This window comes from Ptychodera flava, unplaced genomic scaffold, assembly GCF_041260155.1.
Source record: "Ptychodera flava strain L36383 unplaced genomic scaffold, AS_Pfla_20210202 Scaffold_58__1_contigs__length_828623_pilon, whole genome shotgun sequence".
Taxonomy (NCBI): Eukaryota; Metazoa; Hemichordata; class Enteropneusta; family Ptychoderidae; genus Ptychodera; species Ptychodera flava.
Window position 1 is genome coordinate 60,488 of NW_027248380.1, and position 72,089 is coordinate 132,576.

At 40.6% G+C, this 72,089-nt stretch overlaps 3 protein-coding genes and 1 long non-coding RNA gene across 4 annotated transcripts; 2 read left to right on the forward strand and 2 right to left on the reverse strand.

The window, feature by feature from the left end:
* The first annotated feature begins 17,478 nt into the window (after positions 1 to 17,478).
* LOC139128543 (uncharacterized) lies at positions 17,479 to 23,556 on the forward strand. Its single transcript, XR_011551331.1, has 3 exons — positions 17,479 to 17,830; positions 22,276 to 22,563; positions 22,923 to 23,556. It is a non-coding gene; the product is annotated as an uncharacterized lncRNA (long non-coding RNA).
* Positions 23,557 to 28,019: 4,463 nt separating this feature from the next.
* LOC139128551 (uncharacterized) lies at positions 28,020 to 34,729 on the reverse strand. Its single transcript, XM_070694312.1, has 7 exons — positions 34,564 to 34,729; positions 33,139 to 33,266; positions 32,183 to 32,351; positions 31,691 to 31,839; positions 30,142 to 30,272; positions 29,641 to 29,767; positions 28,020 to 28,862 (listed from the first exon to the last, which is right to left on the reverse strand). Exons 1-7 carry the CDS (start codon positions 34,614 to 34,616, stop codon positions 28,603 to 28,605), a joined length of 1,017 nt encoding a protein of 338 aa, XP_070550413.1. The 5' UTR covers positions 34,617 to 34,729; the 3' UTR covers positions 28,020 to 28,602.
* A 282-nt stretch (positions 34,730 to 35,011) lies between these two features.
* On the reverse strand, positions 35,012 to 39,112 carry LOC139128529 (uncharacterized). Its single transcript, XM_070694292.1, has 4 exons — positions 38,434 to 39,112; positions 37,105 to 37,253; positions 36,464 to 36,654; positions 35,012 to 35,284 (listed from the first exon to the last, which is right to left on the reverse strand). Exons 1-4 carry the CDS (start codon positions 39,078 to 39,080, stop codon positions 35,012 to 35,014), a joined length of 1,260 nt encoding a protein of 419 aa, XP_070550393.1. The 5' UTR covers positions 39,081 to 39,112.
* A 4,940-nt stretch (positions 39,113 to 44,052) lies between these two features.
* On the forward strand, positions 44,053 to 54,097 carry LOC139128545 (uncharacterized). The gene is made up of 3 exons (XM_070694309.1): positions 44,053 to 44,245; positions 48,430 to 48,883; positions 50,492 to 54,097. The coding sequence occupies exons 2-3, from the start codon at positions 48,445 to 48,447 to the stop codon at positions 52,231 to 52,233; spliced, it is 2,181 nt and encodes a 726-aa protein (XP_070550410.1). The 5' UTR covers positions 44,053 to 44,245; positions 48,430 to 48,444; the 3' UTR covers positions 52,234 to 54,097.
* The last annotated feature ends 17,992 nt before the right edge of the window (positions 54,098 to 72,089 follow it).

Consider the following 72,089-nt stretch of genomic DNA (forward strand, 5'->3'; position numbering starts at 1 on the left):
AGGGAGCAGGAGAGTGATGAATTACAGTTCGGAAGCTTGTAATCCAGGGACACTAGACAATCGGAAAGAAAGTATTGCTTATTTGAACAAAAAAGTTTGGAAAATTGCCAAAAGTGTTCGTGAAATAAGTATTAATAACAGGTAATTTAAAGAGAAATAGGCTATCCAATCAGATTATCCGTTACTTTTGGAGAGTTTTTGGCAGCAAAGATTTTAAACTGTGAACGATTTACGTGTACTGTTTGTCGTTTCAATTACGATTTAAGCTTTTGAGTAAACTTATTCAACGCGGAATAATGATATTGATACCAACCAAAGTACGATACACTTTATTGAAATATGAAACGATGCAAAGACACAGCATCTTCAGAGACACTGGAAAGTTTTAAGCTCAATCTTTTCTAGCCTGCTGCTATTAGCCTTGTGTCAGGGAAAATCCACTCGACTAAAGCTTTAACCTTGATTTTGCCATGGTTACTAACACCTCTCTCCCCCGCGGACGTGCCCAATCTTGTTTGCCCTGCCATCAACTTGAGAGCAATGGTGTGAAGCGAAGCCTCAGTACAGCGGTGCAGTAGAAAGCTGTCGGTCGCTTTCACACAATGCTTTCACCATACAACACTGTAACCGCCGCATGTATCGCCAGGCATTGAGTAAAAGCCGTGATAGTGTGTTTCACCCTGAAAAGACCAAGCCAAGCCGAACAGAAGCACATTTAGATCGTGTTACACGCCCCCGATCACTCTACCAGGATTTAATTGATAATTTTATGCTTCAGACTTTCTAATCCGTTCTTTTCATTGTCACTTGGGACAGACAAGCCCTTGATAAGCGTTGTTACAAAGACGTCAACATTTTAATCTACTGAACAGGGATTCAGTAACTTGTCACTCTAGTCTCCTTCCACACATTATGTCCTGTTCCATTGTTGTCGCAAAGATGGTCACCGAATGACGTTCGTGTGTCGAATTCCACCATGGAGGGAGAGACTTCCCCTCAATTGAGAATGAATCAACATGACCTCGGGGTGACTGGGTGCCATGCCAGCGCAAGTTGAATTACTGTGCGCCGCTTTTCAAACTGTGACGCGCAACAAGAGTTGGCTGGTCAATGCGTCGTTTGTCGTGTGCCGTAAAAGGGTGGTTGAATTGTCGTTCCAATCATGAAAGGGCTGTTGAATTCACAGCAGTGTGTCGATAGAAACTTTTGTGAGTGTGTGTGTTATCCCGTGAGTGATAATCGTCAGTGTTCGGAATACAGGAAGGGTCAGAGGTCACCTCAGGTTGAGGGCTTTGCCGTGGAACTATCCATGACAGATCCACGAAGATCAATAAGGAAGATACCACATCAGCAAAATAAATTTCTGGAAGCAAATCTTCAGTGGATCTCACTATCTTATTGGTGACGCTGCCACAATTGTGTGTCTATTATTAACGTTGTCTGAAGTAAATGCGGTCATGTTTACAGTAATTAGCGATAATTACAGGCTATAATTAATGGATTAGTGAAGACAACTTTGTCGGTAACTCCAAGCAATGCCAATACTTCTCCATAGTCCTCCACTCAGTTTCTCAGACTAAAAGTCACTAACACGATTGGAACTAATTTGGGATAATTGGATGATGAAGTAATATCGATTCAATCTTCAAATGTAACCTCATCTACTTTTCTTTTTAAGTTACACACTTGTTTTTGTGAGTAATTTGTAAATTAGATTAGATAACTTTATTGCCATTATATACATTCATGTACATTAGGAAATTGTCTTGCTGTCGTCACACAAAACAACACAACATCAGATATTACATGTAACTAAAAACACTTTAAAAACCGACTATAAAACCAAAAAAGTAATACGAAGGAGGCATGAGTAAAAAAGAATATAAAATCTTATGGATACAGGTAATAAAAAATACAATTGCAAATTAAAAATTGCGATCTGAAAGTATTTGAACAGCACGTGGATAAAAACTATTGCTAAAACGTGCGGTATTCACTTTAAAGGACCGATAGCGCCGTCCAGAGGGGAGCAATTGAAATAAATCATGAGCTGGATGAGTGCTGTCATCGAATATCGCAATATACGGCACCTACCGCTTTTGAGAAATTTGAAAGATATGACAATCCAATTATCCCAATTTAGTTCCAATCGTATTCACTGTCAATATAAGACCAAAGAAAAAAACTGTGCTGTTCCGATAACCCGACCTACCCTATTTTTTGCCTGTCGAAACTAAACTTTTTAGAGCAACATAAACACGGAAGTAAAAAAAAAAGAAAGGAAAAAACCCCGTAAAATCACTTGTTCGATACCTGGCATTTGATTTTTGCTTGAACGAGTACGTATTTTATGTTTTTATTCCTTTTATATGTACGAAACGTTTTTCTGGAAATGTTTCGGCCAGTGTTTGTTTGATCGCCATGAACCCCTGAAAAGTGCATATTTTAAAAATAAAAGTGTTTTGGAAAAAAAACCCTGCCGAGCCACCTACCTTATATTTGAAAACCATGTTATCGGAACAGTACAATTTATTTTTTTTATTTCTTTGGCCTAATGGAAAAAATATTCTGTTCGGAGACGAGTTTATTATCCACAACGATGGCAGAATTAGCATGTCTTACAGTATGTGGTGACTTGAACCAACCCATTGATGTTACTGCTAATGCGAGCAACATTTATAGCAATGTTCAACATCTTGCAATGACTAGCAAATAATATTTTTGGGGTTTGTTCGCTCAATGATTTGTTACGATCCAGCCATACACAGAGATACGTAAAAGATGAAATCATTATTTCGTTCTTGTCCTATTTTGTGATTTCGATAAGATTACGGCTATTGTATTTCTCAAGTGGAGCATACATAAATGCAGAATTCTTTGCACACTTATACCGTTGCCAAAACGTTAACTCTAAAATATTCCCTTGCAAACAAAGTGATCGATGAACGCCCTGAATTCAGAATCTCTTTGTGCAGAGTTTGAACGGGACAATAGCAGTACATTTGTCATCAAAAGTACAAATGTCATGTTTGATAACGAAGCAAATGTTCAAAGGACACCCTCTTTCGTTCACTGACGTAATCTTTCACGCTCTAAGCCCACGGTAGTATCGGAGCTTGCGATAACGTTTTATCAAACATAGACTGTGCAATATCGCTGATGAATTCACAATAAAATACAAACAGGCAGAACTGTATAAATATCGATGCACAAGTCCTGACATACTTTCCAAGTCATAGCTGAGCCATTTCGTTTCATCTCGAGTTCACCGCACGATCCCCTCCCAGCCTATGCCCGTCTTTTCACATTTTCAACGCCATTCAATGCAGACTCACCGGGCAGTGTGTCCGCGCTACGGCGGACTTGATATTCTAAACACGTACCAACTGTAATAAAAGTGCAAGCTCTTACAAAAGGTCACAATACACGCCTTACGCCCGTGTGATGTCTCAATTGAGAGACACTATTAAAACGCATCCCTAGTTTCGGATCTCAGCAGTCACTCAAGCATATTCCTTCTCACATATCGTGCGGTATTAATTTCGCTATACCGACCACGCCCTCTGTAGTCACTATCTCGTTCGCTTCAGCCTTTTTTCAGAATTCCAGCTTTTGCATGTATCCACGAACGTCGATGGTAAACTTTTCGCCAAGCCAACGCAGGAATCATACGGTGTAATACTCTTAGATAGATCTGACAAATAAATATTTTGATAGGTCATCATGCTACTGTGATTGCGGTGCCTGTGTGATTTCAAGTCAGTCGAAGTCATAAATTATTCTAACTTAGGCCTAACTTTCTATATTCCATCGGCAAAGTGCCGGAATAACCTTCCATTCAATACCGTTTGCCAGGCTAGAAAGTAACTTTTAATTTTGACCAGAGGTTGTAATTTTGGTATTTTCAATGTATGGAGGGCGTCAAATGGTTTATCATCGGGGCTTTCGCATGTAAATCTGTAATATTTTTCCCGGCATCGTTGCATGATGGGAAGGAAGTCACCGTTTTTACGCAGTCTCACTTAGTGGGATCACAACCTGTGTATCATTCCGCGTCCTTGCCTGTTATTAAGTCCCCAACCGACAAGGTTTTCCATTCAGAACAACAACACCGTAAAAGATTAGTTGTTTGCAATACTGGTCTTCATGGACAATGTTCTCGTCACGGTCATTGCATTTATTAAATCGAGGTTTTCTTGGAATTTATTTGCAGAGCAAACACCAGACGTTAACAAAGGCCGGGCGTTGTAGCTCAAGGTCGGAGAAAGTACATGGTCAAGTTTGGATCCTTTCTCAGTGTCTTATGTCAACTATATCAGCGTGGGAACTGACTTCACCATCTCGACTGGCTGTCATCTACTCAGAGTACTAAAGACAACTATGGAAGGGGTATGTAAATTGTCTCAAGCACATCCTCAACACTCCAAACATAGAGCACAAGTTTACAGAACAACCAATCTATAGGCAAGTGCTTCCCCCTTTAGAAACCCCGTTTTCAGACTTGCTGCCGGTGGCCTTGATGAATGTCGTAGGATGTACGTCCTCAAGGTTCAATGAATGGCCAAGTTTCGATTTTCAGCGCCAACGCATTATTGATGAACACTTGCCAGCCGTACCTTTGAATACTCGGTATTCCCAGTCCGAATCATTCCTGTGTTGCTGAACAATTGCCACTTTCTCGGTTGGTTTGTCAAGTATGGGATCTCATTACGTTCCACTTTTCTTTCGCAGTTGAGGTATCGAAAGATTCGGCCTTTTAGATCGTTTTGTGTGCATGAAAATAGTGTCATCCAGTGATTAGACAAGAAAATATAATGTGCCAAAGTGACAAGCAGCAAGCAGACAATATCATGCAGTGTATCTGTTGTCAAGTTGTCCGCCATGATAGAAAAATACATAATGTCTGACAATGATGACGTGGGCATATAGTTAGTTCAGGGCCATCATGTAATACATTTAATATTGGTAGGTGTTACGTTTGTTTGTTTGTAGGTTTGTTTACTCGAAGGTTATTGTTATCATAAATTTCCTAAATAAAAGATATTTGAAACATATGATACCCGGATGGAGAGCGTAACGCCGACATTGTCTGATCCAATACATCTTTTTTGATGTTTGGTAAAATCTGTACTCACTTTCAGAGAACATTTTAAAGAACCCATTCGAATCAATGATTAAAAAAAAGTACAGCAATGAGTGGTTTCATGTGGAGTGAAACTGAGAATAAGTTCATAAACGCAATAGACCTACCCAACATCTCGTCCTGTCTCTGTATTCTATCTGACTATCTTTGTTTCTGTCGATCGTGACAGTATATCGATATCTGTCTGTCTTCATCTGCCCGTCTGTAAGCCTCCCCTTCCTCCCTTCTCTCTCTCTCTCTCTCTCTCTCTCTCTCTCTCTCTCTCTCTCTCTCTCTCTCTCTCTCTCTCTCTCTCTCTCTTCGTTGTTTCCATTTTTCCATTCATATGTCTTCCGATCTTACCTTTCTTATCATAAAGTTCCTTCACTGCATTTATTCAAGCGGTCTATTGTATTGGCATTTATCAAAGTCCATTCGTAGCTGCTATCTCCCCGGCTCGGATGAGGACAATGTTGTGACGTCACTACCAATATTGCACTCGTCCCGGCCTTAGAGTGGCAGCACCTTTATCGACCAATGCCAAGGGGGTGGGGGAGCTAAACGAGTACACTGATATCAATGATCGCCGAAAAGTTACGAAATATTACAACCTTCCTTTTAAGTTTCTCAAAATTACCCACAATGCACAATGTACAGTGACAGTACTCGACAGACGCTCACAGTGCACAAGTCTACGTACATACACGTGTATTGCAAACAGATTAGCCTAGCTAGAGACCTAAATACCGAGACGTACATACATACGTATACATGCGTACACATATACATACACATACATACACACACATACATACGTACGTACGTACATGCATAGGCCTACATACATACATACATACATACATACATACATACATACATACATACATACATACATACATACATACATACTGTAAATTAGTCAGAAAGACTGGTCTTAATGTTTTGAACTTTGGTGTAAGGCTATACTGCGGCCGCTACGAACATTCTAGCGACAACAATGTGTAATAAGAGTATAGGGATATCCCACAAACAGTAGTAAAGGAATGTTAATTATGTCAATCTTTAACAGTTCCCCTTTCAAGCCATAATACGGACAGTGTGGTTTCAGGAGTCGGAAGAATTTCACTCTACAGAGAAACGTAAATACAACAGTTGAACCAGAACGCTGACCGTGCAACGAGAAACCGCAGGTTGTTCGTTTGTTTGTGATCAGGTTACTCGAGCAATTTTCTGCCGAACGCGTGATAATGTTGCTGCGTATCGATTGCGCCGAGTGGGTTACAAATTCAACCATGACTTCTCGTTTCGCTGGATTTGATTCAATCTGTCGCTTGGCATCAACGCAGAAATTTGTGTCCTTAACAGTCATCTTTGCCTAATTGTTGCTTGTCAGTGGTTTGAGATTTGTTATGGCATGCGCTATAATAATATCGGACCTACAAGCTGTAAGGATACACAAAATCAGGGGGCAGTAAAGTAACTTATTGACTTCAAAAGGCATTCATAATATCTGACCTACAACCTGTAAGGATACAGGCAATTAGGTGGCAGTAAAATAAGTTATTGACTTTAAAGAACCGGTCAATAAATTAAAGATTAAAGACAAAAAAAAATAAAGATTTAGATCGCGTCCAATGTTATGAGGTCTCCCGTCTTCTTCAAGTTATGACAGTATGTGTTGACTTTGGAAAGATTTTATAAAAATTAACTCACAGTCGAACTTGGAACCGGTAAATACAGGATCAGTAAGTTGTTTAATGTGTCATATTTTGGGGATTTTCTGTTTTACTGGTTGACTTTCTTCGAAAATCCAAAATTGAAAAGGTCAGCCAGCCACGGAAATGTCACAAAAACGACATCGGTAAGACAAGAAGAAATTATGGTTGTCCAAGGACTTTTCATATTAGAAGCGTCCTTGACCTTCAGGTTTGCTTTTTCCCCGACCGACTGAACGATCAACGTTTGGTATTAAAAATCTGTTGACGACAGTATTTTGTTTGCATTTTGTCGTGCACGTGCCAATATTTAGATTTATTCCGTAATATTGAAGACTTCGGGTCTATAATTTCTGTTATCATCGCTTGGTCGTATGCAAGGCGCGGGGATGTGCGCACATTCCACGTATATAAAGCGTCCCTGAGAGTTATTGACCCTTGAAGTTGGAGAAATATGACAAAGTAAAGTAAAACGAAACAATTGAGTATACTCTAACTGCAAACAGCGTTACAAAAATATGAACTGGTTTCGGCAAACAACAAATTGCATATCGTGTTGTTTCTGGTCAAGTCTTCACATGCTCACCGGCTGTTCAGTACTAAAACCCTTCCTTCAACACACTCTTTTCCAAACACATTTGTTTGAAAATGATGTATAGCCCGACCGCAGCGCCAAAGAAAAGAACACGACTACGGTATAAGTTTTCACGACTGTTGATGTAACGTACCCTTTTACGGTAACCACATACGGCTGGCAGATGGAGGACACACGCCCTCTTTCTTGCTTTCAAAGGGGACAGGTAATTTATGAGCTGTCAACTTATTGCGGCCTGGAGAGAGGGAAAAACGGCATCGTGTGACCGTAATTATAGTGTATGCTTTGACTTGCTACACCCGGAATCGACAAATAATAAGAAATTAATTATTATTTATGTTTAATCTTGACCATTTAATGTTTTACTGGTTTCGACAGGGCGGTTGATGATGTCTTCCGGTCCATGGTTGTAGTTCAATCCCAGTCTTGTCGCTGACGCCCAGAGTGCCGTTTACCGCTGACCATTAAAACTGTAAATGGTGTATTTCCCTTCGATGCATGTCAGTTGATAGGATTTCACTAAAATGAAACAGTCCAAGGCGAAAATGACAAGGTTCGAACTAAATGCTACGCTCAGTGAAAGTGCCATGTATATTTGTCAAAAACACACCGTTACAATCCAACAAGTTTACATTAGACTGGGCTGTAAAATCAATTGAACACCCCACTGGTCACCGCTTTTGTCGATATAAAAGTCTGACACAATAGACCCTATTCTCTATATGCAGCATTGGAACTGCCCTCTATAAAAGACTATTGGAAGAACCCTTTGAATTGAAATCCCGTTATTTCACCTTCTATTGGCTTGACCCGATGATTCTCGAGTCCCGAGTGACGTCAGGGATCTGGCCAGCGACAAGTCTCACCCCGGGGTCTCATATTCTGTGTGCTTGCGGAGTTGCCTAGAGTACTAGTGGTGTTCACCTGTGTGATTGTTTGATTGCACATTAGCAATTTACATACCCAAGTCGCACACAGTTGTCATATATACACGATTTGTAAAGTCGCTGCTCTCGAGTGTTTCCTTGAGAAAGCAAAGATATCGGCTGTAGTCCTACTGTGACATTGTGACCCGGCAGCATGGCTTTTCAGAAACGCTAAATTTCGTCAAGTCATTTCAATCGCTACCTCTTACTATCTCATCCATGTTCAATTCTAACGGACGATTCTACCACAAAGTTGATCACAACTTCCATAAACTTCGAAAACTGAAAATACGTCAATTCACTGCACGATTCAATAGTACGCTTTTCACAAAAGAACCGACGTGGTATAAAAAGAATTCTTTACAAATCATCATCAGCCTGGGTCACAAATCGTACATTTCATGGGGCAGCCAACAATTTATGAAGTGCCGTCTGTCAATGCCTTAGTGGGCTGTAAACTCGGAAAACGTGTTGGTCCGCAACAACAACCGTTTCGGGTGTGGTTTTACGAGTGTTTATTCGTATTTAACCAAGATGCGATTGAAAATACCGTTAGGATTTCAGTCAACAAAAGCAATAATACTGAATACAGTGTCCTCCCTTTCTAAGTTGTGTGCTCTCTCTCTCTCTCTCTCTCTCTCTCTCTCTCTCTCTTCTCTCTCTCTCTCTCTCTCTCTCTCTCTCTCTCCTGCGCCTCACAAGTTACTGAATGTCGACTACAACATGTTTGATTAATCCAATTCCATGATACACGATGTCTTGTGAACCATATCACTGAAATGGGAACGCGTAGTTTTGTTCACTATCAGCGAAAACTTATAAACAGACGATATGATTGCAATCATGGGCATATCTAGGTTCCACATGCTTCTCTAACCCAAATATTAACCCTTCCACCACCATATTACGGCTATTGTTTTCAACGATCGAGTGAAAATTGTACTTCTGCCACAAGCTGTATCATCCTATTCAGAGACTCTCAGGTATATGAAATCATTGAAGCTTTTATAAGTGGAATAAGGGTCAACGGTTGATCTGTAACAAATAAATCCATGCCACATTTACGATAAATTATTGGTTTTTTTCCTTCACAACAGATACATGCTCAGTGTAGCTCTGAAATTAAGCCTACGTTAGGAGCTGTTGATTCTCTTTGAAGACCTTTGACCTCAAGATAGTTGGCTGGTTGCCAAGAGACTCTCAGGTCTTGGCAAGGACGCTCATTCCACAAGGTCAGTGAACATGTGTGAATTACATGATGAGAATGAGGATTGTGGATATTTCAAACATTTGATTGAAGTCTGTAAAAAAAACAGGACGTTGATCAAATGTTTTCTGTACCCCACATATATTTTTGAAATGCGTGTACACCGTGAAAAGCTGGTGTATGTCGGCAGATCGTTAAATAATTGTCTGTATTTTGAGTGTCGAAGGGTCTAGCAGGCAGAGAGAGAGAGAGAGAGAGAGAGAGAGAGAGAGAGAGAGAGAGAGGAGAGAGAGAGAGAGAGAGAGAGATTACAATGTTTTCAACGTTTATTGTAGGACGGTTGTCCAATTACTACCATGTGGAAGAATTTTAAATTATACATTGATATTCCAGAATTCTTTTCAGTGCATTTATCGTAATGTTAGTCATATATTTGACTGTAGAAATGTTATCGTATGGCCCAAACCAAAGTGCGCCATCTCAGCCACTGGTTAGAGAGTGTTCCCTTGATAACAAAATACATACTTGAACTGGTATGCCACTGACCGCGGGAAATTTCTTGAAAAATAATAAACTGGCATCAGGAGTCCAAAGCTTGTGGACACTGCCATATATAGCTCAGGTCCATAACCTCAGCAAAGGAACATGTTTTATGCTTTTCCTGGAAGTGGTGAGGCGATGGTAATAACTGGTCTAGCGGCATAGCCTACAGTCACTGTGTGTTCTGGTATAGTTATTACATCATAATCCTTGCAATGCCCAGAATAGAACAGCGCCAACCATGTGGAAGAAATCGTTTTTCGCAATTGTCTTGGAGAATGCAAGGCAGTCTATTTTAAGATCGATTACGGTGCCGGTGGAGTGTCCAGAGAAATGCCGGTTTTGATACGGTTTAAGTAGGATAGCCGTAAGTTTCGATCGATACTCCATGCGGAGCTAAATCCTGTATTGTGTGGTCTTTTATCGGCACTGGGAATACAATCCTTCACCCAGCCATCGTCAGGTTTTACCGCCATGTCATCGATAAATCGCTGGTAGTAGTTTCACTTCATCAGGGGAGTTCACATACAATGCGATCGAATGGTTGATGGTTATTCTCGATGAGCCTAGCAGTCACTGACAAAGTGTTCATCGATCTGACAACGCAAGTGTCGCTATTATGTGCATGTCAGTTTTTTCCAGCTTTGAAGGATCATTAAAGGAATACCCGAATTGTTAGACTTCCACTATGATTACAAAGGTTGAATCAAAAGTGTGCAGTGTATGTAACCCTTCGTTGAAACAGGTATCATATACTCGAAGCCGAGGCAATACAGCGCCATAGCCTCGTTTTCGATATCAGTCATGTTCATGGGGGTTGTTTGACCGTCACCTGACGGTGATATACCTAGTAATGACAAGGTTGATGGCACTCGCAATGAACCACGGTTAGGAAACGAAAGGCAAAAAAATCCTTGGTGGTAGGCTTGTGGATATCAAACAAAGATTTAGAACTAATAAGTAACACTGTGTACCCTCGTTGTGGGTCCTCGATCCTTTGTTTGCCCTATGCAGCCACGATATTATCTCGTTTCGTATTCGCATCAGGACCTCGCGTAAGATTCAGATGGTTTTATTGTGACGGTATCGTTTCGTTGTCATTGACATTGTCACGTACGTGTGGAAGTGTCGGGTCAGAATGTTTGTATTCATATTTTAACCTGTTTAAATATCAACAGAGATATTGACCGTGGACCTTGCAACGAACTTTTAATAGTATGAACAAGATTTTACATACAATGAGGAATATCGTATTTAGTTCTGACAAGATGAACTATTTGACGTTTTGTACTCCGAAATCCTGATGACAGAGGGAGCAATAGAGAGAGGGGCTATAGAGAGAAGGTGTCAGAACTGCGCCTGTGCGACTTTCTTGCACAATATCCAAATGCACCACTCCAACATACCTGCAACATGTACACTATGGCAAATATGTTTTAACTTTTATCAGTCGTCGATACCATAGATAAAGTATTTGCATTGGTCATATGGGTCCCATACAACCTTTCGGCGCTCTTCCGAGGCCCCTCGGTTAAGATTTCCTCACGGTAACCAACGATAATTTTTTCCAGAACCTCTCCGTAGATTTGGTGTGAAGGTTTTTTTGATGCCATACAAAAACTGCGCAGAGGTTCTGGACAAACTGTTAGTCTTGGGCGAACTGAAAGGTCCAACATGAGAATGAAAGACATTGTCTCGTGCGAGTAGCCTTATCTTGTCCCAGACCCGAGTCGTTGTGTTCCCATATGTCAAAGGTCACCTCTTAAAATAACACCCAGTCTATGTCAACAAATACTTCACTCAAGTGTGATGTATTTGAAGTTATCTGCCAATTTAAACAGTGGGAAATTAAGTTGAAGCAATTTGCTGTTTTGTTCGCGTTTTTTGGGTTGGGTGTGATGGGAGTGCGGTCGAAGAACGTTCACCCTTATACGACATTGCTTTTGTTTGAAATGATTCTTCCTACCCTGGGAAAAACAGTATCGTAATAATTCATTTTACAGTTATCCGTGAATGAAAAGACTCATAGGCAAGCCCTTCATTGGCCAGTGCAATGAGCAACCGAGGACAATGGGTTTGTGAGGAATTCCACGTCGAACGTGGCTGTAGTCTGGGAGATGCCGTCCCAAGTTGGCAAGCGAGTGACAAGGTGTGAAAGGCAAGCAATGAACAACTCTCATTCAATACGTGGCTTTTGTTTTGTTGTTCAGCACCTCGCGGAAGCTTACTAAAGGACAAGAGGTTACGAGGAAACAAATCGAATAGCGAGATGCGAACCCCGATGCAAGAGTTTGTAACAAGAGCGTGTAGAAAGCTGAGCAGTAAAGTGCTGTGTCGATGGAGGAAACGGTAAAATTTTAAACATTTTTATCGTGCATGTAATCATGTTTAAATTTTGAGGTGCACAACTATTATTACTATTTATAGTAAGCCTGTGTTTCATAATGCAATGGTTGAGATAAGCACTGCTAAAATACAAACATAATATACTATTCTGTCTCGCTTGCAGAATTATTTAGGTGCACTCACAAATACCACCTCATATTTAAATCGATGATTCTGCTAGGTTTCTCATATATTCTACAGACACAACAAGAAAGCCGAGACGAACTTTCAAAGATGTTTCAGTAAAATCATTGAGGTATAAAGGCCACGTTATTAGAATTAGCATTGTACGTTACTGTGCGGTTTATGTTGAGAAAACACTGTATGTGCAATAGCACAGTGAAATTGGGGATATTTTGAACATCAGCTACAAAAATGGTAGAAAAAGTTTGTATTGTTTATTTGTCGATGAAAAATACCGCTCGGTGCTGAAATCGTTGCGAAGTAGGAGTGAATTGACATTAGTTTAAATGTCTCGAAAATGTCAGTGTGGATGCATTCAGTTGATTTCAGCTAATTTTCTGAATGGATAATTTTCGAGACGTCATGTTATCTGAAATGTTCGTGAGTAAGATTTATTATTCTCGCCCAGCAGAGAAACAACGTTGAAATTGTTGTACCCAAAGTGCGTGTCTTTGAAAACCAATTTACTTGTACGTCCCATGATGTCTGTCCGAAAAATGGCGCCAAATTCAAATTTACAGAGGCCTAAACTCGATCATGCGTGTTTTACAAGCCGTGACACGAAAAGTCCAGGTTTAAACAGAATTTAATGAGTGGATTGAGGGTGGATACCTACGTGTCAGAAAGTCACCGCGTCTTTGAAATGAAATTTCTTAATTTATGAGGGTCTTTGTTCGCTTGACTGCATTTGTTTGAAATTCCAGCGGACAATAACCGGCAGTTGAACTTCGACAGAGAATTAACAATTCTGTACTCTGTCCTGACGCATCGGACACAAGGCATTTGAAATCTGTCTTCCATGCTCGGCCACTTCCAGCAGACTTCCATGGAAATTTGTCATACCGCAGACAGTGCTTGCTGTCTCCGTAGTGACAAAGCACCCCACTGCTCCGAACTTCGGCGGGGACCCCTCGCCAGATCATCTGCATATTTTGCAGAGTTGTCTAGCTGCACATTGAAATAAAAACACGACGTTGCATCGCAAGAGATCCATCCGACATTATACGTTGTACACATAATAACACTTTCTGCGAAGCATTGTGCCACGATGCAGGCAGGTGACGATGGAAACCTGTATAATCAACCAATGAATTTGTCCATAGCGTTGAATATTATAGTAACTATCCGTATAGTAACCCTTTGAGCGCTATAAATTTTCCAACCAAAATTTTTTGCGCAAAATTTTACCAATTTTTAATGAATTTTTTGTAACTTTTTGACAATTTTGGACCCAACGGACATTACTTTTCATTGGCTACTATTTCTTTGAAAATAAAATTGGAAAAATATGAAAAAAAATTGTCTGGGTTACATTTTATAAAGGTGGCAAAGATTGACTCTGTCGTTTAAAGGGTTGATTTCACCAGATCTTTAGAAGGGTCACCTTGTCCAACATAATGTTTGGCCCAGGTCCCTCATTAATATTCCACGTTTAATGATCTCTTATGATGTCCATAGTCCCTCTATCATCGGGAGGGACTGTGTTTGTTGTAGTTTGTCACATATATTACCTAGGTTACCAATTTTGCAATTTATAATGGAGTGTCTATCCACGATAGAGGGAGTATGGTCTGTCTTTGGTATGCATCGCGTCACGCTTGAGATCCGTTGCCGCTTTTGACCGCCCTGACTGGTTTGTGGTTTTGGATTCAAGTGGGTACGCGTAACGTTATACAGTGGCCTGTGATCGGTAAAGTAAGGGCGACCACCTGTAAACATTCAGTTTTCATGAAAATCAAGTTACAAAAGCAAACCAAGATTCTAATACAGCGTCAGTGTGTAGAGGCATAAATGTTTTGCGTTCATTGAACGCGCGCCGTGTCATAGTTTTATCTCAGCACAGAAACCGATTCATCTTCGCGTAATAAATCTCATCATGCAAGAATCTCGAAGAAAATACCACCAAACTGCGTGAAGTCATGTGCCAACATGCCGACAGTTGGTCGACAGGGGGACACCATGCATGCCTGGATCTGTGACGCAAAATCAATTTGACAAGTCGACTCTAAGCATCTGTGAGCTTATCCTATTAGACATAGCGTGTTTCCCTTTCAATGATCGACGCATTGCGTCACTGTGAAGTCATCGTGCGCATAACTGCGCAATGCCTTGTTGTTGCGTGGTGGTTAAAGACCTACATGCAATTAAATAAATCACGTGACCAACGACCTGCCCGGCGGCGTCTTGGCCGCAGTATCCGAGGTTCGATCAGGCCAAATGACCGATGCCTCTGCACGTATATGTATCATCGCTCGGTCGCGTAGCGTACGTCAGCATTACGTCATAGCCTGTAAATTATCACAGGTCGTACTGATGACGTCATAAAAGGGGAGTTTCCCTAAAGTATTCCATCAAATGACATTGTTTGGCTCACTGAAACATGGGAGCATTGACACGAAGAGACTTTGCAATAATATAACAAGACTTCAAATCTTCGGTGTTTGGAATGACGACCCACAACTAAATTTAACAAAGCTTTAGATTTATTCCGTCAGTTGTTACGTGTTTGCGGTTTACATGAATACTTTACTGTAAACTAGTCCATTATTACTAGAGAATGCCCTATTCCCCGTGAAAATGCAAGTAAGGCGATCATTTTTAACGCCTCGCTTTTAGCAATGTAGCTTACAATCGACCGAGATCAAAAATGACGCTGTATTTAAAGCGAATGCAAGATGTCAATGCTTGTGGAACTGGATAAACTAAACCAGTTCTTTCAATCACAGTTAATACAGAGGCAAAAAGACAAAGTTTGCAACTTATGATATTCTTCACAAATAATCATACTAGTTTAGCCAACCTTCCTTTCATAAATGAAAGCATGTGATGCGAAGTACGACAAGAATATTGAGATAGCTGATCAACTGGTGGTTTAGAATTTATCTTTCAATGCGACGTATTGAGACGCTATCATCATAGCATTCTACTCAATGTTATATCTGAGAAAGCCTTCGAACAAATTTCAGAAACTTATAAAAGGTTACAGCTACAATTTCTTGAACCCTAGGCCCATTTTTCAACTTACATTAATATGGATTCTCATCTGTGAGAAATCCGATGCCTGATTTTCGAATTCGATCGAGAATTTGCCGTAGAGCCTCGTCGATAAAACTATACCATGAAGTCGATTTGCCTGAAATAGAGTAAAGTAGACACATGCCCTCTTCTACTCTCTTCGGACCCTCTTAACAACGTTGTCCCCTCCATCCCCTCCCAAAAAAATATCCCAATGGATTTATTTCGGCGTCTTCAAATTTTCTATGAACTTGATGGTTTGCCTACTAAATCACAGCTAAACTGTGCATGAATGTAAAATTGGTTGGTCATCTGGCAACATTTACTATCTTTGCCCATGTGTCACTGATCTGTCTTGAAGTCCGATCACAAATCGTTGCATATAGACAGAAACTTACAGGGACATAATATGTAACTTGTGGCAATTTTTTTTTCAGTATTCTGCTTCTGTATATCAACTACCGTGTCTGACCCTAATCTGTTTGTCATGCTGAAATTTCGAATATTCTTTTTGTCAACACAGCTTGTATATGTGTAGAGGTCATTGTTTATTGTTTACAAATGAATTCTAGTCCGGACTTGAAATCAATTTTCAACAATAACAATGTAGATAATACTCATATAGGTTGTGTTGATATGGTAAATACTTGGCATTAAATTACAGTTTAGGGATTCAATGCAGAAAGCGTAGGGAAACCACAAAACAAAAGTTAAGAAAAAAATGGCCAAAGATACAGCTTATGGAGCTTTAACGAGGGTCTGATATGAGGGACAGAACGACCTGTCTTGATGAGCTACTTTGGAGTATGTTTCTACCGCCAGGAACCCTTAAACTATACCAGTTGGTATTAAAAAACTTTATTGATTTTTGAATTTCTGACTGTCAGCGCAGTGCATGCCGGTATATTGATCGAGATTGTCCTCGCCTTCATTATTTTGCTGCAGTATACCAGGATGCATCGCATGGCTGAGCCGATTACCGCGTGTGCCCAGTCGTTCCGCTATTTGCATACTACAGCATCGTCGCCTTTGATTGGTCAGAATATATTGTCGCTCAGTCGCTGATATAGTGGGACACTGAAAATTCACAAATAATACCATAGGCCCTTGAGCTCGCTTCAGTGTCTGTGATAATATTCAAGGTTCTGTTTAAGGTTATTGCCAAAATTTGGCAGATTCCGTTATACTATTGAGCTTAATGAGAGCATGGAGGTAGCTCTGCTACCTCCATGATGAGAGAGAGAGTACTTCAAAAGGCTCTCCATCAGGGACGACAGGAAATCAAGGTTGTTAATATTTCAACTTCGAGTGCTACGCACTACGAAATTTCAAGTTCTAATTCCTTTGTCGTTTTCAACGCTTCTGGATTTTCCCTTTATGTTAATTTTCCCTTTCCTTTGATAATGACCATGTCTTTGTGAATGGGCGCTACCAGTTGCTGCTCGTTGCAGTCACCTGAGCCAAACCAACGCCGAGCCAACTAACAATGCAGCCACAATTTGCATATTTATAATGATTTTTGCCCCATTGTTTACGGTTGAACAGCTTTGTATAGGTGCGCTCTTTTCCCACTTTCAGCGCTTTGCATTTGCAATTAAGGGATCGCAGCGTCATATTGACGTGGTAATGTCGTTTTGAGCGCCATAAACTTTGCGAAAACTCCTGTCATTCGTAGTCTGTACTCTTGTGTTGGCATATAACATGTGTTCTCAGGTGAAGGTCAAGTGTTTATGACCATAAACGCGTGCGTTCCACCCTTTCATCTTGAGGACTCCCCTATCATAAATTGATATGGTCCAGGAGATACAAAAGACTTCAGTATTTCTGTAAAGAAAGAGCATTTCAGCTCTGTGCAAGGGAATGCTTGGTCCGTGTGGTGGCACGAAAAACTTCACAACTACTGAATCTTTTGCGGACTAAGAAGGCTCCAAAACAGAACGGGCCCTACAACATGAACGGCGGTGTCTCCTCTGTTTTAGTATTCACAGCAAAAACGAGGAAAACTTCCAAAAGGTGTATTCGTTGAAGATTCCATTAGTTGGCCAACACCGCGACATGGAAGCCATTCGAACAATACATTCGGTTCCAGCCCAGTTCTGTTTTTCCCAAAACGCTCGTTGAAAACAGAAGTTTGTCGGCCAGGTGAGTATTTTAGCCTCGAAATCTTGTCCGTAATTTTTTTTGCGACTTGCGGTTTTGTCGCCCTGGTACACAAACTTTGCAGGAATGCCCCATTATATTCGAAGTTTTGGTGGTGGGACGTCAGACCTGATGGCGAGCTGAGGCACAACGTGGCCACGCAGAATCATTTGCTGAATGGATCGCCATAAATTTCGACGCATCGCCACTTCCAGCTGTCCCACTTTCTAACATTACTTCTTAACATATTCAGAATTTTATTCCATATATTTGATTTTTAATGCTGTACGATTGTATGTGCTGCAGTGCAGTAGCCGCTAGCAACCTGGCTTGTTGACCCAGGCGAAGCTGTCACAAGTACCAACATCCCGCTTTGGCACACATTTTTTGTTCGGGGTTTCCGGTGCTATTTAAATATGGGTGTATGGGGGTCAGGCTTGTCTGTGGCAGAATGCAAAAAGGGGTGACCGTTCCCCTATTATCGCAGATCAAAGGCACTGTCGCAGCGTATGCGACGCACACACTGCACCAAAGTTTGAGCCTTTTTTTCGTCTCTTTTGTGGGAATTTTGAAGAGTCATCTAGGCCAAACCAACAGATACGTTGTTAGGGTTCATTAGCTGCAGCGGTTGTCATCCGGTCAGAACGGATGTTTGAGTCAGTACGTCTTCCAGTGATTCAAGCAGTGACCCGAAGAAGACACTTTCATTTTGCAAGCCCAACTTCTCGCACAGATGTAATTTATTGAGGAAGCTTTTAACTGCAAAGTCTGACCTCTTCCCTTGCGTTCCGCCATGAAGTATAATTGCTGAGATTTCTTAAGGTTAAAGGTTTAATTAATTTATTAAAAAGGGCAAATTATTGTTCCGTGTAGTTTTTCGATTGGAAATCGAGTGACGTGCTGAAAATTCCGAACATGTTTGTACCCGTGCTCTCCATTTGCGAACGACACTGAGTCGCCTTTTGGTCCGGGGACTCACATCTACCTTCGTGGGAACATCTGGAAGTCGATCAAAGGGTTCATAGCACTTTATGGCCGGGGAACGAGACAAGTATTCTTTTCCTGTCGAAGCCTCTTTTAATTAGCAAGCAGTCCCAAGCCAAACTTATTAATCTAGGGCCCAAGGTGTTATCCAAATCTGTGGTCGATAACATTGACTTTTTGTACCCTTAGATGGCCCCCTGCGTGGGAGGTCGTCTGTATCGAACACTGATATAATTATTGGTGATGTAAAAAATAATTGGACGCTATCTGACGAGAATGTAAAGAGTTGATTAAAGTGTACGAGGGGAGAATTTTCAGAGATGCGATTTACAGGCTGTTTTGTTGGTTCGCGGATATGTAGAATCGTGATTCAAACCCCTGCAATTACGTCACCGCCCGAAAGAAAAGCGTACTTTTATGTTGGCATTCAGCGCCTTACAAAACATACCAAGCGACAAAGAAACTGGGTTCATTTGTGCCTTTGTCATGCAAATTAGGCCAGCTATGGACATTTCTTCACATAGGGGTGGGCACCGAGAAATTCTCACGCTGTTTGGCTGCCCATTCCATCGGAGCGCTCAGAGTCTGTGAAACCACGACGGCGCTCCCTACTACCCTAATAATGAGACAGCCCCCTCCGAAATCTTCGTGTCAACCTTGATTCAGCAGCTGCAGGCAAAAGGTCGCGATCACCGAAGCGTCCCTTACCCGCAAACAACGAGATTTTAAAAATCGGAAATGCTTCTTTACTTAGCGCCACGCCGCTGTCCACAGGGCAAACAAATTCTTTTGTCATCGGCTTAAGAATAGTTTTTCTCGTCTTTCTTAATTTACATGATTACATAGGCTGCGTGCTGCCTTTGCAGATAACCTAATTTCTCACGAGATAAAAAATTTCTAAAAGGTGCAGGTTTGACAATGGGCCAATCACATACAAGTCAAAAGTAAGGACGTGAAAGCTTGGCCCGTGGTGTCGAACCATCGAGGCAACAATCTTAAGCAATGCCTTTTCGCTTTATCCCTGGCTATGGATACACAGTTCAAACAATAGTTGCAAAGCTTTGAGTACTTCAAAGGATTCCAGAATGACCTTCAGTGCGTCATGGAGCTATGAAGACCCCTTTCTAGCCAGCATGGTGTGTCAATATTTCGCGAAAAAGACCTCTGTCGTGTGAAGTGACTATGACCATGGACGTACAAAAATCTGTTTTTGGACATCCATGCTATGACCGGCCTGTCTCTCAGTAGACCGTATTTATTGTAGGAAAAAGATCATTCTGACAAAAAAGTTAGAAGTCAATGAACTTCGGTTTGCCAGAAAACGCGCCTCTTATATCATGGAGGTACATTTTTACCCTCCATAATTATATTATTTGACGGTCGGGTATAATCGCCATAAATTCCTATTTCAGACAATAGTCACTTTGCAAATTGTTTATTTGTCTTTGTTTGACCTGTCGCCCGTCAATTGTTGTGTTTTGGCCGATGTGTGATGGTCGTTAGTTGAATGTCGTCTTCGTGTTTTGGATACGTGTGTTACCTGCCCTAGATAAATCCACGGAGGTATTTTAGAACCTTGTGTGCAACAACCTCCATGATGTATTATCAACCGACAGAGTTTGTTATGGAACTTGTCATCTCGTACCGATTGCTTTGCTGGTCGGATCTGCTCGGTGTATGACTGCATTGAGTCTTTTTACGACCAAGTCCATAATGCAGCACCGCTACCTCAATAGTTACCCCCTCCGACGGCGCCATGTGCCTACTTTTCATTTCGTGGTGAACACATTCACGGAACGGTGAAACCACTGTGGATATAGTTCAACTCAAAATTCAAATGGAGGTCTTATTTTCACCCCCACGGTCGCAACTAGAGGTTTTTAACAAGCTAGGCCGATGGCAAAATCCGCCCCAATGGGTCACTGCATCCTGTTGTCCCGATTCGCACGGAGGAAAAGACAAATAACGTTAGCATTGAGTAACATTTGACCTCAAAGGCGCCGACTTAAACTGCACCCATAGGATATCTTCAACTGCGTCACAAAAAGGCGACATTTCTTTGTAATTTTATTCCTATTTCCTTGGGAATATCACTCTTAAATTATTATGGCTCACTTATGATTATCGATAGAAAAAAATGGGGTCCCCCTTTGATATGAAGTCTACATAATGATACGGGACGGAATATCTGGTGAACACGATGACCGCCAATATCAATGGGAAGGAGGTTTTTCCAACAAGGAGACCAGAAGATTATGCTTTGCCCGTGTCTATTCCCGAACTATTTTTACTTTGTTCTATTTCACATCCACAATAGATGTTGTCTAAGTAAGAGGGACAACCTGTAAATCTTGGTCGTTTTAGCAGTTACGAGAGACAATCACTGTGCAATGGAGACATTGCATAATTAATTGTGCCAAGTCGACACATGCCAGCAAGTCGGTGAGAGTGAGTGTTCGTCTTGCATGGATGGCTGGGTTTGTACAGCTGCTGAGGAGCATTGTGGGCTGTACCCATTACCAGAACAGCCTGTCGCAGAAGTGCCACTGCCCCTGCCACCCCTTTCATCACTGTATAGACTCGACCATTCCATTGAAAAGTAAAGGAAGGTACCAAAATTTACGCAAAGAAATTATCGGGAAATCGTTTATGACTGCCACTCTATAACTACCCTCAAGTAACGCCAGACGAAAATTCAAGCACGGAGATCTTATCCACTTTCATGGTCAAACTGATTTAAGTTTCAGTCTCACCGGACATTCACTGGGCAAATTCAGTGTATCGCCGTCAACATAAAAATCTAGGTCATGACCTGTAATTCGCATCTTCAAGTCAGCCCAAGGCTCACATACGCACGACAAGTTGAACAACGCCAGGCATGCTTTGCGAGTTTTCTCGTAATTGACGATGTCACGAGGTCAGTCAATCTGTGCGTACCGCGTGATTTGAGTCAAAATCTCAATAATTTGTTTATCTTTGAAATTCTTTGTCAAGGGTAATCTTGGCAGTTATTGTGACAAATGTTGTGAACAAAAATGTTTTTATCGAAACTACAGAACGGTACGTCTCAAGCAACGATAATATTTAGTATAATCCGTCATGCAGATAAACAGACTGTGTGTCAATCTTGAACTAACAACAGGTGTTGTAAGCAAATTTCCGGACAGCATAATCTGAATGTACAACAATATTCACCATGCGAAACTACTTTCGGCATTTCCTGCTACTATTACGTCACTTCATCGATTGCAGGTAAATTCACTGTGTACCAATTTCCTGTATTTTGACACAGTCCCTCCACCAAGGCTGTCATTTGACAGACCCACTTTTCTTCTAAAGACAATGCCTAAGTCCAGCACAATCGCACTAATCCACAGATAAACATTTCCGAGTCAGAGTCTGTTCCACACAATCACCACACCGTCATGCAATTCTAATATCGGCGTATTGTGGTCTGATTTCAGATTGCACCCAGCTGCACCTCCAAGGACCAGTATGTGGCTTCTGGGATAAGAGACGCCATGAAAAATTTAAACTCCCAGCGATAGTCGTTGGCAAAACTTCACGAGAGAGAGAGAACCTTGATGTTTGAATCATCGACCACAAGCTTGGACGTACAACCACCTTTGCCTCAATACCGTTCTCCTACAACTCACAGGAGGACAACTGCTTCGACGCTAGCTTTTAAGTAATTCCTTTTTGGAGATTTTTGTCGTCGGCGGTAGGACGACAACTTGGAGTAGAATTATTAGGTATTACAATATGTGCTTTTTGTTCTGCAACTGTTCATTTTGTCACATTTATTTATTCCGTAAAATGTTCTGATAATTTTTATCCATACGTTGTTGTTCAAGTGTCGCGCTTGTTTTATTTAGAGACTAAAAGTGCCGATATAGGAAAAGACAAAATATCTTATGATTGTTGTCTGTCTTGTGTCATCTTTTTGTTATTCATATGTTACAGACGCCTCTTTGTGTTCAACAGCGAAAAGTTACATTCAAGTTTGGACCTGTTTGTGCAATTCCCGTACTCTCATTGTTTTGCCTTTGTTGTTTGTCTTCTCACACCTTGCACGTGAATGATTGCCCCAAACAGTCGCTCCGTTTTTCAGGTTTACGTCTGCTTCACCATGACGATCGGATTTTGGCAGAAGCTTACTGCGCAGTCTCCGCGTATAGATCCTAGCCTACACTGAGTGACAGATAGCTTTTCATACTGCACACCAGCATCGAGGATGGACCTGGAATGGAAACACGGAATAGTGGCTGTGTCAAAACAAAATGTGTAGTGAGTAATTTCTTCTGAAAGGCTGAGACGAGTGCAATCGTTTTTAATTTTTTATTGACTTTATTCCTCTTTCCGCCACCACGATATCATTTTAGAAGGTGACATTTTAGTCAAAAGGCGATGTGGGGAATTACGATTTGAAACTATTTAAAAAAATATAGATTTCCATTCCAGTTCAAGTTGATTGGCTCAGAGTTTCTTTTATAAAGTTCATGATTGACCGTCATCGATTTCAGTCGAAAGTGACCTTCGACGGTTGTAGATGTCTTTTGTCAGGTGATTCATTATTGAGGGCACATCATTTACGGAAGCATTTACACATATTATTTGGGTGTGTCGAAGATGACTTATTTATTCAACACCCTTAAAAACATTGGAACTCGAAGTTGACCCGAGATGAATAACTTGTCAAACTTTCCAAATTTCAAATGACGGGCATTCTATTGAACCCCACTTCTCTATCAACGAAAGAGGCCAGGCGTGACGTCAATTATGGTCTTTCAACCATGTGTTTTCATTGTTTCCGACTAAAGGCGTCTTTTAGATTATATTGTGAAAGTTCGCATGGGCTTGCTAGACTGGGTTGACCTATATTTAGGAATGTCCCGTTCAAGAGGGTCGAGATAGCTACGTGTTGATGTGAGTGAGATACCGGCGAATATACCAATTCGCCCAGAGGCAAAAACAATCGGATAAAGTGACGTCAGAGACCCATTGGTGAGTGGATGTCCGCAGGGACAAGTTTAAGCCATGTCTTTGTTATGTCATCGGGCGTACCAACAGGTGTTTCGTTGAAGTCAGACTGGCATTAGGACTGATGGTCTGTACGAATAAAATGTGAGGAATGACATTAAACACTGATTCTATCCATACTTTGCATACACAGGGTTCATCAATCTTTTTCGGCCGGAATTCCCCGTCGGCACGCATGCTTCAAAGACAAGCGCAGTCTCGCTTTACGCAAGTGCTCACGATTCCTTTGAGACGCATAACAGAGGCTTTGTGACGGTCTGACTTACCGTGTAGTCATCTTTTTCTTTACTGTCAAGTAGCTCCTGTCGAGATATGGCGCCCGTTTTACAATACACCGTCGCATGGCTTTGAAAAGAGCCCTTTGAAGAGGGAAGTTGCAGTGATTAACAGTTCAACTTTGAACGCTTTGCTTTTCTTCTCACGAACGTCTGGTTGAAAAAAGTGTTGTTGTTGTGAGTTGACAGTTCACTAGTTTCTATGTGTCTGTGTTTCCTGCATTAATAGCTTTTGTTGACATGTTCCGAAACATATTGGCAAAAGACGTACAGAAAAATGCACCATACGTTGTCCTCAGTGTTTCTGTGACGAGATGGCATTTCCATAATTTGAAGATGCTGGCTAGATAATTTTAGAGATAAGTTGTATCGTTGTTGTGACAACTAACCAGTGGGCGTTATTAGGTCTCTCTGGCTCTGATTAGAAGGTCAGGACTTGCGCAATGTTGGTCAGACTGGCAAATATTGCACTCGTCCCGGCCTGCTAGTTTGGGTACTTGGCATCGTAAGGCAATAAACTCGAGTCTTTTTGAGCAAAGAAAAACATTGAAGCCTGTCCTTATATTCCCTTTTTTGACATTCCGTTACGTTCTTGACATATTCGTTGCTCTCTCGGTCTTTTCCTGTCGCCTGCGTCTCTGCAGTGCGTGCGAAGAAAGGGCAAGATTTGAGATTTCTTCAACTGTAACGTGCAGGTTGGGATTTGCTGCAAGTATGAGAAAGTTTTGGCACCATATTGCACTTGTCCGGCCTGCATGTCGCACGTGTCTAGGCAGCCATCTTGGATTCACCTCCGAACCTATGGACGTTATGCAGTATTGGCCACTTTCTGGATATTCCACGCATGGGTGAATGATGTTAAATATTTTTACGAGCATTCCTCACACCGAACGACGTGAATGGACAAGCATTATATACCTGTCAAGTGTGACATCCAGAAGATACGACTGTGTTGTTTAGGCCGTGACATGTACAATGTTTGTGACTTTGACTTAGACCAATATTGCACTGGTCCCGGCCTGAATAACACGGTTACTTGGCGACAAGGAACCTTAACACTGGTGTTGAACGCTCACAGTCTGGATTGTTTAATCAAATAAATTCCACGTGGTGATCCCGCTTTCGTTTGGGGGAAATAATTTAATTTCTTGATAGCTTTGCTGCAGCAATATTTTTCTTTAATGTCACAAGTTACAGTGTGTTTCTTGAATATATAGTCAACTTCGTCATAAGATCGGTGCGTTGTAACTGAAGGTTAGAGTTTAACTCTATATCTAAGATGTGTAACTTTGTTAAACATTTCCGATCTTTGCCGAGCATCAATCCTCTTTAATATACCCCAACTAACATGGAATGTAGCAGAACAAGATAATAAAATGCAATTTTCTTTCGTAAGTTTAAACACGGTCCCTCCACAAATTGTGGAGGGACCGTGGTTACGGTCCTCCACAATTTATGGAGGGACCGTGGTTTAAAGAAACTGTTCACTTTTCTCTTCGCAGGCCAAGTAAACTACAAGTGGACTCCTAAAGTATGTTATCTGGTCGGACTGTATAGGTTGGGACTTTTGCAATTTCCTTCGATAATTTGACAGAGATATTGCACTCGTCCCGGCCTGTATGTCGCGACTATGCTCGTCCATTGCGTGCGTCGTCTCACCACGCCCTCAACGGCGACTTCTGCACCACGAATATCTGAATATACGGCGACAGAGTTTGAACGCAATTGCCATGGTTACCCATAGTAACTTGAATTCACGCAAGTATAATAAGGGTGGATGGATGTATACACAGGGTTTAAAGGGACGAAAAGGGTTAAAGTTCGACAGATCTGATTATTGTTGTGGTAGGCCTACATTCTTTTGTTTGACTTTCTCACGCATGTTAATGACGACCAGGGGGTGAATTTGTGATATTTCATATGAGCAGACGGCGTTAGTGCGTAACGCCATCGTTCTCAGCAAGGTGATGGTACGTCCTTTGTTCTTCTGCTACACAGTGTCGACCCATGTTATGCTGAATTAAAACGATTGTTCGAGAAATGTTTCAAGATTTCGTCGAGTGTCTGTGTCAAGATAGCTTGACTAGTTTTCCATTATTTAAGGTATTATGCGACTCGAAAGTGAAAGACTTAAACTTTTGCGCAAATTTTCCTCAATGAATATTTCGACAATTCTCTATCGAAATAATGAATAAAAATCCGGGGTTACCGTGCAACTTTTTGTACTTAAAGAAACAAATGCCCCAAGATTTACCGATATTTAAATTCAAAATGGCCGCCATCCCTGTGTTAACTCTATACGGAAAAATAAAATTTCCGATTTTGGAAAAACTAGGACCATAAAAAGTTTTCTTACACCAAGAGCTCTAAAATGAACCCCCACAAGTGATAGATCAGAAAAATATTGAAAAAGTTCGAGAGTCTAAATTGCTGTCCCCGAGGCGTGTTCGGACATCAATCCTACGAGACCTATCACTCTAATGTAGTCCATTAAAATGCGACCATATTCGCAATTTATACCATCGTCCCAAAAGGGAAAAAGTTTATATATTAAACATCTGTGAATTATTATTTTAATGACGGTATTAGAATTATTAATGACGTTGGATTTTTCTTGTTTAGGTTAGGATAGCGATGTTATGGTTTCGTTGTCAACCTTTGTATGATGTTGTCTGTGCCTGTTTGAACTTGATCATGAAGATCAGGTCTGCTACATGCTTGGCAACTGAGCCGTGACTTTACGTGACTTCCAACACGTCAACAAGCAGAAAATCCCAGACCATTGGTATCAACTTTACGCTCCACATTGACTAGCAGAGCGTAGCATCGTTTAAAAACCTTGCCTTGGGCAAGCTGTCATCTTCTCTGGAAGTCGCAAATGTTTGCACTGCTGTAGTGTCGATGACTTCAACAATAGACACAGAGCCTGTGCAACGTGTAAGTCCTCCACGTCCCCCCCCCCCCCCCCTCATCTTGAAATATTTTTGCCGGCAGCAATGCATTCCGTGATGACATGAATGGCCCGTCCAAACAGAGTTGTAAGTGTTGCATTTTGTCGAAGCACTTGTAACTTCGATTGCTTGTACAATTTGACCGCGTCCTTTGTTCGCTGCCGGGACAAATAGCTTGTCTCACACAAAAGACATAATTGAATAACGCCGTGGCTTGTCTGCTTGTTCAGGAATTTCACTTGGAAAGGTCTTTTCGATATCAGTAGACTTCCATACGAACTAATCGATACTGCCATGCCACCGAGCTGCAGCCGAGGCTGAGAACAGCTCCCAGCTAAAATTTCGATGTCTGCGTCTGTGTTTGTTTTCGCCTGAAGCGTGCTTTTGTAATGCTTTGTGTTCGAATAACGTATGTTGGTATTTCCATCAGCTCGTCTGAAAGTCTCCCTCTACGCTGAAGATACTCTCAAAGCAATACAGATCCGCGATACTATCAGACAGGACCCTAAACATTCCAAGTGATTTGTTTATTTGTCTACAAAGTCAGACGAGTCTTTGCAAATCGAAGGCGCCCTCTCGACACGAAATTCGTTATCCAGCCCAGAGTCTTTCTGTACAGTGTGCTCAGGCAAAGACAATCTTGAAATGCAAGTATTCTGACTTGAACAGCGCTAGAAATTCAGTAAATTCTCGATCGAACTCACCTAGCGAAAACGCCTATCAAAACCGCTCGGCTGAATCACTACCGTCCTCCACCCCTACACCTGGATTCAATACGTTTGTGATAGCAAAACGTATCCATCGGTGATAGATTACCGATTATCAGGACTAGATTCACTTTGGAATTTGCGGACGATACGTAGGCCTAAAGCTGAACTGAGACTGGTAGCGTTTAAATGAACCTACACTGTTCCCATCCATTTAAAACACTACCGTCGAATATCACAAATTCTAATATGTGTTTATTCACAAATGTACCGACTTAATCACCCTCTCTGATTTTTCGGTTATCTCATTACATGTACTATCAAACGGTTACAGTCAAAAAGTAAATTGATTTCCAGTCCTTTACAAATACTAAGTAAAGTTCAATGCATAGGTCAGCAATAGCCAAATTGTAATATCAATGCGATCACCAACGATGGTTATAAAAAGCGTAAGATATCAGAAGTTATCTCACTATTTCCTTACAAAAATGAGAATCGTACAAGGTATAAAAAAAACGAGATTACCCTGGCTGACTTCAAACAGCGTCTTAATTGTGTTAATTTGCTTGTTGATTGGAGACCTGCTGGATTTAAATACACCATATTTGACAAAAATTAATCACTCTAGGCCTAATTGGAATGTAAATTTTGATGAGTACTGATCGATACAGAAGGAAATCGTCAGTCGACACCTAGACGAGATCGCTTTTTTAAGATGGCTTCGAACTAAACGTCTGATTTCAAAGTCAAGTGTCTCTAATTTTCAATGTCTAAAGTTGTAAATATGCATCGGTAATAGTTCATCTACCGAAGTGTCATCAGACACTTCGGTAGAACACCAAGTATGAATACATAATCATGTAACCCGGGTGCTCCTTGGGGTCTGGGTCCGTACCATTGTACCAGCCATAGTAGGTAACATTGTTGACGCCCCCTACGGTGACTTGCTCTGTAATGTCTATCACCCAGGGATCAACCTGGCGGCCGTCGCACCAGCCGTCGCGTCCGTACAACCATGTGCCGTGTTCGTTTGGTTCAACGCCCGTGGGCACATTATTAGCACAGCCTAACGGAGTGCCTGAAAAAATTCAGAAAAGAAAGTATCTTGTAAGCGCCTCTTGTTTCTCTGTGGTTGATTCACACATATTGAAACTGCATTCTGATGTCACCATGACAAATCAAACTAACATTTACCACAAACGGATCTGTTGGATGCTCTCTGGAAGTTTGGAATGCATCTGTGACATTATCAAAGAATAATTAACGGAAACATATTTCGAGTATTTATAAAATGAAATTTAAACGTTCGGGCATTTTCGAGTCACTTTCAGTACTGTGTAATGCAAATTCTACTTTCCTCTCATGACATTCCGAGCCCGAACAGCTACAATGCCCGCAGGTTTCATACCTCGGACTTTTGGGGCGACCCATGGGGAGGGGAGGGTCTGGTCAACACGATGTAGTTTGTTGTAGTTTCTTGAATAAAGTTCTGAATGTGGATTAATTCGCTCGGCAATAACAGTTTACTTCTCATATATATGTCACGTTGCTTGACAAGTTGATGTATATACACCGGCATTTCATTCACACACATCACCTCGTACCGTATTGACAATCTGGTTACTACACAGTGACATTAACACAATTTATTGTCTATGCACATTTGGAGATTGACCTACGTAATTGTGTTTAATTTCTATGATCCCCATGGCGCACATGCTTGTCTGTCTGACCATGAAAGCCTTTAAACAGTCAAGGACTGGGCCCACCATCTTTAATTTGACGGTAGGCGATATTGGCGAACGAAATTTTAATTTGGAAAACGAGTGGTACTACAGGCCTATGTCATCACCTACCTGCAATGTCGAAACTTTTGGTGTTGGTATGGTTGCCATTGACAACAAAATGATGAGAGGTTGGACAGAATTCACCGCATCCGTTCTCATCGCTACCATGTCCCGTGATAACAGCAACGATGGCGACCTTTGACATATGTAAATCAATTGATATAAACAATGCAATGCTGTCGATGTGATATTACAATCGGTAATCAGCAATCACGACAAAGAAAACTTTTTTCTTTTCTTATATTATCTTAATTGACAACAGACAGTATCATCAAACTCGAGATTTCTTGACTTATTATTCCATTTTCCCCGGGTCAAATACCGGTCCTGTTTACGTAGTTCTGTCATCTCCATGAGTTCATAATTTTGATTCTATTTTGTATTCCCGAGACCAAATCGTTCACATACCAACGACCCATACTTCTATATTGTCTGCATAATATTATTATATATTAGACTACATGCAGTGACGTCACCATATTCGCAAGACCGATAAACTACGATACATACCTTCTGGGTCTGGGCCGATACGGTGAACTTAATGGGAGAGTATTTGGCATTGTAAGATTTGTTGAATGTACCTCCGCGAAACAAAGGCGTTATACTGTATGGCTGGATGTCACTATTCGTAGAATGAGATTCTGAAACATGTAGCGAAAGTTTACAGTTAAAGGAAGAATGCGCCACGAGGACAGATATTCGGACGCTCAAATATTTACATGTTTGGTTCATTTGGAGTGAGGAAACGTCATACCGTCATAGTTTTGTGAAAACAGAAAATCTGGGTTTTTTTCACAAAGAGTTAATTAACAACGGATAGTGGCCATTTTGAATGTCAAATATTGTTAATATTAGCAATTCAACAACAGGTACTTCCTTGAAGGACAGATAATGAAATTCAGCCACAGACGGGTGGTTTAGTCCTACACTATAGCAGAAAGCGTAATCCCGCCTTTTACAATGAGGCGCATGACACCTGAGAAAATTGACAGTGTGCATGGTCTCGGTGATGAAATGTCTTCCATTATGCCAGGCATGGGTCAAGCATATTTACGCATCCGTCAAAAAGGCTGGGACCCATACTTGTGACTACCGTTGTCCTACCGCCATGATTACGGCAATTTTATCTTTCACTTGTTCGTAGTATTCTCTATTATTCTCCCCAGTCATAGGGTGTCATAACAAAACACACATCACTTCATCCTGAAGTGGTCCCAAAACAAGCGGCCAAATATCATTCTTCTGGGATACCCTCAGAAACAGAATTACAGACCAGGCATTGTTTGAAGTGAATTTGCTCCTATCAGTTTATAGGTCAGAATTAATGAAGACGCCCCACTTCAAAACTTTGTTTTAGTCACTCATTTTTCAACAGAAGATTTTAAGGCACAACTTTAGCTTGTGTAACTTCCTGAAAGTCTAGACTTTTTAAATACAACTTCATGAATCTTCTAAAGAATTATTTTAATTCAGAAACATGTGTACTTTGGTTGAGAACTTGAAGAGTGGTACGTTCATTAAGTGTAGACTTCTTTGATTTTAGTGTACTTTTTATTCTAAGTCATTTCGACGTGACTCTATTTTTGTTATATTGTGTCTCGTCTGTTCGTGAGTGTTACTGTTTTCATACGCTGTGTATGATTTGTTTTCTTATTTTGTTTGCTGTTTTCATATTTTTGTGTAGTGACTGGTCACTTGTGCATGTCATCCGGACTTGAAGTTAAATTCTAATGAATAAAAATATTCCGGAGCGGGAGAAATTTTTTAACATATACACAACATACTGAGTCAAAATACTTCATAATGGCGACAGTGTACAATACGAAATCAAGGTATGTTACAAAGGAAATAATAGTTTTGAAATAATAAAGTACCTCCGCGCGATGCTACAACAAAACAGAAATACATGGAAATAATAGTTGAAAATTCCTGTACCTTTGAGTGTACCTAATTTATGGCAAGATTAAAACCCTTGTTATGAAGTTTTCCATTTCTTATTCGTGAAAAGTTTGACCACAGTCCCTCCACAGTCCATAGAGGGACTGTGGTTTGACGTTACCTTTGTCGCCCATTTTTCCAGACATGCGCAGATTGAGTGCTGGTTTCCAGGCTTTCGCCCAGGGCACGGTTTTCATGGTGAAGTTGCAAGTGTCCGACGTGAAGAGTGGCAGCAATGGGGTGATGTCAGTGAGCCAACGACCGATACGTCTGAGAAGAACCACCAAAATACGAATTGGAATCAGGAAATAAAGATGATGAGGTACCTCGTAGATCGGGTTTGTTGCTTGTGTGTTCAGTGATGTCATTTTTCATCCGCGACATAGATGAATCGTCGATTCGAAAATTAACAAAACTGCTAGTGTGAACATTGACTGCACTGATGGGTTAAAAAGATGATTTTTGACACAGGCCGTCGGCGTGCAACTAAGAGTTTCCAACCAATTGAAAGCTTCTTAATGACACGTGAAATGATGTGTTGAGATGGACGTCGAGATTGGTCGATTAGAAGTACTGGTGGTACTTTTAGCTAATCAAAATCTCTGTACCATACCTTCTGAATGGTGTAATCCATCTCCCCAGTTCCATTCCACACAGCGGTGACGTTTCATCACAGCAGACGTAGAGTTGTACAGTGTGGTCCCATGGTGGGCATGTCTCATCACGTGACCCCGGACAAGACAGAGCCGCGTCGAGCTCGACAAGGGAATATTTCATCATTTCTGGAAAAGTGCAAAATTGTACACGAACTTTGACACTTTCAAAGAGATCAGATGAAAATGAGACAAAAGGCATGCATAAAGAACTCCGATCGTATCTTCTATTTATAATGAGGGCGCTAGTCAGAGGAATCAAGTGTAGAGTTAGCTACGGAAGTCACATTTTAAAAACCTTTCACTTGATTGTTTTGAGCCAACTAGTCTTCTAAAAATGTTTGAGACAAAAAATCATTCTGTGACAAATTTAACCAGAATGTCTTTATTCTTCAACTTTTTGAACAGTCTTTCGACAATATGTAAATATATACAATGGTTATCTCGCAAATCAAAGCAAAACTAAGAAGAAAGATTTAAAAGTTTTCGTCAAAGGATTACTAAGCTGTTGTAAAAGAACAAGTATGTCATCCTACAAGTCGCCATTGTATTTTTGTACACAGCCGAATAGTGAGGTTCTTATCCACTCCAAAACATTCACCAGGACTCGCATCGTGACTGTGAATGTGTCATTCCTAGTGTGTCAAGTACACACTAATCCCCGTGAAGGTTATGTAGCAAAACTTCCAATTTTCAGAGGGGAAATTGTCACGTGTTAAAATGTTTGAGAAACGGAAGGAGAAGTGGACGTACGTACAAGCACAAATACACACTCATGGCGATCCACCGTGACGACTGTATTGAATTGTAAAACAACGCTGGGTTTGAAAGCTGATCTTGAAAGCTGACTTAAAAAGCCCAGCTGAAGCAGCGCGACTCTGTTACACGTAAGTCCACATTGACATAATATTCCTACCTTGCAGCTTTGGTAGTTTTGTTGTGACGACCACACCTTCTTCTCCCTGCATGATGGTGAAGTTAAAGACGCTAACAACCAGGGCTTCCTTCGACAAATTACGATACACTTCACTCTTGAAGTTGAACCTAAGAATAAAACGTGGAATAAGCTAAATAATGACGACAAACTATCATCTTTGTATTCATAGTCATACATGCAAAAATATCAAAAACAATGTTCGCTGAAAAGAAATAGTGTCAATGACACTGTACTCCCATTTTATGTGTCTTGTAAGTAAATATTTACTAGATGGGCAAAAGCGGAAGTAATAGAAGTGTCTGACAGCTTTTTGAATAGGAATATACACGATTTGGCAGAGCGGTTTTGACTGTGGTGTCGTCGCGTGTGACTTCTGGGTGCCGTGCGTTGTGAGTTCGAATCCGATCGAAAATCTGCTGTATTCATCAGCTAAACCGAGCCATCGCTTAGAAGGGGCATAATGCGTATGGTGTAAGCTGTTCAACCTACGTTCATGTAATCAGATCAACCATCTCCGTCGATGACAGTGTGTTTCGGACTAAGCCATTGCGATGAAAGGGGTGTGGAAAAAAAGTATAGACAGCCTGAAATACATTTCTTGTGAATATAGTGGTCTGGACAACTGGAGTAACGAGTATACTACTACTGTTTTGCAATGCATTTCTGTATGAAGCAAATTATACATATTTACCAATCACTTTAACATCATGCCCAAACTTTGTGGTCGTGATTTGGTATATATGTGCGTAAGCTTTGTACAAAGTGTCCATTCTACTCTCTTCTGGATGCAAAAATTTCAATTTTAAAAGTCAGTGTTAACATGCTGTTACAATAAAAAGGCGGTGAAGTCAGCGATTTTCTTTAAATTAAATTCATTAAAGCCTCAATAGCATTATTGTCATGATTTCATTTTCAAACCAAAGTTGGTTCGTGTAAATGTGCTAATTGAAGGACACGTATATCACTGCTCACTCACTGATTTGGCCCATGCCTAAGTGTTTTAATAGGTTCAATAATAAACAGTTGCTGCACTCATAAAATGGCGCCCCCACGGAAAAGTACAAAAAATGCAGTATTTCCTGCACATACATATCATGATCATAAAAGAAACAAGCATGATGCCATTTACCTGAATGCACAACACACGATGGCCTACATTTTGTTGCTGTAGTCTTTGTTTTCTCTGTCACGTGATTAGTTTTTGAAAATGGCGGGAAATCTAGAATGATGTTAAAATGTTTGAATTTCCATGCCAATTTTGACTTGTATACTTTTCAGTTTTTATGGGCCTTATTCAATAAAACTCTTTGTAAACTCTGAGATCGGTTTCTTACAAATTCCTGACATTCGCAGCTATTGGGACTTTAAAACTAATAACTAAGTCTAGGGTAAAGAAGTACCTACCATTGTGCCTGCCAAGTAAGAAATTGAAAGGATGGATAGAGTAGCCAGCCCATCTCTGATAGTTGACCCTCTCCATCGATGCCGAAGAAAAAGTTATCGGACGGTGTGGTCTGGAAAGTTGCCGTTACTTTTTGCTTTGACTGTAATCTAGAAACAATGGACGAGTAAAACCAAATAAGCAACCTGTAAGGCGGTGCTTGCGACGAAGTGCTGGCATTTTGTCTTTACTGATATGCAAACTAGCTAAAATGTACTTTACTTACTGCTTACTTACTGCTTTACTTATTGCTTTTGAAGGTAGTTTTGAATGGATAGCGACAATTCTGCTACATGACTTATGAGACCTGTGGATCAATTTTTGCACTCTCACAGCGCATAGGGATGGTACAAACCACTTTACATTTCATTCAGAAAATCTCCTGGAAGCTTTTTAATAAACTGTAAAAAATCAAATGTATGCTGTAATTTGGCACGAGATCACAATTTCTTCATAACAATGTACAACCACAACTGTAGTCGTCAACTTGCTTTGATCTCGTCTGGTAAGAATTTCACCCGCTCTGTTACTTTGAATGACGTCACCGTCGAATGGCATCATGGTAGCCGGTATACCGAGTCTGATGTTGCATTCGTCGTCATGGCAATTCATATCTTGGATGGAATCACCAGATGATGCATAGTAGATAACACCAAGGGCTCCAGATTGCTGCATGTTGGACACCTGGCAAAGCACGTGACAAATTTAGCCGTTAAGGTCGCAATGCAAATCCATATTTACTATCTGTAATATTCTGTTTGTCTATATTGTGAAACAAAGTGTACCATAACGCCGTATACGGCGTTATAGACTCTTATGTAGACTTGAAACACACTTCTGTGTCAGTATTCACCCTATAGAGGTGGTCACCTAATTGTATGGTCACTTTTAAGCTGTCCCGGAAGAAATTACACTCTACAGGTCATCTATAGAACACTTTTCTCTCGTATGTGGTCAACGACCGCCTTGTAAACACTCTGATTTAGCAGAGGTACATGTGTGTTGTGGTGAACAATATAGACTCAGCTTACTGGCACGGAATATAGATACTGACGTTTGCTTTCAAGTACTTTTTCTATTTTGTGAAATGAAGTTCTTTTTCTAATCGCGAAACGTCAAGCGTTGAAGATGCCAACATAATATATACATGCACGTCTGTGTTTACCAATGCCATTGTGAACAATCACCAGCCTAGAATTCATCTGACAAGAATGGAATGGCAAATTGAGGAAAATGCGTTTGTGTTGTAAGGCGACTACTTTGTGTTTCGACAAAGTTTTGCGAGAAAAATGAAAAACCGGGATTTACAGAACAAAAAATGAAAATGTAATCAAATGATAAAGGTATAGGAATTATTGAAAGCAAAAGTTAAGGCAAATCGGGCAATCAGTATCTATATTCCATGCCATTAAGCCCAGTCAATATTGTTGTAAACCACTTTCAAGTTGAGGGTGATAGATAGCTGAGTACATTTTGACTCGTTTCCCACGTTTCTTTATGAATGTTCCAGAAAAGTTATTATTTTTTGTTGAGAATTATGATATTCCGGTATTCTGATGCTTTGTTTGATTTCCATGTTCAGTGTACTAACTTAGCAAAACATAATACCACTGCCATCTATATACAGACAGGCCACCTCTTAATCTGGTGGTCTCGATTTCTTGGTCCATTAGGAGACCACTACAGGTTTGAGTGTGTATGGCTATTACTGTCAGTTAGTCTGTCTGTATGTCTGTCTGTCTGTCTGTCTGTCTGTCTGTCTGTCTGTCCGTCTGTCTGCATTTGTGTGCCATGTATGTTGTCAATCAATAATTCGCATTGAATGAATTTTGATCATATTGGTGACGACGTTCTCAATATCACCCCTTCAAAGAAGCTACACTGTCCATCCAACTTCAGCAACGCTATCTTGTTCTTCACAGATCCGCTCTTTTGGCATCCATTACCGCCGATTTCAATCTCTGTGGATTTGTCTTGGAAGACAGACACCGGCGACGGTAACCAGTCATATCTGGCGTCCAATCGTTTCACGATAATTTGTGGATGAGACGAACCTATTAATAGTAAAGCAAAAAAAAACCTCGTTAACATCACCTCAGAGCCACTACCACAAACACGTTCATACCTTTTATAATTGCAGGAAAAAGTGGCATGACTTTTTGTAAGTGACAGGTTATGGGCTTTGTTTTAGATAATATTGCCTCCGTCATTATGGATAATGGCTGTAAATTAGCGATAACATTTACGATAAATGAATTGAGGCGGGGTCATATTTTAGATGAATACTTTAAGGGAGTCAACTTTTACATTTCTTTTGTTTATTAAATTCCACCTCCCTGGAAATACTGAAGGCTCCGTAACACGAGGAGATATTGACACCAATGACATCGGAAATTATTCGTAACAATTAAGTTCAACGTGCAAAGAAGAACATCACCAAATACCACAGAAATCGCAGATCTAATGCATAAGTGGACAGACGATAGAGGGCGTGTGCTATTTACCATTGGACTCGAACAAAATCTGGTCATAACCACATCCATGGTCTTGACATGCGTAGTACTTGAGAACTGCCGGAATCCAGTTTCCAAGGTCAAAGGTTGAAGTCGTGACGTAATGGAGACGGCTCCGAAAATCTCGGACGTGTCGATAGCTTGAGATATAGAAAAGATGTTATTTGGAATAAAATTAAGGTAAAGCAAATTCGTAAAATACACATATTTTAATGTGATTTCACTAACGCATGAAAGCTTTTCGTGGTGAATTGGCGTACGGGAATCCAGTCAAGGAGTGTAAATTCTCGTGTGATTTGGATTCGGCGGAAATGAAACAAAACTTTAGAAGTTTTATCAAACGTACTGCAGTATTGGGAGAGAGACCTTTTCTGTATGGCAGACGCTACATTACTAAAACTCTAGTCATTCCCAAATTTAGCATCGTCAAACCAGAGTTACAATCACATCAAATCAATGATCTAGTCTTTCTTGTAGAATGCGAAAGATAGAGAAGCACGTTACTCATTGTGGATCAAGCATTAGTTTGCGTCAAAATTTCCACTCTTGCAATTCTACTAGATTATTATCTCAAACAAATTGAAAGTCGTCTTATTCTCAATTGTAAATTTTCCTTGGAGAGACTGATGATCAATTGTCCCCTTCAATAATATCCTCCAGGCATTTGAGGGATTATATCCTGGCAGGAATACCCCCCCCCCTTTGAGATAATAATACGGCACGAAAGGCATTGTCCAAGGAAACAAAGTGGTTTTCTTGTCTGTATATTTCAATCTTACGTCACTAATACAGAATTAAGACCATACGCGGCTCGAAATTGAAAAACTGAAACTTTTGCTAGAAGTTTCAGGAAGGGAACTTTAAGCATTCAATTTCGAAAGCGAGAAAAAAACTATGGGGGTTACCATGCAATATGTTCGGTACCAGAGAAACAGGTTTTGGTTTGTGCAACAGACTTTATTGACAGTGTTCTATTTCCAGCGATGATGATGATGATGATGATGATGATGATGATGATGATGATGAAACTAAGATTAATGGCATCATCATCATCATCATCATCATCATCATCATCATCATCATCATCATCATCATCATCATCATCTTCATCATAGTACAATGTACTGGCATCATCATCATCATCATCATCATCATCATCATCATCATCATCATAGTACAATGTACTTTCATGATTGACCTGCATAGTGACTAAGTTACGTCAGGCTCCTCACGTTAAAAAAGTTCTATACATGGATGAGTTCTACGGCTGCTATTACTGTTACTACCACCACTCCCACTGATTTGCAAACCCTACATTACCTTATTTGTAAATCAATCATCATGGTCTTGGTGGTTTTGTCTATTTGTTGTTGCATCCACTCGGCATCACTCTCAGCGTTTGCTGACGGAGACAAGAAAATATAGTGTGTGTTATTTGGACTGTTAGCGACGAATGAGCGCAAAGATTCATGGGATGTCCACATACACTCCACCAGCGCTGATCGATTATCGAAGACGTGGATCATCATTGGAGTACCTTCCTTCAGAACATCCGACGGGTATGTCAGTGCGCCATCTAGAGTCTGAACGGTAAAACCTTTTGCTTGTTGCCCGGGGTCAAAAGGATTTGTCGGTTCTTTGTCTGTTGACATTGACTGCAGTGAAACTTTCCCGCGAGCGTGAAGGTTATCTTCTGCTTGACGGACTGTATAGCGATTGATTTTCCTTACACCGTCTCCATTAAACATCCTGTTTCCAAAATGAGTCGGCAACTCTTCTGACTGCGTCCCAATGTCCTCGATGGCGCCTGGAACTTTGACTTTGTTGACAGAGTTCAAGTCCTCGAATGGATCTTGCATCTTCAAGACATCGAACAGTGAGTCCGCCTCGGCGACCCATCTCTGGTTCTCGGCAGTGATCAGTATACACGACAACAGGAAAAGCTGTATTTTTCGCAACGTCGCCATTGTACTACCAGATAATGATCGTCAGCTGGTCACGGGATTTCTGGGTCAAAGGTTACCCAAACAAAGCTTACACGCTATTAGGCCAAGGAAAATAAAAAGATTGTTTCTCATCGTAGACATATTGCAAAAATGATGCGGTGAAGCGGGTTTTTTTATTCTTCTCAATTTTTTTTAATGTTCGACCAACAAGAACGCGCAAAAAACATGAAAACAACATAACATAGGAATGCACGCAGAGATAAATGCACAGCAGTGTTGCTTTAGTATTTTTGTATCGCAAGAGTTTCTGTGGTTTGACTTTTAGTGCAGCAATGCAGAATTTTGACAGTTTAATATAACAGTTACATATGTGTACAGTCCTGAATGGAATGTTAGCGTCAGTTATTTTGTTCACAGCTCTGTTTTATACAGTACTGTGTTATGCACTATCGTCGCGTATTTTTGCGAGTTTTTCATTTTATTTCCTAATGAGCAGAAAAAAGTTCGAATTTTATTGGTCAACAAAGACGACACTACGATAAACATAAACAACAATACAAACAACAACAGATTACTACCAACCCCTCCCCCGGTCTTAGACTCTCTAAAGCCCCCCCCCCCCCCCTAGCTAAGCACTTGTGCTACCCGACTCAGCACAATCACCTTGGCGGGAAGCTTTGAACCAGCTCACTGAGCGAGGACAGCAGCCACTGTGTGTATAGTCAGCATGGGGCTAATCACAAACTTGACTTCCTCGCAACTTGGATTTCGTTTCTGTTTCACGAAATATTACAAAATTCACCCAAAACTCAGATGGACTCTTTGGATTTGGTCTTTCATATAAGAGCGACTTTTGGAAATGTTTCATGAGATTTTGACGTGCGACTTGTTGAGTTTTACAGACATGCAAATTGAAAATGTAAATGTGAAATCTCTGTCTGTCATACATATTTTCCATATTAACTTTGTCGTATATGTAGATAATTTTTCATACAGGCATTACCGTTGGACATTATAACCTAACCCTCATATAGTTTAAGGTAGCATGCACCTCGAAAATGAAAGACTAAAGCGATTGCTCAAACTTTCCTTAAGGAATCTTTCAACCATTCTCTTTCAAAATAAAGAATAAAATCCTGGGGTCATCCTGGAAATTTTGGTACTAGGGAAATAAATAACCCAAGATTTAACGGATACATAAAATTCAAAATGGCTGCCATCCCTGTGTTAACTTTATGAAGAAAAGTAAAAATGTGCGAATTTCGAAAAATTAAGCCGGGAATAGGCTTTCTTAAACCCAGAGCTTTAAAAAAACCCACAAGTGGTAGATCAGAAAAGAATTGTAAAAGTTTGAGAGTTCCGAATGTCTGTCCCCGAGGTGTGTTCTGCTTTAAGGTTCCAAGACAAGAAATGGACCTCTTTATTCTAACAATTCTCTGGTGGTTAATAAGCTCAGAACCCCCGTAAATTATACATTTTCTAAAAGCCTTGATATAGGGGAACATTTTGGTAACCACACTAATACCATTGTGTACATAACTATCACGTGACAGGTAATTTGCATAATCTTTCAAAAATCGGTTTTCCCTATGTTTTGTCTCAATACTTCAAAACATCTGACTCAAACTTGCTGGAATGCAAGCTGTTACAACGCTCTTTAAAAGGATGTCTCAGATTTTTTATATCTTGCCTAGTTTTTTTGGGAGCACAATTTTAAAGAAATCAACTAGGGTTAAATCCACCGCTCTGGAAGTTTTTCTGGCATAAAATTGTTTAAGACGGTTTAAAAAAATTCTGAGACACACATTGGAAGATCCTTAGAACACCTTGCACTCAAACAAATTTCAGCCACATTTCTCAAAGCATTGAAACAAAACATAGGGAAAACCGATTTTTGAAAGGTTATGTAAATTACCTGTCATGTGATAGTTATGTAAACAATGGTGACACTGTGGTAACTAAAATGTTCCCCTATATCTAGACTTTCCGAAAATATATAATTTACTGGGGTTCTGAGCTTATTTACCACTAGAGAATTGTTAGCTTAAAAAGGTCAATTTCTTGTCTTGGAACCTTAATAGGACATGAGGAGGAAAGTATGTTGTGCCAGATAATCGAAGGCTAGCATTCGCACATTCCTCCACCTATGGGACTGTGATTTGTGTGAAGGTTTGAAACATTTATTCAATTACAATGTACGGACAATATCATTGTCACAGTTCACGATAAACTGCAAAGACGATTGCGGAAACAATTGTGAAATTTCGTCACGTGCATTGAAAGAAGGAAATTAGTAAGGGAGCCTTCAGTAATTACAGGGGGTAGGCCGGGGAATTCCGTGCGCACCTGTACTGTAAAATGAGACCCTCCACCCTATCCTCCTGTCTAAAATGTGACTCCCCCCGTCCGACATTCTGGACCCTCCCTAGCCACTGCAGTATCCGCCCCAGGAAACACTCAAACAGTATCAGCTAATTTACATAATAATTGTAATGTTAGTTAGGGACAGAAAATACACGGAGAGGGCTGGCGTTTTTGGAGGGAGAATCGCAATTTGAAGTGATATGACATTTTATACATTTGTGGATGATCACCATATTTTTTGCAACTATAAAAGAATGCAAGAAGTGTCTGATATAGTTCTTCACCAAAAATATCAAGTCACAATACATGGAGTCTATCTGGCAAACTATTGAAAATTTTCCCATGTACTTTGCTTGAAGTGGGAAGTAAAACGCTCATTTGTGCTCGAGAAAATAGATTTTTTGATTTCATCGAAAATGTTGATTCACTATACATGTACTTGATTAGAGTGGTTACAAGCCCACGTGTATGCAAGAAATTTGATTTTGGAATTTCTTCGAAATGTTGATTCGCTATTTCCAATACAAAACAAGGTAAATCTCTGTGTATTTATGGACCTTTGATTATTGATATTACTGTTCTTGATTAGACTAGGGTGGTTAAAAGTCCATGTGTGTGCAAGAAATTATATTTTGGCATTTCACCGAAATGTTGATTCTGTATGCATGGTAGTCTATAAGATAACTATGAACATTTTTTCCCAATATAAAACTAACATTATATTACCATGCCCTGCCCGTCGCATTTTGATTGGTCGAGCTGAACCATGTGACTGACCACAAATACACAGTAATGGTTTGTTTGCATGCCCGTGAATATAAATGATAAGATTAACAACTCAAAGTATCGTAACTTTACAGCTCAAACGTAAATCACAATCAATCACAAAATAAAATGGAGCACTTGTAGGTCAAGTTGAGATACTTTTTTCTGAAAGCATCTCCGGATTTGCCAATTTTTTTACAGCGCGCGTGACAGTGCGTCGCGTATTGCTCCGTTTCTGGGGCCCAGTTGTCGTTCGCTCCTGAAATTTTCGGAAATTTTGACGGTTTTCTTGGGTTCGCTGATAATATAATGGAAATAACAGACTCCGCTCTGACCATTAACGTTTATTTGTGGGCGAGGGCTCGGCAAGCCTCGCCCGTTAATTTTGGGCTTTCCTCTCGCCCTTGCCAACAAATAAACGTTAATGGTCAGCGCGTCGTACATTATTTCTATAGTATTTTGGTATTAATAAACGTGTGATAATTGACATACATTTTGCCACATGCTCCATATACTTTTGTCTCTTTTCTTTCATCAGTTTTAACTGTTGAAGGTGTTTAATGTAGGATAGCACTAAATCTTCTCTGCTTGTGAAGCTTGTCGATAATGTGTATTTTCGGTGTATTTCCTATTCAGAAAATATCACATGGACAATTGCAAGGTTTGTCCCTAGACCCTCCCAAAGATAGGTTTCTAAAATGTAACACCCCCGGCCCTCCCACCCCACTATCAATCTGAGTGCATTCAATCTGAACCCATACTTAATAGTTTGATGATTTGTACCCTCACATTTTTCACCGTGTGATGATTTGTACCCTCACATTTGTCGTCACGTGATAATTTCTACCATCACGTTTGTTACCACGTGATGATTTGTACCCTCATATTTGTCGTCACGTGATATTTCGTTGTTCGATTCAGGAACTGATGTTATAATCATGTGAAATAGTTTGTTTACATTTATCAATTTTATATACCCCTGGCAGATTTGTTTATATGTACTTTATAACACTGTCATGCACGTGATATTCAGGTTTCGTCATTGGATTTGATGACAGTAACTCTATCAAAACGTTAGCTTTCAGGCAAATAAATTGATAAAACGAAATGTTTTGTCAGGTATATGTTTTGGCTGCACAAATTGTTCAAGCGTAGTCTACTTATAATAACACCTGGGAGACAGAGAGGTGACAAGTTTGCATTGGTCACCTCATTGAAGTATGGTGGCCTTTGATCAGCTGACGACACTCACCAAATGGTATCCTTGAATATCTCCTCAGTGCGAGGACAGTTCGTGCCATCACGTTTTTGCTTCAAAAAGTGTGATGTTTAGTTGCTATGCATGGCGTGTGTCAAGATGTAGCACTACCAGGTACATGAAAGTGATGAAATGTGTAATTTGGTAATTAACTCTTGCTAAAGTGCTAAATTACTTTTGTTGATGTTGTAGCATAGTATCTTCGATGAACATGATAGTGTCGTCATTTTGCTTTTTATTTGTTATTTGCATTCCTAATCAGGGAAGTTCATTAAACATGAAAATGAACGCACGCATGTGAACGCATGAGTTGATAATGAATATTTGTTTACTTAAAATAATATATGCTTGGTTTCATAACATTGCGATCTACAAGAACATGCCAACAAGCACTGTCGGCATTAAATCGCTCGCAGCTTCTTCAGCATTTTGTACTCATGTATTTAATGTTTTTTTTCAGTGACACATGCGATTGATCAATTGCATGAAACAAATACGGGACCACTGTTACTTGTTGTCGGTATGTCCGCTCTACGCTTACGCGGCCCCCAGGCGACATCATGTGTAGATGCACGTGGCTTGTAAGCGACTAGTGGTGGAGGAATTGCTTTCACAATGTCACTGAATACAGCGCCATCTTGACGCGCCCTCAACGAGAGTAAAGTGCCTGATAAGGACCATAGTGTCAAATGGAAAACGTAAAAGCTGCAAGACTTTTCAAACAGTTGGTCATTCCAACGTACATCGGCACAGGCAAAAAGTGGAGAGGCACCTTCGCTTCTGCGAGTCAGGAACAACGGTAGGTTTTATCAAATCACATCTATATGCGAATTCTATGATTTCTACATACTTTATGGCAGAAATAGGCGTCAAAATAAATATTGTTCTCAGATGTTTGTGGAAAATAAAGCAGTCTGTTTTATTTTCTACAAACACAAGTATCGCCCACAATAGAGCTGCTGTAATCTATCTATTCAGTGTTTCTCCCGTTTCAGTTCCGTAGCTTTGATCATAAATTAATCTTTCAAACCTACTAATCCTACTAGAATCAGTTTCCTCGATGAAAATTCCGTGTAACCGACCAATTTTTTGTCTAATCGTCGTGTCGGTTTATATTTCTTGGTTTCTCAAAAGTTAAGTCAGGCGGTATTTATCAAAATCAGCATCACAGCTTGCTTTTAGTCATGTTAAAATGTTGTCAAGAATATTTACACATTTTAAGCATAATCGACGGACATTAAAGGGATACAGCCGTTGGAACTCCGCTCAAATGTCGTATGGGACGCAAACACTGTATCTAAGGTACGATGGTGATTGATGAAAGTAATAACGCATGTCTGTGATGATTTACAATTTGCAGCTATAATCATGAGGTGGATCTAGATATCGTGCACGAAATACATTGTTTGTAAGAAGAAACTCGCTCAGGCGCAGTTCCGACGACTGTCTCCCTTTAAACTGTGGTCAACTCTATCTTTGTCAGTCTAGTTTTTGTCTCATAAATCGAATAATCAATGTTGTGGGACGTCATTACAGTTTATGGCAATGATAACAATGAGCAAAGAGGTTACTGCACAGTCTGTCATGCTGACAACACTACCTTTCAAAGTGTTTAGATAGAATTTTTCCCTGGCATCTCTTTTCCACGGCATCTTCTTCAACATTACTATTTCATCGACTTTCCCCCAGCATATCCATTTCCTTATTCATTAACTTCAAGGTAGATTGGATAAGAATGGTTTCACTTCAGGTAGAATGCGCCTCGGGACAGTGCAGGTATTCTGACTTTCAAACTTTTTTTAAATTCTTTTCTGATCTACCACTTGTAGGAGGTTCATTTTAAAACTTTTCACCGGCTTAGTTTTTAGAAATTCAGAATTTGTATCATTCTGACAGAGTAAGTAACACAGGGATGGCGGCCATTTTGAATTTTAATATCGGTAAATCATTGGTAATTTGTTTCTCTAGTACCAAAATTTGCGCGGTGAACCCTCATTTTTAGTCTTGATTTTGAACGAAAAGGGTTTAAATTCCTTGAGAAAAGTTTGAGCAAAAGTTCCAGTCTTTCACTTTCGAGGCGCATACTTAACGTTGGACAAAGGAACACGGTGAACAGTGCGATGGAGCTGCAGCACTATGGCAGAGATGGTCAAGTCTTTTTGTGGGGTACCAGTTAACTCGCACCTTTTCCGACCCGCCGAAACCAACTCGCCCGATTCCAACTCGTCCTGATACCAACTCGCCCGAAACCATTTGTGATTTTCATGACGACCTCGTCCTGACAAATCATCGACTCCAAATAACGTCCGACCATAGTTTCCATTTGCATATGTGGACTGTCAGACGCGATATTCACGACGAAAGATACTTGAAATCGACAAAGATAATCGGCCAAAATACACGTGCAGAACATGTACAGGACTGGCTAATGCAGCTTTATTACATGCCTCGATGTGAGTGAATCAGTGCATTGATTTGCATAGGAACATCCGGGATGTTAGCGGGCCTGTGAACGATGTACTGACCGGTTTCCATGGCTACCCGGTCCAGTGAAGAATTTCGACGATTTCGACGTCAAAGTAGACGCTTAACGCTGGATATAAATATTGTCATATAGCAATAACTGTGAAGAAGCATGTTATAAAAAAATTATTGCCTGAATACATGAGTTTATGTACCCTCGCAGGAGGAGACAATTTGCCCTCCTGGCGTCGGGCAAATTGTCACCTGCTCCCGGGCACATAAACCCATGTATTCAGGCAATAATATATATCATTGCTCGGGTGATACGGCACTGCGTATGACGGATTTCGCTACTGTGAACAAACTGGTGAAGATGTGACTTAATTGAACTTATTTTGTAATTTTTGAACTTATTTTGTAAGTTTTACATGGGAGAACAATGTGTTCTTCATTGAAGTGGAAGAAAAACAGATTATTTCGCTAAAAATGTGGTGAATTTGAGCGGAAAACGTCCCACTTGTCAATACTATAAAAGCCGATTTTTGACAGGCGCCTGTCAACTCCATGAAACTTTACAACACAAGGTGTGTGGAATCTATAACACACGATATATTAGTACTACATGTACATCTCAAACAACAGGCCAGTTGGTATTGCAATCGGGCGAGTTGGTATCGGTTGAGATTGTTCTGGGCTGGTTGGAAAAGGTGCGATTGATCTGTCATTCATCACCTTTTGTGTTGTTCGTGTCTATCATTGAAACTACAGCACAAAGTTAGAATGCAATCATCAATGTTGCATTCGTTCTGCCTTTTGTCCCTCAAAACTATTTTTAATCTTATGGTGAAAAATTGTACGTTCCAATTATACACCCTTTCAAAAGTGTGATGACTCAGGACAAAAGTGAGGGTACAAATCACCACTTGACGATAAATATGATAGTACAAACCATCACGTGATGACAAATGTTAGGGACCCGGTACAAATAATCACATGACGACAAATGTGAGGGTACAAACCATCAGGTGATGGCAAACGTGAGGGTAGAAATAATCACGTGACGACAAATATGATGGTACAAATCATCAAATGGCGACAAATGTTAGGGTACAAATCATTACAAGGCAATTCGACCACTACTGGTCATTACAAGCTACGTGTATCTACATATGACGTCATCTAGGCGGACTTACAGCCGGCAACTTGAAGTAACAATGGTCCAGTATTTTGTTTCATTCCATTGATCAACATGTGTCACTGATATAACATGAAATACATGAGTACAATCTAAAATCCTGAAGGAAGTTCCAGCTATCAATTTCAGTGATCCAATCGTGGCTGACATGTGCTTGGCATGTTCTTAATCAATTGAGCAAGCATATGTTATTATAAACAAACCAGAGTTGCCTTACCAGCTCACGCGTTCACACACGTCCCTTCATTTGCATATTTTATGAATTTCTCTGATTAGGGATGTATATCTGAATACTAAAACCTACGACACTATCATGTCTATCGAAGATAGATACTATTGTATAACATCAACAAAAGTAATTTAGCACTTTTACATGAGTTAATGACCAATATACACATTTAATCACTTTTCAACCTACAACGATCGACTTCAAAAGTTATAAAAGTGTTTATCTAGCTAATGTACCCTGGTGCGCTATCAGCGTCTTGATACACGCCATGCATAGCAACTGAACATCATATTTTTTGAAACAGAAACGTGATGGCAGGAATTGTCTGCGCACTGAGGAGATATTCAAGGATACCATTTGGTGAGTGTCGTCAGCTGATCAAAGGCCACCATACTTCAATGAGGTGACCAATGCAAAACTTGTCACCTCTCTGTCTCCCAGGTGTTATTATAAGTAGACTACGCTTGAACAATTTGTTCAGCCAAAACATATACCGGACAAACATTTTGTGCGTCAGGCCTTATCAATTTATTTACCTGAAAGTTAACGTTTTAAAAGAGTTACTCTCATCAAATCCGATGACGAAAGCTGAGTATCAGGTGCATGATAGTGTGGTAAAGTACATCCAAACTAATCTGCCAGGCGATTCGTAAGAATTGACATACTTAAACAAATTATTTCACATGGTTATTTTAATCAGTATACCTACCTGCCGAAGCTACCTGAATCTTACAACGATATATGACGTGACGACAAATGTGACAGTACAAATCATCACACGGGGACAAATGTAACGGTACAAGTTATCACACGGAACGAGGGGAGAAAGAGCATTCCCGCAAGCCTAAATTTTGTTGGGGTGGGGTTTTAGTTGGGATGCCTGTGTAAGGAGTTTCTCTTGAATGTTTTGTTCTAATGTGTACTGCAATATTTGGGGAATACTATGACATTACTATGGCAACAATAATGTAATATTTGTAATAATTGTAGGTTTCATCATAACTTTAACATCATGTCTCCGAATAAACTTTATTTATTCTGGACTTTACTTGCAGTGGTTAACATACATATTTTCATGTTCTTTTGTAATAAACAGAAGAAAACCCGAAATATGGTCAGTAAACTGACTTTGCTTGTGCTCTTGAGCAGCGTGTTTTCAAACGTGATGTGTGAAATATGCGTTGATGGAGAGACTTCCCGTCGACTGGATTCGTGTTTGAACACATCACCTTACGGACCCCAGTGTAACGCGGTGCCAAATTGGAGTACTTTACCCGACGATAATTCTTACAGATGGACATGTAACTGTGACCCAAAATGTACCTATTTTGGGGATTGTTGTTTCGACTATAGTGAGGTCTGCCAAAACGGAACTGAACCACATCCTCCTGCAAATGGCAGTTACGGTGGAGAAAATGACTTCACATCTGCGCATGTGTGCACTCGTGTCACTTACTCATTGGCTGAAGGTGTTTGGATGAATCGTAATTGTCCGGAATCGTGGCAGGATGACGTCATTCGTGAAAAGTGCGAGAATATCATCCCGTTAGGTAGGTTAAACGTATACACTTATTCAATATCTTACTTAACGTTTGCAGAAAGCTGATGATGTGGCTAAGAGACTAAATCAGAGTAATCTAAATAGATAATTCTTAAGGTAGAATAATGCGTCTTGGGATAGATATTTTGACCCTTTAACATTTACAAATCTTTTCTGATCTACCACTTTGAGGGGGGGGGGGCTCATTTTAAAGCTCTTGGTGTAAGGAAACTTTTCACCGTCTTAGTTTATCGAAAGGCGAAACTTTCATTTTTCTCCATGGAATTGACACAGAGAAGGCGGCCGTTTTGAATGTCAAATATCGGTAAATTTTGAACAAAATTGTTTCACTTGTACCAACATTTGCACGGTGACCCCCGATGAATAAGAATGATTTAAACATTCCCTGAGAAAAGTAAGTCTTTCATTTTCCAGGCGCGAACTACCTTAAAGCCGCACTTTTCAATCCCAGGTTCTCGCATTAGTGGAGTTCTCCTCCCAGTCAAACACTTGGCCAGTGCGATGTTTGATTTCTATAACATTAATTACACAAACTGATCTCAACCTTTTGTCACCTTTTGCTAATCCTGCGAACAGAGTTTATACAAGCGTTTGATTGACGGTCGTTTCAAATTGCCAACGCTCAAATTTCCTAAAAAGTTGTCTTCCAGTCACATTAGAATTTGAATATAACCACAGAGTTCGATCGGCAGCAGCTTCGCGCTGACCGCTTAGCAGTCTGTCTGCGTTTTGGCGGCCGGAAATTTAAAATATAAAAAGTGGCATTTTCTGAAGCATGTGCCCGAGTGTTGACTGTTTAGTGTCCGCTAACACGATGAACGCCGCCATAGCTTCGCGCCCTTTTAAAGGGAGGCTCCGCCTTTAAAGGGACAAAGTCGGCCCTTTTCATGAATTTTGTTTGATACGTGATACTACTTATATTTTGTTTGACACGTTGAAAGATACTGAATAAATGGGTGCTCATGCATATATTCGACCCCGGTTATAGACATAAACCATCACAAAATGAATTAATGGTCATGACGATTAATTCATTTTCGCGATGGTTTCGTGTATCGTGTCTAAAACCGGGTCGAATATATGCATTATCACCCATTAATTCAGTATCTTTCAACATGTCAAACAATATAAGTAGTGTATCTCGTATCAAACAAAATTCATGAAAAATGGCCGACTTGGTCCCTTTCAGGGGAAATATACATGAAGATGCGCGTTGCCAACACTATTTTATTCAAGGGAATATTTCTCATCTAAGATAACTAGGACACCCGTCATACCAGTACATATATTTCCAAAAAGCAGAGAATCCAAAGTTTTATATGACATTCAGTATTCAAAACGGCCGCGCCATCCCTCTGTTAACTCCAAGGAGAAAAAAACAAAATTTTCGATTTTCAAAAAACTAAGATGGTTACTCCAATTACACCGAGAGCTTTAAATATACCCCAACAAGTGGTTGATAAGATGTGGAAAAAGTTTTAAGAGTCAGAATATCTATCCCCAAGTCACAATTATACCTCAACAAAATTGGATAAATGTTCTCTGCTGTAGCTACCTCTCACAAATGTATTTGTGTTATGCTGTATTTGATTTGTAGATATGTCCCTAAGAAGTATCCCCGTCACATGGTCAGCCGGAAGAGACGTGTTTGCTAACATTTATTGCGCACTGTGCAACGGCATCGGGCATACAGAGCTCACCATGTGGAAAGTTTCCGCGCAGGTAGGACTTATGCCTGATGAGGTCGTGGAATACCTGGATAGCAACAACGCAGTGACGGCATCTCTGGACTTAGTGCGGGAAAAGCGTGACATGGTCAAGTTCGTCATGGAGGAGACCGTCGAGGCATTGGCTCGTCCCTGTGTCTACGGCATCATCGACTCGTGCCAATCAGCGTTTTTCGATAACCAATCAGAGTATCACAGAATGCAGCAGATGTGTCGATCCTACTTTTCAATCGTTGAAACGAAATCTTCTGTCGGCAGAACCTGGGCTTTCAGGAACGTGCACTGTGCTCATTGCTATAACGTGTTAAATGAGCGCCTTGAATGTGGCATTAATATGCCGTTGTTGAAAAGCAGAAATGTGTTCATTTTTCCTCATACTCGGACTTTAAGTCTGCATTTTCATACGAATCCAAGGGGTTATGTATCATTGTCGTTTCACATTCGAAATGGACATTTTGTGCACAACAAACGTCATATCTTGTACGACTTCCTTTGCAAGGTTGATGAAGTATTCGATCCTGAGTCACAAAGTTGTTTAAACTTGCTTAACTTGGACGCCGATAACAACGCGAACCAAAATACAGTCGATCTCACAGATGCTACAACACTCAGAAACGGTTTAAGTGATGCAATGAACGCGTTCCGCGACAAATGCCCTGTATCTGCTAAATTGTTCGTGTTCAACAAATCTGATTTCATGGAAACTGACCGCACTCTCACTTTCAAAGTAAATGGTGATATGCTAAAAAGCCACATATTTGAAATTGTCGCCAATAATTCGATGGCACTGGTGTGTTTCCTATCACGTGTTCCTCTAAAGGATAATGTTATGTGGGGAATAATCACATGTTCTTCACTATCAACTCTTTGTCTCGCGTTTTTCGTCATAATCAACTGTAGAGGGCGTTCTAAGCAAACTTTTGCTCGCAAGTTGATGATCAATATGGCGGTTTCGATGTTATTTGCACAGGTGGTATTTTTGTCGAGTATGAGCCTGAACGACCTTCGAGGACTTTGCTTTCCCTTGGCGGTATTGTTACACTACTCTCGGTTAGCAAATTGTTGTTGGATGGTCGTTGTCTGCTTTGATATGTTTCGAACATTTCGATCGATAAACAAAGACCTGTTTTTGAGTCAAAACATCAAATGGCTGGTTTCTTACTGTTTCGTCGGTTGGGGACTGCCTTCGCTTATTGTTGCAATTTGTATTTTTCTTGACCAAAGCAAACCAGCGCTTTTCCGCATTGGCTATGGTGAGGATGGAATGTGTTGGATCCGCAGCCGTCAAGCACTTGTTGTGTTTTTCATTTGTCCTGTTTTCGCCACTTTTATATTCAGTACGATATGGTTTTCAATTGCCGTGAGCTATATGAGAGTTGGTGCAACAAAAATGGGACAAAATGGATGGAGAGATTACTTCGGTGTCTGTGCAAAACTATTCGTTATATCGGGCTGCACTTGGGTCCTTGCTCTGTGCGAAATGATTTTAGAAGATGAAATCTTGAGTATTGTATCCAACATGACCAATTCTCTCCAGGGTGTGTTAATATGTTTAGCCGTTTATTTGATGGCATTTCTGAGTAAGTGTCTCGATTCAAAATGTATGAATTAAAGTGGGAGACTACCCATTGGTTGCGTACTATCAGGCAATTCCATTGATTTGTCTGTACAAATGCACATAAGCATTTTTGTCATTTTCTTGAAACTTTCACAAACGCCTTGGAAGAAGAAGTCATTTTGCAATCTATATTAAAGGGACAAAGTCGCCCATTTTTTCATGAAGTTTGTTTGATACGAGATATTGCTTATATCCTTTGACATGTTGAAAGATACTGATTGAATGGGTGACCATGCATATATTCGACCCCGATTTTCGACAAATTAAATGAAACCATGGCGAAAATGAATTATTGGTCATGACCATTAATTCATTTTTGCGATGGTTTCATGTATCGTGTCTAAAACCGGGGTCGAATATAAGCATGGCCACCCATTGATTCAGTATCTTTCAACATATCAAACAATATAAGTAGTTTCTCGTATCAAACAAAATTCATGACAAAATGGGCGACTTCGTCCCTTTAAAAATGGCACCCTGTAAAAATTGCAGGCTCCACAGTTTCTTTTCGTGTTTTGGATAACCATCTGATAGTGTAACTCCTTCAACTTGTCAGCAACATTGATTTTCTTCATACAATCTAACAGTAATTTTTAAAGGAATTCTTTGGGAGTCTACACTGCAGGAAATAAAAAAATGAATATTTTAGTCTTAATTAGCTCCGTACTTGTTAAGGAATCAAATATATCTTAAAACAGGTAAAGACTACCAGTGCAAATGCATGGGTATGGCATATTTCCATAAAATGTATCCAAAAGTAATATGGAACATAACTCTTTCTAATCATTTTTGTCTACTCACTGTGCCCTACAGAGCAAATACAAAAGGCAGAAAAATATCTATGTTTGCTAACAACGGTTAACCGTGTTTTTTTTTGTAGCTGTAATTAAAGATCAGATATGAACTGAAAATGCTCACGTGGTTCAGTATGTATTGCAGTAGTGTTTAAATTGAAACGGCACAAGTTTGCAACTGCATTGAAACTGATATGATTAACTTTATAAAAAATATTCACCACAAATTAATTCCAAAGGTATTAAATATACAAATATGTATCTTAAATAAAATAACACTAAATATCTTTGACTGCTTTCATTGTATCATCACTTTATACATCAAGTGTAATTGCCTTTGCCGTTTGTTCAGTCGTTCAAGTTATGCCAAACTGTGAGAGCTCATAGGATATACAAATTATAAATTAGCCGACATGAACAATCGCAATCATACCCATCCATAATCCATAACACAAGGACAAATTCGTAATACACTAGTTATAAACATAGACACAAAACAGCACACGGTACACACAACAAGGTCTCATCCATACGCATACTAGTTGTATGTTTCATAAGCTTTTTAGGTGTCCTTCCAGTCTTATATCCCTGATTTGCAAAGTTAGGTCAATATGCAAATTAGTAACTAGCTGGTGTCATAGTACAAATGCTAAGCGACATTCGGTCATATTTTATCACAGTATCTTGAATGAACATAGCATGTTGTGTCATCTTTGATAAAATATATTCAGTAATATCGCCAATTATGAAAGTTAATTAGATATGCAAATGAGTCAGTAGTTGATCTTAATATGCTGCCATAAATTTCATGAATGCTACGTCATAGTGTCTCCAATTTACATGGCAAGTTTCGCAAACTTTGATCAAGTCAATCCAGATATATATTCCTAATACGGAAAGTTCGTTAAATATCGTGATTAGCTTTAGTAAAATTGCTAAATGACTGTTAAAAAGTTTTATCATAGGATCTCAAAAAAAGTACATTGCAAGTTTTTTCAACTTTGATGAAGTAAATGAAGAAATAGCCTATAAATCTAATTAAAAAAATTAATTTGATATGTAAAATTAGCACTGCACTGCACTGCACTGTACTGTACAGTACTGTACTTTTCTGTACTGTACTGTACTGTACTGTACTGTACTGGCTGTGCTGTGCTGTGCTATGCTGTACTGTACTGTACTGTACTGCACTGCACTGTAGTGTACTGCATTGCACTGCACTGTTATGTACTGCACTACATTGTACTGTTCTATACTGTAATGTAGTTTGATGTAGTGTACAGTACTGCACTGCATTGTACTGTACTGTACTGTACTGTACTGTACTGTACTGTACTGTACTGTACTGTACTGTACTGTACTGTACTGTACTGTACTGTACTGTACTGTACTGTACTGGCTGTGCTGTGCTGTGCTGTGCTGTGCTGTACTGTACTGTACTGTACTGTACTCCATTGCAATGTAGTGTACTGCATTGCACTGCACTGTTATGTACTGCACTACATTGTACTGTTCTATACTGTAATGTAGTTTGATGTAGTGTACTGTACTGCACTGCATTGTACCATACTGTACTGTACTGTACTGTTCTGCACTGTACTGTACTGTAGTGTTCCGTACCGTACTATACTGCACTGCACTGTACTGTTGTGCACTGTAGTGTACTGTACTATACTGCACCGCACTGCTCTGTGATGTAATGCAATTTACTACATTGTACTGTACTGTACTGTACTGTACTGTACTGTACTGTACTGTACTGTACTGTACTGTAGTGTAATGAAGCGTACTGTACTGTACTAAACTGTACTGTACTATATTGTACTGTACTGTACTGTAATGTACTGTACTGCACTGTACTATACTGTACTGCACTGAACTGTACTGTACTGTACTATTCTGTATTGTATTGTATTGTAACATTTTACACTTTTAAATTTACACTGTGTTTTTGTGTCTACTTCAAGGCTTGGAAACTTCTAATTTTATAGCAACGGTCTACTTTTTAAATTTACAATAATGAGCCAATGTCGCGAATTCAATAAAAATCTGATAGCTTTTTAGGAAATGATTTAACAACAATGGCCTTCTGAACAGTGTGTCCCATGAGCGATGATCTAACGTTTTTCAATTGATATTTTGTAATATCAGCTAAGGATGAGGAAACAATCTAAACACAGCTAGTGTACGGCTTATTTTCTACTTATTGTGTTTACTTAATCGATGTTAGAGATCTAATTTTAATAAAATGGTCGGACTTCTCCACCTGTGCATGCATTAATCAAATGAAAGTCTAAAGATCAAAGAACGACCAATAAAACCAAAGGTTTCAGACTAAATGTTCACTGATGACGAAATTAATTGAACGAAAAAATTACAGTTACAGTGGCAGGTTATGTGTTTATTGCATAGTTTACTGTAGTGTACTGTAGTGTACTGTACTGTGCTGTGCTGTGCTGTACTGTACTGTATTACATTGTAATGCATTGCATTGTTTCGTATTTCATTGTAATATTTGGTGATGTAATATTTTGTATTGTCTATTTGTGCATTTAATTGAATTAACAAAAAGGGCAGATAGGAAGGGACGAGCGTATTTTGAAGTGGCAAATCATTGTATAATAATGACGTTATTTTGACGTTGACACTAAAACGAATCCTTTCAGAAAGAGAGTATTATGAAACTTATAAATAATCCTATCGAAGAAAAAGCCAACCTGGAAACTAATTTTTCAACTCATGAATATTCCTTCGAGCTGGTTGTCAGTTTGCAAGGTCACCGTGTATAACTTTTACAGGTCAAGAATTTACAATCTTGATGTTGAATATAGAGTTGCGTTTAAACGGGCCATTGTAGCAACACATTTACATCATAAATCGTGCAATCAAAGCAATTTAGCTATGTCAGTGGACAAGTTGTAAACTTCGGCCTCCCTGATAACGAGGCTCACTCAATATTGATTTCAAGGAGGACTAGTTTTAAGCCTTGTAGAGAGAAAGATGAGAATTGATGAATGCGTTAATATACTAAAGTGCTAAAACATTTGTAATTGAAACTTTGTTATCGAGAAAAGGGCGTCTGAAGAACTTCTGCCAAACTAAAGACTCGTCAGACTTGACATATATAGCTTAGCAATCATTTGTGTTATGTATATTTCAATGATATTTAGATATTTCACTAATAAATGTATTTCAACCAACAATTTCATTGGTAAATGTATATTATTTTTACATTTAACGTCTGAACGAAATACATTTTACGAAAGGGACTTTTCATCGGTGGGGGGGGGGCGACATTGTTTACAATTACGGAAGGACCTTGCACAAAATATTTTTTCCATTTAAGGTCTGTATAAAATACATTCTACGATCGGGAGTTCGTCTTGTAATGGTTAATATTATGGTTAATAAAAATTTTTAAAATGTATTAAATGTAAAAAAGTATACTTCGTGCAAGCCCTTCCAGACCTAGCTCCGATCTTACATATAAAAAAATTCAAATTGTATGAAATGTAAAAAAGTAGATCCTGCAAGCCGCTCAACAACTAGCCCTGATCTTAAAATGCATTTCGTATGGCCCTTATATGTAAACAATCAAAAATTGTAAACAAAAATGTACGATGTCAAAACTATGTATTTCGGCAGAGCTAATCAAGATTTAGCGTCGATCGAAGATGCATTTCGTGCAGACCTTAAATATCAAGAAAAATATTGGGAAGGCAACTATATTGGCCAATTAGGCTCGTCACTTGTACACAGTTGTAGGCCTACCCCTGAGTAACTTGTAGAAGTTTACAATTAAATATTTCAAGTTTTCAATTTCATGCCCCAGCGATAACTCTTATAAATGCCGGGGGAGTGATTTGAGGAGTGCTGTACTACAGCGCCCTCAAAGTTACTTTCGTTCGCGCCAGGAACATATCTTGCATTGGCAGTGTGACCTAATCAAACATGTTGCTGCATTTTGTTTTAAAATAATTTTTGCATCCTGTGATGTATATTTTTAAATGTGTACAATTCACAGAGCAAGTCACATGTTGAAGCCTCCATTTACATAAATTGTGCACGTGCAACACAAACCCTGTAAAATGTTTCCAATAGTCTGTCCAGACAACGAAAAAAATGTGTACAATGAGTTTTAAAATTTAAGTACAATTTGGTCATGTGCTATTACCAGCACAACATGTTAGCTGCCGTAGATGGCGCACCTCTATTTATTTATTTATTTATTTGTTTATTTATTTATTTATTTATTTATTTATTTATTTATTATACTTCCTCACTGGCATTCAAAGATTACAAGACTGAACATAGGCACCCCCAAATAATAAAACAACTAGACTGCAAGAGGAAACCCCTTTGCACCACAGTTGAGCAATACATACAAAGTCAAGACTAAATGGTTAAGACAAACAGGTGTCGAACACTGTCCCACCATGCATCAAAATGGAAAAAAAATGAAAGGACAACTACAAACAAAAAAATGTTCATCAAACATTCACATGATAAAAACAAAGGAAATGTCAGATAAAATCTCACACAGGAGCAAAGTACGTTGGAAGGCAACTGTGACAGCGGCATGTTGTTATCTATGAACAATGGTCAGTGGAATTGAAATGAGTTTTAAATTTCTGATGATAAAACAAATTTACTTTAGATTTAAAAAGAGATAAACTCTCTGAAGATCTGATGTGGGAATCCAACTGGTTCCATAAGGGAACAATTCTGTTAAAATAAGAACGTGTAAATGAATCTGTGTGGCAGGAATGAGATTTGAGTTTTAACCATAGTCGTTACAAGATCTCGTAGTGGGATAATTGAAAGTGGAACTATAAAAAGATACAAAGTCAACCAAATTTACATCACAAAAACCATTAAAACACTTGTAGAAAAATATTAGATCCGCTATTTCTCTTCTGTATGTTGGAGGCAGAAGGTTAAGTTTAAAAAGCCTGTCTTTGTAATCTAAATCCGCGTAGTGAAGGATATACTGAGTATAGCCATTCGTTGAACCCCTTCAAAAGCCTATATATATATTCTGCTTGGATGTACCCGCCCACAGACAACTACAATATTCTAAGCCACTCCTAATGAGGGTTGAATACAAAGTCTTACTGGCATTCTACGGAGTATCGAAACCCAAAATACCCTTTATCATACCTAATTTACAATTAAACTTGCTTACTATTTTTTATATGATTATTCTAAACCAAGGTGGAGGAAATATTGACTCCTAAGTCAGTAATTGAATGAACATGACGTAAGATGGTACCATTCATCCTATATGAGTAGCTAATGGGTTTTTACGACGAGTGATTGAAATAATTTGACACTTGATGGGGTGAAAGCAAAGGTTCCAAGTATTACTCCACTTCAGTAAGGAATTAATATCGTTCTGCAGATACACACAGTCAGCAACACTATTTATAACTCTATAACACTTTGAATCATCAGCAAACAAAGCAAGAGTGGAATTTTTGACAACCCGGGGCATGTCATTTATATAAAGGAGGAAAAGAAGAGGTCCTAATATTGACCCTTGGGGAACTACCGAAACAACCGGGAGCCAGTCTGAATGAAGTCCTTCTACAACAACTCTCTGCTTTCGTCCAGATAAGTAAGCCTGTAACCATGTTAATAGCTGAGAATGGATCCCAAAAGATCTTAGTTAATGAATTAATAACTGATGAGGAACACTGTCAGAGGCCTTTGAAAAATCTAAGTAAACCATATCCACTTGACTAGCCCTATCCAAAGAAGAACCACTGTCATGAAAAATTTGCAAAGTCCATATTGCAACTTAAAAGGTGAAAATCATTTTTAATAGTCAAATGTACTGTAAAATAGTTCTTGAAGCCGAAAGATCTTTACCTTGACGCTAAAATTAACTTATGAAATGGTCTCCTTTTTTGATCGGAAAGAAATAATGTATTATCTGACAGGGATGTCGTTCTCATACATAACGTATGACGTCTTTATGGGATTCCGGTTTCTTTACCATATCCTCGATGCAAATTAGCGTTCTGCGAAATAATTTTCATTCCAATGTGGGTTATGCTTTGATCATTGCGTTATATAGTGCGGCTATCTACTGATGTCGGGCCATCAGGCTACGCATCGAAGAAATTATTGTCTTTTCCGAGCGAAATTTAACCTTAGTGTAAACGCATCATCACACTTAACGTCGCGCCGTGTGTGTTTCCCTGAGTCATTTTAGCAGGGGTTGTCAAGGAAACAGCTGTTCACACAAAACTCAAACTTCGATTACATGCAGAGATGAGAGAGGAAATTTAAATGGAATACAAAGCCCAAAACAATTCATATCAAATATCATCGAGCTTATCATAGAGAGATATTGCAAGGTGTCGGTTTAATCTTTGTTTTTCAAGATTGATGATCACGTGATTAATATCAATATTTCTAATTTGTGCATTGCTTCGTGAAATTGTGTACCCGGTGATTGGTTATTCCTGAAATCTTGTTGCGATATCTTTTGGTGCAATCAGTAAAATAAACAATAAATCCATCTTAACTGTTTATCGTTACATTTCATACAAGCAATCAATAACGTAGCTTCATGGAAACGCAGTTCGAAAAAATGTATGTATCAAAATGTCAACTGTCATGCGCATTGATGCATGGGTTTTAATACCTCTTTATTATTCTTTTGTTGGGTTAATACAGGTGCAAAAGATCCTGATGTGAATTTAATCTTTGGCTCGCCAAAAAATCAATTTCATTATGCCGATGTGCATAATAGTCAGAATTCGAAGTCATAGCATCAAAATCAACGTGAATAAAAACAAATCGCTTTTTATCCGAAGATTAGTCCCAAACCGTATTCATTGTCTCCCCTTTTGTCGTCATTTTCGTTCCTGCGCACAATTGCTCGAGAATATTCTTCCGGTTGCTCATTCAAAATGGTGCGCTTTATGCTTTCCCGGAGAACGTCGATTGGCGATCAGTTCTGAGATTCGTTGGACGGTTCCTGCTCGTCAATGTCTGTTTCGTAGTCGTCAAAGTCCCTGTCTGGCATTTCTACGACAAGTGGGTCTTCTCCGTTCCGTTTGCCGAAAGTTAGGCCCCACCCATTCGTGTCTTGTATTCCTCGCTTTGCATTTGGTGGCGCCATGTCAACATTTTCTCCTAGGTTTTGCGGGCTTCTTTTCCCAATGAGCATCCCCCAACCGTAATCTTCATCAGGCGGCAGTTTCTTACTCTGTCGGCTGGCGATGTTTGGTGGCGCCATGTCAACATTTTCTCCTAGGTTTTGCGGGCTTCTTTTCCCAATGAGCATCCCCCAACCGTAATCTTCATCAGGCGGCAGTTTCTTACTCTGTCGGCTGGCGATGTTTGGTGGCGCCATGTCAACATTTTCTCCTAGGTTTTGCGGGCTTCTTTTCCCAATGAGCATCCCCCAACCGTAATCTTCATCAGGCGGCAGTTTCTTACTCTGTCGGCTGGCGATGTTTGGTGGCGCCATGTCAACATTTTCTCCTAGGTTTTGCGGGCTTCTTTTCCCAATGAGCATCCCCAACCGTAATCTTCATCAGGCGGCAGTTTCTTACTCTGTCGACTGGCGATGTTTGGTGGCGCCATGTCAACATTTTCTCTTAGGTTATGCGGGCTTCTTTTCCCAATGAGCATCCCCCAACCGTAATCTTCATCAGGCGGCAGTTTCTTACTCTGTCGGCTGGCGATGTGGTGGTGCCATGTCAACATTTTCTCCTAGGTTTTGCGGGCTTCTTTTCCCAATGAGCATCCCCCAACCGTAATCTTCTTGAGGCGGCAGTTTCTTACTCTGTCGGCTGGCGATGTTTGGTGGCGCCATGTCAACATTTTCTCCTAGGTTTTGCGGGCTTCTTTTCCCAATGAGCATCCCCCAACCGTAATCTTCATCAGGCGGCAGTTTCTTACTCTGTCGGCTGGCGATGTTTGGTGGCGCCATGTCAACATTTTCTCCTAGGTTTTGCGGGTTCTTTTCCCAATGAGCATCCCCCAACTGTAATCTTCATCAGGCGGCAGTTTCTTACTCTGTCGGCTGGCGATGTTTGGTGGCGCCATGTCAACATTTTCTCCTAGGTTTTGCGGGCTTCTTTTCCCAATGAGCATCCCCCAACCGTAATCTTCATCAGGCGGCAGTTTCTTACTCTGTCGGCTGGCGATGTTTGGTGGCGCCATGTCAACATTTTCTCCTAGGTTTTGCGGGCTTCTTTTCCCAATGAGCATCCCCAACCGTAATCTTCATCAGGCGGCAGTTTCTTACTCTGTCGGCTGGCGATGTTTGGTGGCGCCATGTCAACATTTTCTCCTAGGTTTTGTGGGCTTCTTTCCCAATTAGCAACCCCCAACCGTAATCTTCTTCGAGGCAGCAGTTTCTTACTCTGTCGGCTGGCGATGTTTGGTGGCGCCATGTCAACATTTTCTCCTAGGTTTTGCGGGCTTCTTTTCCCAATGAGCATCCCCCAACCGTAATCTTCATCAGGCGGCAGTTTCTTACTCTGTCGGCTGGCGATGTTTGGTGGCGCCATGTCAACATTTTCTCCTAGGTTTTGCGGGCTTCTTTTCCCAATGAGCATCCCCCAACCGTAATCTTCATCAGGCGGCAGTTTCTTACTCTGTCGGCTGGCGATGTTTGGTGGCGCCATGTCAACATTTTCTCCTAGGTTTTGCGGGCTTCTTTTCCCAATGAGCATCCCCCAACCGTAATCTTCATCAGCGGGCAGTTTCTTACTCTGTCGGCTGGCGATGTTTGGTGGCGCCATGTCAACATTTTCTCCTAGGTTTTGCGGGCTTCTTTTCCCAATGAGCATCCCCCAACCGTAATCTTCATCAGGCGGAAGTTTCTTACTCTGTCGGCTGGCGATGTTTGGTGGCGCCATGTCAACATTTTCTCCTAGGTTTTGCGGGCTTCTTTTCCCAATGAGCATCCCCAACCGTAATCTTCATCAGGCGGCAGTTTCTTACTCTGTCGGCTGGCGATGTTTGGTGGCGCCATGTCAACATTTTCTCCTAGGTTTTGCGGGCTTCTTTTCCCAATGAGCATCCCCCAACCGTAATCTTCATCAGGCGGCAGTTTCTTACTCTGTCGGCTGGCGATGTTTGGTGGCGCCATGTCAACATTTTCTCCTAGGTTTTGCGGGCTTCTTTTCCCAATGAGCATCCCCCAACCGTAATCTTCATCAGGCGGCAGTTTCTTACTCTGTCGGCTGGCGATGTTTGGTGGCGCCATGTCAACATTTTCTCCTAGGTTTTGCGGGCTTCTTTTCCCAATGAGCATCCCCAACCGTAATCTTCATCAGGCGGCAGTTTCTTACTCTGTCGGCTGGCGATGTTTGGTGGCGCCATGTCAACATTTTCTCCTAGGTTTTGCGGGCTTCTTTCCCAATGAGCATCCCCCAACCGTAATCTTCATCAGGCGGCAGTTTCTTACTCTGTCGGCTGGCGATGTTTGGTGGCGCCATGTCAACATTTTCTCCTAGGTTTTGCGGGCTTCTTTTCCCAATGAGCATCCCCCAACCGTAATCTTCATCAGGCGGCAGTTTCTTACTCTGTCGGCTGGCGATGTTTGGTGGCGCCATGTCAACATTTTCTCCTAGGTTTTGTGGGCTTCTTTCCCTATTAGCATCCCCCAACCGTAATCTTCTTGAGGCGGCAGTTTCTTACTCTGTCGGCTGGCGATGTTTGGTGGCGCCATGTCAACATTTTCTCCTAGGTTTTGCGGGCTTCTTTTCCCAATGAGCATCCCCCACCGTAATCTTCATCAGGCGGCAGTTTCTTACTCTGTCGGCTGGCGATGTTTGGTGGCGCCATGTCAACATTTTCTCCTAGGTTTTGCGGGCTTCTTTTCCAATGAGCATCCCCAACCGTAATCTTCATCAGGCGGCAGTTTTGTACTCTGTCGGCTGGCGATGTTTGGTGGCGCCATGTCAACATTTTCTCTTAGGTTTGCGGGCTTCTTTTCCAATGAGCATCCCCCAACCGTAATTTTCATCAGGCGGCAGTTTCTTACTCTGTCGGCTGGCGATGTTTGGTGGCGCCATGTCAACATTTTCTCTTAGGTTTTGCGGGCTTCTTTTCCCAATGAGCATCCCCCAACCGTAATCTTCATCAGGCGGCAGTTTCTTACTCTGTCGGCTGGCGATGTTTGGTGGCGCATGTCAACATTTTCTCCTAGGTTTTGCGGGCTTCTTTTCCCAATGAGCATCCCCAACCGTAATCTTCATCAGGCGGCAGTTTTACTTCTGTCGGCTGTACTCTGTCGGCTGGCGATGTTTGGTGGCGCCATGTCAACATTTTCTCCTAGGTTTTGCGGGCTTCTTTTCCCAATGAGCATCCCCCAACCGTAATCTTCATCAGGCGGCAGTTTCTTACTCTGTCGGCTGGTGATGTTTGGTGGCGCCATGTCAACATTTTCTCCTAGGTTTTGCGGGCTTCTTTTCCCAATGAGCATCCCCCAACCGTAATCTTCATCAGGCGGCAGTTTCTTACTCTGTCGGCTGGCGATGTTTGGTGGCGCCATGTCAACATTTTCTCCTAGGTTTTGCGGGCTTCTTTTCCCAATGAGCATCCCCCAACCGTAATCTTCATCAGGCGGCAGTTTCTTACTCTGTCGGCTGGCGATGTTTGGTGGCGCCATGTCAACATTTTCTCCTAGGTTTTGCGGGCTTCTTTTCCCAATGAGCATCCCCAACCGTAATCTTCATCAGGCGGCAGTTTCTTACTCTGTCGGCTGGCGATGTTTGGTGGCGCCATGTCAACATTTTCTCCTAGGTTTTGCGGGCTTCTTTTCCCAATGAGCATCCCCCAACCGTAATCTTCATCAGGCGGCAGTTTCTTACTCTGTCGGCTGGCGATGTTTGGTGGCGCCATGTCAACATTTTCTCTTAGGTTATGCGGGCTTCTTTTCCCAATGAGCATCCCCCAACCGTAATCTTCATCAGGCGGCAGTTTCTTACTCTGTCGGCTGGCGATGTTTGGTGGCGCCATGTCAACATTTTCTCCTAGGTTTTGCGGGCTTCTTTCCCAATGAGCATCCGCCAACCGTAATCTTCATCAGGCGGCAGTTTCTTACTCTGTCGGCTGGCGATGTTTGGTGGCGCCATGTCAACATTTTCTCCTAGGTTTTGCGGGCTTCTTTTCCCAATGAGCATCCCCCAACCGTAATCTTCATCAGGCGGCAGTTTCTTACTCTGTCGGCTGGCGATGTTTGGTGGCGCCATGTCAACATTTTCTCCTAGGTTTTGCGGGCTTCTTTTCCCAATGAGCATCCCCCAACCGTAATCTTCATCAGGCGGCAGTTTCTTACTCTGTCGGCTGGCGATGTTTGGTGGCGCCATGTCAACATTTTCTCCTAGGTTTTGCGGGCTTCTTTTCCCAATGAGCATCCCCAACCGTAATCTTCATCAGGCGGCAGTTTCTTACTCTGTCGGCTGGCGATGTTTGGTGGCGCCATGTCAACATTTTCTCCTAGGTTTTGCGGGCTTCTTTTCCCAATGAGCATCCCCCAACCGTAATCTTCATCAGGCGGCAGTTTCTTACTCTTCTGGCTGGCGATGTTTGGTGGCGCCATGTCAACATTTTCTCCTAGGTTTTGCGGGCTTCTTTTCCCAATGAGCATCCCCCAACCGTAATCTTCATCAGGCGGCAGTTTCTTACTCTGTCGGCTGGCGATGTTTGGTGGCGCCATGTCAACATTTTCTCCTAGGTTTTGCGGGCTTCTTTTCCCAATGAGCATCCCCCAACCGTAATCTTCATCAGGCGGCAGTTTCTTACTCTGTCGGCTGGCGATGTTTGGTGGCGCCATGTCAACATTTTCTCTTAGGTTATGCGGGCTTCTTTTCCCAATGAGCATCCCCAACCGTAATCTTCATCAGGCGGCACTTTCTTACTCTGCTGGCTGTCTCTTTTACCTAACATCATCCCCCAGCCATAGTCTTCACCTCGTTTTACATCTACGCTCCGCTGTTGTTGTCCATAAAGCGGGCCTTCCAATTTCTCTGGAAAAGTGGATGGTGCCTGACTGCCAAGAATGTCAATATGTATTCTGTGTCCATCGACGTTTTCCCATTGGTAAGCAGGTTCAACTGCTTGGCTCCTCTGTCCGAATGTCATGCCCCAACCGTAGTCATCTTTACCGGGATCTTTCTTTGCCTGTTGATCTTCCCGCTTGTCAAGCGTCGTCACCCATTGGTATTCGTTTCTCTTTCGCATCTCGTGCGATGTCGCCTGTCCTGCGCGCATCGCGACCTTTCTGGCTGACCAGCTCGCCGCAGGTTTCAACCCTCCTTCGTCCGCATCGGCTTCTCTGTTGAAATTCTTCGATGGTAGCCATGCCGACCACGTGACGTCGAAGTAAACAGACAGGAAAAACAAGAACGCCAAGTGCGTCATCCCCTTCAGTCCCATAAGATAATCTGTAATAAATATTAAATAGCTGAGGAGATCAATCGATGAATCAATGTGGAACATGTTTTTTCCTTGCATAAGGTGCCAGTGGCTGTATCCTTTGATGATTTTTTCTCAGTATTTCTGTTTTTCAATGAAAATCGTGAAGTCTTTTTCTACTCGTCAATGTGTATTGAGATCACGGAATTCAGCCAGTCAATTAAACCTACATAGCAGACGCTGCGTGGTTCCTGTTGGGAAATGTAAACAATAACGGCATATTTTACACGCAAATACGCCGTTTTGAAGAGCTAAATTCTGTTTACCTCAATATACTTTTTTGGTTTGTTATAAAAGTAATGAAACTATCATCAGAAGTTACAGTTATTGGCTATTTAATCAAACGCATTTATTTGCTACCAACATGACGATTAATCGGCAGGTACTCCCTCCACGATATGACAATTAATGAGTCATAGACGGCGTCAAAAGTTGACAAGAAAAGTACTTGTTAATGTGTACTTCACCTCTAGCACTCGTATCAGTATTTACATATCTATAGAGCTCCTACGTGCTCATCGATGCATTGAGGCATTTTTGAGATGTCATCTTGACATGGATTCGATGATCCAGAGATCGCCTCTATTTCATGATTATCACTGCACAGACAGCATCCAGCGCGCTAATATATGTTTCCTAAAAGTCAAACAGCGCATTTACAATTTGGAATTCAGCGCCCAGATATTGTTTGTTCGGGGAAATGTCCCCCTTTTCTGCGAATTCATGGTCACATTCACTCGCATAGCGCCTCGTCACAAGAAAGGCACGTTCGTTTGCGATGATAGATTGTATTATATGTGACATCTAACTCTGCAAAGTATTCGGTTGGGTAAATTCAGACAATATTCATCTTGTCAGACATAATACTCGCTTTCGAAGACTCTTCTTAACGATGATGACGATGTTAATGTCGCGGTATGCAGTAAATATATATATATATATATATATATATATATATATATATATATATATATATATATATATATATATGTATATATATATATATAATTCATGTATTTATATATATATATATATATATATATATATATATATATGTGTGTGTGTGTGTGTGTGTGTGTGTGTGTGTGTGTGTGTGTATATAGACGTGAAAGCTATTTAGCTCTACACTCTCATTTATGTAGTTGGGACGTACGCTTGTTTCCTGGTTGTGTTAAAATTTGATAAGATAATATTTGTATTAATGGCGACATTTTCAAACAAACTCAGGGCGTTCGTATAACAGTGTAGATTTCCTCGTGGGAATTTTTTTGATAACATTAATCATTTTAAGTGCAAAGTAATAATATTTGTCACCTTTGTTTCGTGCATCGCGTAATTCGCGTCTTCACGCGAGAAAAGACGATGTTATCTACCTACATTTTACTATCTACATTTGTGTTTTATATAACATCAAGGTTACACCAGAGAAAGACTTGCCTCTTCATTCAAACGCTTTTTTGGCAGGTATCACAAGCTGGTAGATAAATATAGCATCTCCCTTCGACAAATGATCGCTGATGGCATCGGTGACATTGGACCTTAGTTGATGACCACTACCTATCTGACTAACAGATTGATATATGGTTGGTGCCTCATGTGGGGCAGGATGCGCTTACTATTTTCGAAACACCTGACATCACTTCTTGGCCTTTTGGCCAGAGGTCCATATATCTTAAATTTCTTTCATGAATTTGACTTTGTTGTACTTTTTCTTCAATTTAATTAATGCAGGTGTGTTAGAATGTGTCAACTCTTCACGTGTGTATGCATCCGTACGGATACAATTTTGGCCTAACCAGGTGAGAGTTTCCTCAATGAGTTTGTCTGGGCACGCGCCTCTAATGAGTTAATCCAAGCTCTCTAAGCACATTACGTAGCTAGTTAAATCTGTGATCAAATTACAGTTACAAAAATTGCATCAGACCAAATCAAGTGCATAACTAAGTCGTCACAGCGCTCCTGACAAATTCGCAAGATTCAAGCAACCGACTCTAATCACGGGGACAGTCATCCTGCACCCGGGGGGGGGGGGCTTTGCAGTGTTTACCCGTTGAATACACTTTGTCCCGCTGAGACCATAAGGAAATCCGTGAAGTCCAAATCGTTTTACAGTGTCTTTTCCTCGTTCTCAAAATCACATTTTTCTTCAGAAGTCGACATACCGCCGATTAGATTTACAAATTTTAAATCGGGAGCGGAAAAAGCACGTAATCTGATCAGAAAGTAGCTGTGGGCATACATGAACACCTTTCACAATTAACGGTGTTCATCGTCAGTATATTCTGAATCCTGTCGCTGTAACCCCCCCCCCCGAATAATTGATGAGCTCGCTTGCAAAGTGGCAGACTGGTATGGGAACTGTTTCTGATTTCTGCATCTCTAAAAATAGAATTTCTAACCATACTCACCAATGAACCAAAGCTTAAATTTAACTAACGACGCGTATCCCCTGTACAGAATGACATGTGATCGGGACATTACCGATTATTTGGCAAAGCTGCACATGACCCGCCAAAATGACACTTCGTTTGGAGTTGCAAACAGCAGGTATGGGGTGTGTATTCCTCTGCCAGATCTTTGACCTTCTCAAGAGCGGTACACATATGGTAAATACCGACTTAGAATCAGGTTACGTGTCAGAATATAAGGACGTCGGTTAGAGAGGTGCGATTGTGAGCTCTACTTTGAAAGGTCACAACATTATATGACTTTGCAGCGCGACAGTTTGTTTAGCGTTGTTCTTACCTGGCAAGTTGATGTTCTATTTTTCACGTAATGGCTTGAGACGCCTGCGTGATAAATGGCAAGACGAACCAAAGCCTTGGTTTTTTCAAAGATTGTCATTTAGATACACAAAATGTCACAAAACCTCGAATTTGCATCAGATTATGGTCCATAACCGATAGCTATCAAATGTTTGGGGTTGTGCATTTGACACATGGCTTGCCAGTATTTGTTTTACCTCCTATCAAAAATACAAGTAACCCCGCTGGAAATGTTTCGCAAAAAAAGGACAAAAAACTATAATAGTAAAACTTCACCAGTTGTTGTGTAAGAAAATTAGCATAGCGGTGTAAAATCATTAAATAAATAGAACTGTGTTTCACTTGTTGGCCGAAAAACAACTGCATCTGGTGTTTCAAATGGAAAATGTGCTCGATATGGGCTAATGTGTATGCTAATGTTCGCACTCCGATGGGGGCCACTCCCGATATGCTGTACAAACACGCCATAAAGCTTGCTTCTGCTAATGCCATGTATAAAGAAAACATACAGATAACTTTCTAAGCCGAATCTTACCAGTGACAGCAGTGTTCGGTATCCGCCAGTCGCGTCAAAAAATAGTTTGCACCGAAAAAAGAAATCTCCCCTCGCTCGGTGTCCGATACGCCTTATAACGTTGAGCCTCCTACCGCCGACTTATATAGTGAATATGAATGGCGCAGCACTCCTAATGGGTTGCTAAATTGATGGTGGGTGTTGTGGATATATGATTTAAGGGACACACTCGAATGACTTAATGCTCAGCTTGGTAAAAATGGTTTCTTGCAACCGTCAAGTGGTTCCGCTCAACTCGTTATAAATCAATAACTCTCTGTATATTCCTCTAAATTTCTTTAAAAAGTCGCTTAAAATGAAATTATTACTCCCTGCATCGTCGTGTTTTGTAAAAAAAATCACGAAAAGGCTTAAAGCTCAAAAAGCGAGTGATTGATTACATTGGCTGCACTTGAGTGACAAGGGGTAATAATAATTGTAAAGCGCCTTGAGCACATGTACTTGTGGATATGTGCGCTATATAAGAAGCCATTATTATTATTATTGAAAGACACCCAAACTACATTGGAGTACGATAGGAATATGACATCAAATCGATTCCAGCAATCATTATCATTCAAGGCAAATAAATTACCAGGTCCAATAAACAGTAAAAACAAACACACAAAGAAACATAAGATCACTGACAAAATCGGTAGTACAATCTTGAACCACTATATAAGTGGTGGTACCAGGTGTCCGGAATGGGTAAGCGTACCCTGCTAGCATGCTACACCCGTCAAGATTGAACTAGTGTGACAAAGTTATTGTACGGTAATTCAGCTATCTGCTAAATTAGGAAAGGCGACGAAAACTTAGCTTCGTTACTCATTCTGTTGACCACGCCAGACAAGCATTAATCACAGTAATACAGAATATCTGCACAAACAAATAAAGTACCAACATGTTTCACAAAGCCATGATACTGATTTCAAAATCAACTCGAGCGTTCATAAATACGATTTTAGAGCAGCTCTGTGATTAATATGGATAGATAGTTAGGATGTAAAGCTTATTTTTCTCTGTCAGTAATTCTGAAGGCCCACATAAGTTGAGCTATTATGGCGAAGCTAGGGGCCAAAAAAGCTCGAGTCCGATGACCTCACTGCGCGAAAAAAACGTCGACGCGTCGTTCCCGCAGACCTTTTCCTAGGTGAAACTATTTTAATAGCAGGGGCCGTTTCACTGTCAAATAAGCAGATTTATAGTATTGCTTGTGGTCTTTCTTTCTTGGCTATGGTTGGACCGTGGATGTACAATGGTTGGACGTAGGTTTCGGTAGACTTTCTCAAAGTCTAAGGGCATATAAATAATCAAAGCAGAATGAACTGAAGCAGCAGGCTGTTGCTTGGATTGTGGGGTGACGCTTTAAACCTGACTTCTAAAATTTTCATGAGATAATTAGCCAACTTTAGTTTACCAGGCAGTAAATTGTTGCACAACCCGGGAGCACGTACAGAATAAGATCTATTGCCATAAAAAGCAGTGTTTCAGACAAGCTTATGTAAAATTATCACACCTTGACCATTGTCCTATGGAACAAACGTTTACTCTTCTGTCTCTACTGTCTGCGATCAGCCTAAGCTCGAAATGCCACCATTAAGCAAGACTGTTTCGGGAAACAGCACGAAAGACATCTGAAATGGGCCATTGGCCAGAGCAGTGGACGCACGATCACAGGATGGTGAGTTCGAGCCCCAGCACGGCCATGGTTTTGTGTTCTTGAGCAAGACACTTTATTCCTCACGGCTTCTCCCCACCCAGGAGTGATGGGTACCTGGTAGGACAGTGGTTGTAATGTGTGCGTTTAGCTCTGCTGCGCTTATTGGCTCCACATGTTAGCTGTTGTTTGCTCCCCAGGGAGCTGAGAGGCAAAATATTAGGTCCAGTGACCAGGGGTAATAATAATTGTAAAGCGCCTTGAGCACATGTATTTGTGGATATGTGCGCTATATAAGAACCCAATATTATTATTATTGAAAGACACCAAACTACATTGAGAGTACGATAGGAAGACGCAGATTAGGAAAGGCGACGAAAACTTAGCTTCGTTACTCATTCTGTTGACCACGCTAGACAAGCATTAATCACAGCAATACAGAATTTATCTGCACAACCAATAAAGTACCACATGTTTCACAAAGCCATGATCCTAATTTCGAAATCAACTCGAGCGTTCATAAAGTTTTAATACCATTTTAGAGCAGCTCTGTGATTAATGTTTCGTTAGATGATGTCTAACACGCATTTCCCAGAAAACAAAAGCTTTACAAATAACAGAAGTTGAATTATTAGAACTGTGCTGATTGCTTCGTGATCATGATTGAAGATGATGTAAATAATCGTCCGTTTTTTTCAAAGATAAAATAAAAAACGAATAACAGTCCCCTGTTGACTTGACATGTTTATTCATGGAGCTAGAAACGGCCAGCTCCGTGTAGGTTTGTTGAAACTGGACTGTGACACATCATGGAGCTAAGTCCATTTTGGCGTGCATTGACACACTTTCTCAAGTGACAATATGTATGACAGTTCGCCCATGGCAGAGCTAACAAAACTACAGTCCGTGGATAGATAGTTAGGATGTAAAGCATATTTTTCTCTGTCAGTAATTCTGAAGATCCACATAAGTTGAGCTATTATGGCGAAGCTAGGGGCCAAAAAGCTCGAGTCTGAATTGTCATGTATCCACTGGCAAACAGGTGTACCACGTCCCCTCATCGAGCAGATGATCCCACAGCGCGAAACAAACGTCGACGCGTCGTTCCCGCAGACCTTTTCCTAGGTGAAACTATTTTAATAGCAGGGCCGTTTCACTGTCAAATAAGCAGATTTATAGTATTGCTTGTGGTCTTTTTTTCTTCGCTATGGTTGGACTGTGGATGTACAATGGTTGGACGTAGGTTTCGGTAGACTTTCTCAAGTCTAAGGGCATATAAATAATCAAAGCAGAATGAACTGAAGCAGCAGGCTGTTGCTTGGATTGTGGGGTGACGCTTTATACGTAACCTGACTTCTAAAATTTTCATGAGATAATTAGCCAACTTTAGTTTACCAGGCAGTAATTGTTGCACAACCCGGGAGCACGTACAGAGTAAGATCTATTGCCATAAAAAAGCAGTGTTTCAGACAAGCTGATGTGAAATTATCACACCTTGACCATTGTCCTTTGGAACATACATTTACTCTTCTGTCTGCGATCAGCTCGAAAATGCCATCGTTAACAAGACTGTTTCGAGGAAACAGCACGAAAGATATCTGAAAGACACCTAAACTACATTGAGAGTACGA

Bases quoted from the DNA above. Each gene is read 5' to 3' on its own strand.
- LOC139128551 (XM_070694312.1), bottom strand. From the start codon at position 34,616: ATGGGCTGGCTACTCTATCCATCCTTTCAATTTCTTACTTGGCAGGCA. The intron at 32,352-33,138 runs GTAGGAATATTA...GCACTTTTCCAG, and splicing joins AAAACTACCAAAGCTGCAAG to AAATGATGAAATATTCCCTT. The intron at 31,840-32,182 runs GTATGGTACAGA...GGTTCTTCTCAG, and splicing joins TGGATTACACCATTCAGAAG to ACGTATCGGTCGTTGGCTCA.
- LOC139128529 (XM_070694292.1), bottom strand. From the start codon at position 39,080: ATGGCGACGTTGCGAAAAATACAGCTTTTCCTGTTGTCGTGTATACTG. The intron at 36,655-37,104 runs GTAAATAGCACA...TACTATTAATAG, and splicing joins GATTTTGTTCGAGTCCAATG to GTTCGTCTCATCCACAAATT. The intron at 35,285-36,463 runs GTGATATTGAGA...GTGCTTTGCCAG, and splicing joins AGTGTAGCTTCTTTGAAGGG to GTGTCCAACATGCAGCAATC.
- LOC139128545 (XM_070694309.1), top strand. From the start codon at position 48,445: ATGGTCAGTAAACTGACTTTGCTTGTGCTCTTGAGCAGCGTGTTTTCA. The intron at 48,884-50,491 runs GTAGGTTAAACG...TTTGATTTGTAG, and splicing joins CGAGAATATCATCCCGTTAG to ATATGTCCCTAAGAAGTATC.